The sequence below is a fragment of the Salvelinus namaycush genome, chromosome 13, assembly GCF_016432855.1.
Source record: "Salvelinus namaycush isolate Seneca chromosome 13, SaNama_1.0, whole genome shotgun sequence".
NCBI classification, from domain to species: domain Eukaryota; kingdom Metazoa; phylum Chordata; class Actinopteri; order Salmoniformes; family Salmonidae; genus Salvelinus; species Salvelinus namaycush.
Genome location: NC_052319.1, coordinates 45,750,590 through 45,822,678, shown reverse-complemented (window position 1 = coordinate 45,822,678; position 72,089 = coordinate 45,750,590). Strand labels below are relative to the sequence as shown.

General features: G+C 42.4%; 3 protein-coding genes across 6 annotated transcripts in view; all 3 read right to left on the bottom strand.

The window, feature by feature from the left end:
- Positions 1-3,572, bottom strand: part of LOC120058565 (E3 ubiquitin-protein ligase TRIM11-like) — a 4,174-nt gene extending 602 nt beyond the window's left edge. The window contains exons 1-6 of the mRNA XM_039007352.1: positions 3,030-3,572; positions 2,808-2,903; positions 1,965-2,198; positions 1,590-1,722; positions 1,391-1,468; positions 1-374 (exon numbers count right to left, since the gene is read on the bottom strand). The exon at positions 1-374 is cut by the window's left edge and continues 602 nt beyond it. Coding sequence (XP_038863280.1) covers positions 1-374; positions 1,391-1,468; positions 1,590-1,722; positions 1,965-2,198; positions 2,808-2,903; positions 3,030-3,500 — 1,386 coding nt within the window. The 5' untranslated portion in view covers positions 3,501-3,572. The remainder of the gene's footprint in view (positions 375-1,390; positions 1,469-1,589; positions 1,723-1,964; positions 2,199-2,807; positions 2,904-3,029) is intronic.
- A 19,682-nt stretch (positions 3,573-23,254) lies between these two features.
- On the bottom strand, positions 23,255-48,104 carry LOC120058564 (interleukin-20 receptor subunit alpha-like). 4 transcript variants are annotated; one of them, XM_039007347.1, is made up of 7 exons: positions 47,935-48,104; positions 47,253-47,364; positions 36,832-36,983; positions 35,406-35,551; positions 35,038-35,182; positions 26,458-26,639; positions 23,255-24,518 (listed from the first exon to the last, which is right to left on the bottom strand). In XM_039007347.1, exons 1-7 carry the CDS (start codon positions 47,990-47,992, stop codon positions 24,330-24,332), a joined length of 984 nt encoding a protein of 327 aa, XP_038863275.1. In that variant the 5' UTR covers positions 47,993-48,104; the 3' UTR covers positions 23,255-24,329. The 4 variants fall into 4 exon arrangements, with proteins under 4 accessions (XP_038863275.1, XP_038863279.1, XP_038863276.1 ...); XM_039007351.1 differs by having other exon boundaries at positions 26,458-26,615; XM_039007348.1 differs by having other exon boundaries at positions 35,038-35,179.
- A 9,272-nt stretch (positions 48,105-57,376) lies between these two features.
- On the bottom strand, positions 57,377-71,763 carry LOC120058563 (interferon alpha/beta receptor 1a-like). Its single transcript, XM_039007346.1, has 7 exons — positions 71,593-71,763; positions 68,532-68,658; positions 67,121-67,305; positions 61,481-61,641; positions 59,409-59,562; positions 59,091-59,248; positions 57,377-58,935 (listed from the first exon to the last, which is right to left on the bottom strand). Exons 1-7 carry the CDS (start codon positions 71,642-71,644, stop codon positions 58,555-58,557), a joined length of 1,218 nt encoding a protein of 405 aa, XP_038863274.1. The 5' UTR covers positions 71,645-71,763; the 3' UTR covers positions 57,377-58,554.
- Between the last annotated feature and the right edge of the window lie 326 nt (positions 71,764-72,089).

Here is a 72,089-nt window from a genome sequence, read left to right as displayed (position 1 = left end):
ACACTTGTTAACAGTGGTTATGGTATGAGCTGTCTCACCTGAATATGCCTCAGCATGTGGCTTAGACAGAGAGGTGGAAAACCGTATACGCCAACTCTCCTTCATTTTGCCAGCGTTTTCCTTGTACATCACCCCAACCTCATAATACGAGTCCTCCTTTGATCCACTGGGAAGATTCATAAAGTACACTTGCCAGAAGTGGCAGCCTCTACTGAAGCCTTGAGTGCCCCTTACCATATCACTCTGTTTGAGCCTCTCTGGGTGGAGGGTGTGGGGCTGGATGTGTGGGTATGTGTTCCTAGCACTGGTCATGTCAAGAGATAGCCAGATTTGTCTCCCGACAGAGTTGGGATCCAAGGTGATGGTCTTTTCATCTGTTGATTCAGTCAAGAATACTTAAAAAACAGTCATCGTTACTGGTAATATTGAATATGCTATGGTAAAACACTACTTAGGAAAGCAAACACGGCCCACCGTCCTCTTTATGTTTTGTGGGCCTAAAACAGGTCACACCTATCAGAGGGGGTAACCTCCCTAAAATGCTATCACAATGAGAGATGGTATTTCATCTATCAATACAAAAACACGGATCCTCGAGGTCTAAGTGATGATTTCTCATTCAGACCTTTGTTATAGATTATATAGCTGCACTGTATTTTCAATGCTTACGCAAATATGTATACTTTCCTACATTCAATCACAATCTTTCTATCCAGATGTATATTTTTCTATTCCCCAAAACATATTTTTTTGTAGGATTTACTGTGCAATAGGAAGTAACTAAATGCACCACAATTTTCAAATGTGTGATATGTGTATATATTTATATATATATATATATATATATATTGTAACAATCATTAGTTCACTAATGTTTTTATTACCACTATGTACCGCCCTCACACAGGTGAGGCAATTGTAATTATCAGCTAGGCACCTGCATAAAAAAGTAAATACAACAGTTTTGGCACATCTTTAGATGCTCTGATGAAGGCGTAACTGCCCAAATGCATCTGCCTGCCAGGCCGGAAATAAAAATAAATAAATTAGTTAACGCCTTTAAGGTAAAAAAAATGTTTTACTATTTTGAGTGTCGCAGTTTCCGAATGTTCTTGAATTTGGGATTTAATTTGAAGTCGGTGTCAGATACGACAGAGCACCCAGCTATTAAAGCCATAACGGTTGTGCGAGATCCTATTGTGGAGTGTAACCTAATCCAACAGTTTGATTAGCATTGTGTGTCAACTGTACACAATAGGCTCTGATATCAGGTATTGTGTTTGTCTAGTACTGAATCGTTAGACTACATGGAAGTATTGCTCAATACCAGAGACTTGCACAAAGTGAATATAACATCATGTTAAAATCTAATCAGAATCAATATACTTACATTGTTTCAGTGTTGACAGTGAAGCATAAGAAGCTGTAGGATCTACACGTAAAGCTGTCCTAGCGGCAGAACCTTGGTCTGTGGATAGAAGAAAATAGTCATGGAACACAATGATGTTTATATGAATAGCTGCAGTTTCTCTTCCTGAATTACTGTAAATAGTCTAATTACACGGTACTTATTAAATGAATGTACTGACCCTTCCAGATCCTGTCCACCTCCATGTGGAGCATCTCTCTGAGTTTTCCTGCCTGAACAAGTCTCTCCTCTGGGTCCAGACTGACACAGTAGGGAGATGCATCAACTGAGCCTTTCTGCAGGGCATTGTAATCCTGAAAACAGGAGGATATTTAGCCACTCTTGGAGGACAATGGAAGTTGATCCTAGAACTGCTGTGTTGTCATTAAAAAACCAACATGTTTCAGCTTGTAGCCTTCATCAGGGTTTTACAGACAATCCTGAAACCTAAAATATATATGTCACCATTAAGGCAGACGTCAGCTCAAAGTCCACTTTTGACATGCCTTTTGGGCTCGAGTTGGTAAATATTTGTTGAAACAAAGTGTAAATTCACCTGAAGCAACCTCCCAGGTTCTTCACCCTGCAATGTGAGCTCCATCCCAGTGACCTCATCCTCCAAGCTCTTGAATCTCTTCTCCATCTTCTGTACCTCACTCTCCGCTTTCAGCAGCATCTCGTTCTCTTTCTCCTCCATTGAGTCCATCAGTTGTTTCTGGCCCTCTGTGATGGCTGAGATCAGCATGGTGAAATTTGTCTGCTGCTCTTGTTTCTGTAGATTGGCAGAGATCTGACAGGAAGAGGAACAAATGACATGACACAGTGGATGTTTTCTAGTGTTTGTTTCTTGCACTTGTTTTTAGTTCATCTTCCTCCCAATAACCAGTTTTATATGTTACAAAAGGTTCCTATTATATATCAAATGGCTCTCGTAATAATCTTCTAGAATAGAATCAGATGGTTTGTAGATGGAAAGAACTCTGTAACCATTACATGTCACTGTGGCTCAACTCATCCACAGTGTTTTTCATATAAGTACAAATACATTTAACAGTAGCTAGGTTTCCATCCAATTGACGACACATTCTCATCTTTGCCGAAGAGTCGTAGTGGGAGAACCACACAACATGTCATCGCCTGACTCCAAGTTTACTTCGATATGAAGGCTATTATATCAATATTTGCGCATAAAAAAAGTTTCCACCGACATTTCTAGCCTAATTCATTTTACCCGACACAAAAAGATCCCACCTTGTCTGAAGCATTTAGTTTTGTCGACATTTTGGAAAGTTTACAACAACAAAAAACTGTTTCCATCAGGCCTGTCATTAAAACATTTTATCCAACATGTACTTTACTCACATAAAAAAGTTGGATGGAAACCTGGTTAGTACCGTACCTTGAATGACTCCATGGTGTTCTTCGCTTTGAGAATCTCCGTCTTTACCGTGCACACATTGTTCTTTTTGGCAAGCAGCTCTTTTAGCAGTCTCTGCTGTAAATTCAGGGCATTTTATTTACTCGCACAAAGTTGCACAGAGATACTGCAGTTTAAAGTTACAGTAGATATTATACTCCAGAGTAATTCTTGGTCATTATTTATACTAATTTCTCTCCTTACCTTGATTTGGGGGATCTGTTCCTCTGCAGGTGTGGTTTTGTGGGTCTTATGACCCAGAGAGTCACATTGAGCGCAGATCAGAGCCTTATCATCCAGGCAGAACAGAGACAGAGGTTGACCATGTTCACTACATAATGTGTTCACATCCCTTGGCTGGCCCAGGTCTTCAGGTATAGCTGTACACTTCCCTGCCATTTTCCTGGGAGGAATGGAGATTTTCGCCGGGTCCGAATGTGGCTCCTCCAATCTGAGCGTGTTGGACAGGGCGTCTAGAACATGGTTCATGGCCAGCTCAGGTCTCTGAGCGAACTGTCTCATACACAGAGGGCAGCTGCACTCCCCTTTGTTCCAGTAGGCCTGTATGCATCCCTGGCAGAAGTTGTGTCCACAGGGAATAGTGACGGGGTTGGAGAAGACATCGAGACAGACAGAGCAGATAAAATGCTCCCGAGATAAACCACCCGTCGCCATTTTGTTTCGACGCAGGAGCAGGAAGAATGAGCGGCGAGTCTGTACAGGATGTGTGGGTTTGGTAATAGGGTGTAGCCCAGATTCTTTCAACATATCAGTGAAATATCTACCAGGCTCTGGAAACCGTTTTTTTTTTGCAGGGTGGAGTCCATGGGCCTGTCATGGGATTGGATCTCTTCTTCTTCCTTGGTATTGTGACGTTCGCACATGTTGTTTGTGCACGTCGCCGCGTTAGTGCGTGTTCAATCACATTACATTTGTGATACAAAAAATTTAAAAGGGATAAAAAATAATAATAATTGCACCACCAACCAACCCTACTCCAATATAACACTATTACAACCAAAACAAGGTTTATGAAATGGTATATACAGTGCAGTCGAAAAGTACTCAAACCCTTTGACTTTTTCCACATTTTGTTACATTACAGCCTTATTCTATAATGGATTATTATTATTTTTAAATCCTCATCAATCTACACACAATACTACATAATAGCAAAGCAAAAACAGGTTTTTAGAAATGTTTGCAAATTTATAAATTATAATAATACTATCAGGAAGGGGTCTGAATACTTTCCAAATGCCCTGTAACTGCCTTGTTTTTGCTGGACCCCAGGAAGAGTAGCTGCTGTCTTGGCAGGAACTAATGGAGATCCATAATAAATACACATACAAATAAGTCAAGGGGTACGAATACTTTTCTGACCTCACTCTGTGTGAAATAATAGGGGTTGAAAGAATGTTTTAATGACTAACCCTTCCTCTGTCCGCCATACATACAACATCTGTGAGGTTCCTCAGTCAAGTATTGAATTTCAAGCACAGATTCAACCACAAAGACAAGGGAGCTTTTCGAAAGCCTCATAATGAAGGGCAGGGATTGGTAGATGGGCAACAATAACAAATCAGACATTGAATATATCTTTAAGCATGGTCAAGTTAATAATTATGTTGCGGATTATGTATTAAACCGCTAGGACACATCAAAGATACCGTCATCCTTCTGAACTGAGCTGCAGGACAGGAATGAAACTGCTCCGGGTTGTTACCATGAGGCCATTGGTGATTTTAAAACGGCTACAGAGTTCAATGTGATAGAAGAAAACTGTGAATGGATCAACATTGCAGTGACTGCAATACAAATATACACCTTTCAGCAGGACAATAACCTAAAAATAATAATAAATAAAGGCAGTTTATACAATTCTAAAACATTACAACAGATTTCACAACACACTGTGTGCCCTCATGCCCCTACTCCACCTGTTAGGGTTCGTTCCTTACGTCCTTCTTTGTCAATCATTGGTTCATTGGTGAAATTAGCATTATGACAATATCTTTAATTAAATCATTCAAAAACCTTTATTAATTGAATTGCAGACAGAAGTTGACAAACAGGAACATAGCACGCATGTTTCTGAGTGAGTGTAACGGATGTGAAATGGCTAGTTAGTTAGCGGTGCTGCGCGCTAATAGCATTTCAATCGGTGACGTCACTCGCTTTGAGACCTAGAAGTAGTTGTTCCCCTTGCTCTGCAAGGGCTGCGGCTTTTGTGGAGCGATGGGTAACGATGCTTCGTGGGTGACTGTTGTTGATGTGTGCAGAGGGTCCCTGGTTCGCGAGGGGACGGGCGTAAAGTTATACTGTTACATAAGTTCTGCATCAAACAAAAGGTCTCCAGTTGTTTTATTAAACCGAAGTCCCGCCTTAGTGATGTCACTGACTACGTCATTACCTTTTTACTCCTGAGACCAAAACCCTATATAAACAATGGCTTTTAGTGGTATCTTAAACTTAGCAGTAAACGTCCACTCCCCAAAGCTGATTTATTGTGGAATGTCTAACTAGTCTCTTATCTCCCACACTCCCCTGCAGAGTTCTGTCTCAGTCACACATTGAGTGAGTGAATGAGAAAACAACTGTGGAACAATACTAAACCTCTATAATGAATATATATATATTGTTAATCTGTAGTCTAGGATCCTATAAATGTAAGGATGGGAGGGGTCTTATAACCCCTCCCCTTCTATTAACACAACATAAGCATAATCAATGATTCTAATACATCAAACATTTGTACAGCCCCAAATCATGACCGCTAGGTGAATTCTGACACACCACTACCACATATCTACAGTACTAAATCCTGTATAGTGAGTATGTTATCATATGTGTGTGTGTCTGTGCCAATATTTGTGTTGCTTCACAGTCCCCGCTGTTCCATAAGGTGTTTTTTATCTGTTTTTAAATCTAATTTTACTGCTTGTGTCAGTTACTTGATGTGGAATAGAGTTCCATGTAGTCATGGCTCTATGTAGTACTGTGTGCCTCCCATAGTCTGTTCTGGACTTGGGGACTGTGAAGAGACCTCTTGTGGCATGTCTTGTGGGGTATGCATGGGTGTCCGAGCTGTATGCTAGTATTTTAGACAGATCGGTACATTCAACATGTCAATACCTCTCATAAATACAAGTAGTGATGAAGTCAATCTCTCCTCCACTTTCAGCCAGGAGAGATTGACATGCATATTATTAATATTAGCTCTCTGTGTACATCCAAGGGCCAGCCGTGCTGCCCTGTTCTGAGCCAATTGCAATTTTCTTAAGTCATTTTTTGTGGCACCTGACCACACGGCTGAACAGTAGTCAAGTTGCGACAAAACTAGGGCCTGTAGGACCTGCCTTGTTGATAGTGTTGTTAAAGTAGTTTGCGATATCAGTGGGCTTTGTGATGAATGAGCCATCTGATTCAATAAATGAAGGAGCCGAGTTGGCTTTTTTTCCCCAAAAATGTAATTTAAGGAGCCCCAAAGCTTTTACTATCATTCTTTATATAATTTATCTTTGTTTCATAGTGTAGTTTCTTTTTCTTTTAATTTAGTTTAGTCACAAGATTTTTTAATTTGCAGTATGTTTACCAATCGGTTGGGCTGCCAGAATTAATTGCCATACTTTTTGCCTCATCCCTCTCAACCATACAATTTTTAAATTCCTCATCAATCCAAGGGGATTTAACAGTTTGTACAGTCATTTTCTTAATGGCTGTGTGTCTGGTTGCTCCTCATTACACACCACAGACCAGCAAATATTCTTTACATCATCAACATATGAATCACTACAACACTTCTTGTATGACCCCTTATACACTATATTAGGCCCAGGCTAACCCCTTATACACTATATTAGGCCCAGCCTGACCCCTTATACACTATATTAGGCCCAGCCTGACCTCTCATACACTATATTAGGCCTAGCCTTTGGAACTTTGGTTTTCCTAGATATGGGCTATTATATTGTGATCACTACATCCTATGGATTTGGATACTGCTTTAAAGCAAATTTCTGCAGCGTTAGTAAAAATGTAATCAATACATGTTAATGATTTAATTCCTGTGCTGTTTGTAACTACCCTGGTAGGTTGACTGACAACCTGATTCAGGTTGCAGGCACTGGTTACAGTTTGAAGTTTTTTCTTGAGTGGGCAGCTTGATGATAGCCAGTCAATATTTAAATCACCCAGAAAATATACTTCTCTGTTGATATCACATACATTATCAATCATTTCACACATATTATCCAGATACTGACTGCTAACACCTGGTGGTCTATAGCAGCTTCTCACCAGAATGGGCTTTAGGTGAGGCAGATGAACCTGTAGCCATATTACTTCAACAGTATTTAACATTAGATCGTCTCTAAGCTTTACAGGAAAGTGTTTCTGAATATAGACTGCAACACCGCCTCCTTTGGCATTTCTGTCTTTTCTGTAAATGTTATAACCATGAATTGCTACCACTGTATCATCAAAGGTATTATCTAAGTGAGTTTCAGAGGTAGTCAGAATATGAATGTCATCTGTTAGAAGCAAGTTATTGACTTCATGGACCTTGTTTCTCAGGCTGCATATGTTAATATGGGCTATTTTTAGCACTTTTCTGGGTTGATTGATTGCTTTTAATGCTTTACTGGGAAGCTTATCAGAGGTAGACTTACTCATGTTATTTACATTGGAGCTGATAGTGCAGGGTGAGCTGCATAAAGTGGTCTTCTGTTACGTTCCCCAGTTTCTGTGTTGTAGTTTCTATTTGAGTGTGTGTGTTTCAGAAGATGGCTTCTTGGAATTTCTCCCCAAGCAGCTGATTGGTCGGCCCCAATTGATAATTTCGTCAAGATACAGCTGTCTCTAATTACTATTGCCACCTGAAGCTATAAAAGCCAGTGTTCTGAGAGAGAGAGAGAGAGAGAGAGAGAGAGAGAGAGAGAGAGAGAGAGAGAGAGAGAGAGAGAGAGAGAGAGAGAGAGAGAGAGAGAGAGAGAGAGAGAGAGAGAGAGAGAGAGAGAGAGAGAGAGAGAGAGAGAGAGAGAGAGAGAGAGAGAGAGAGAGAGAGAGAGAGAGAGAGAGAGAGAGAGAGAGAGAGAGAGAGAGAGAGAGAGAGAGAGAGAGAGAGAGAGAGAGAGAGAGAGAGAGAGAGAGAGAGAGAGAGAGAGAGAGAGAGAGAGAGAGAGAGAGAGAGAGAGAGATATATTGATATAGTGTTGGTTGTTTATCAGAAATCGTTGGTATGTTCCGTGTGAGATTGATGCTCAGCTAGAGCTTATTTCATGTCCTTTGTTTCTTAGTTTGTTTGAGTAATTGTTTGATATTCTGTGTCATTTGTTCCCAGGGGGAAGGGGAAGGCACCTAGGGAGTGCTTAGGCAAGAGGTCCGTGGGCATACATATACCCGTAGTATATTCACTGTCTAGGCACACTAGGTAAGACCTGGGCGGACAACCCCCTGTATTTTGGTTAGGGCACCAGGTGGTGCTAAGTTAGGTAAGTAGTGGGTAGGCAGGTTAGATATTTACTTTCTTTGCTTTGGTTCCGTCCAGCCCCTTTTCCCCATATTACCGTGTAAAGGAAATAAATCCTAGTAAGTGGTAAATTCTGCCTTTTGTCGTCCTTTCTCGCACCTACAGTCCCATACCTATTTCACTTCACGGGGAGTTGAGTTGCAGCAGGGTGTTGCGTTCCCTCTTCTCAGAGGCGTGCGTAACATCTTCCTACTATTGCACACCGCCTCAGTGCTAACAGTGTAACTCTGGTTTATAGGCTCATGATTACTGCTTACTATAGCTGTAGGATAAACAGATGTATTCGTTGCAATTAGGGGTACATAAATTAAAAGACTTACATTGTGTTTGCCAATGTCCCTAAGATCATGTACATTTGATGCAGCATTATGCTGAATCCCTGGATCGAGGACGGCAAAGCTGTTTCTGGTCTGTGTCAGTTCCGGGCTCAACATTTCCATGGAGACCCCTGTTGCCAGAGGACGCCTTCTTCAACTTCCACGGCGAGTAACGTACCTCCATGGCTGGTTGGTTGGTTCGAGATCAGCTCCGTCCTCCAGGGAAGGGGGAGACCCCTTCGGGGATGGAACCCTGCCTAGAACCGGTCAGTCGGCTGTAGAGAGCCGGCATGGCTGCAAAACTTCCACCAGACCAGAGAGGCGTCCGGCTACTGGGGTGGAAGAAAAATAAAAAGTAGGTGGGCGTTGGTTCCCCAGTAGCTTATGTAGGTTTGCTACTTGCTTGCTAAGAGTAGCTACTTCGCTCCTGTAGTCCTCCACAAGCAAGCAGTTGCTACACTGAAAGTCAGTGCGGTCCACATTGTCCCGGAACAAAGCAAAGTAAACGCAGCTCCAGCAACCCTGGAAACGTTCAACAGCGGCCTCCATGTGAGACCCCACCGAGCCAGCTAGGCTAGCTGGGCTTTCTCATCTCTCCCCCTATATGGAATCTGCAGGATCCCGGGACAGATAGCAGCGCACACAGCAATTTAGCCCAACAGAGCCGCAGGATTCAAAATAAAATAAAAGTATATAAAAACACTGTCAGCTTTTAAACCGAGGTCTTTAGTTCAGGTTTCAGTGTTCGACAGGTTTCAGTTTCGACACATAGGTGTTCCTTTTGTCCAGGTGGGAAAGGGCAGTGTGGAGTGCAATAGAGATTGCATCATCTGTGGATCTGTTGGGGCGGTATGCAAATTGGAGTGCGTCTAGGGTTTCTGGGATAATGGTGTTGATGTGAGCCATGACCAGCCTTTCAAAGCACTTCATGGCTATAGACGTGAGTGCTACGTGTCGGTAGTCATTAAGGCAGGCTACTTTAGTCTTCTTGGGCAGAGGCGGTGGTGGTCTGCCAAAAACATGTTGGTATTATAGACTCGAGTGTGGCGTTCTGCATTAGCATCGAATAGCCCCCGTGATATGCAACTTTTCAGGGAAGTTAGGAACAAATATACACAGGCAGTTAGAAAAGCTAAGGCTAGCTTTTTCAAACAGAAATTTGCATCCTGTAGTACTAACTCAAAAAAAGTTCTGGGACACTGTAAAGTCCATGGAGAATAAGAGCACCAACCTCCTGCCCACTGCTCTGAGGCTAGGAAACACTGTTACCACCAATAAATCCACTATAATTGAGAATTTCAATAAGCATTTCTCTACGGCTGGCCATGCTTTCCACCAGGCTACCCCTACCCCGGTCAACTGCCCGGCACCCTCCACAGCAACCCGCCAAAGCCACCGCCGTTTCTCCTTCATCCAAATCCAGATAGCTGATGTTCATCTCTTCAGTAGGTCATTTGATTTAGTGAAGTTTGACCCAGGAGTGTGAAGGTGAACGGAAAGGCTCTGTAGCAACGAACCACCCTTGCTGTCTCTGCCTGGCCGGTTCCCCTCTCTCTGCCTCTAACCCTATTACAGGGGCTGAGTCACTGGCTTACTGGTGCTCTTCCATGCCGTCCCTAGGAGGGGTGCGCCACTTGAGTGGGTTGAGTCACTGACGTGATCTTCCTGTCTGGGTTGGCGCCCCCCCCTTGGGTTGTGCCGTGGCGAAGATCTTTGTGGGCTATACTCGGCCTTGTCTCAGGATGGTAAGTTGGTGGTTGAAGATATCCCTCTAGTGGTGTGGGGGCTGTGCTTTGGCAAAGTGGGTGGGGTTATATCCTGCCTGTTTGGCCCTGTCCGGGGGTATCATCGGATGGGGCCACAGTGTCTCCTGACCCCTCCTGTCTCAGCCTCCAGTATTTATGCTGCAGTCGTTTATGTGTCGGGGGGCTAGGGTCAGTCTGTTATATCTGGAGCACTTCTCCTGTCTTATCCGGTGTCCTGTGTGAATTTAAGTATGCTCTCTCTAATTCTCTCTTTCTCTCTCTCGGAGGACCTGAGCCCTAGGACCAGGACTACTTGGCATGATGACTCCTTGCTGTCCCCAGTCCACCTGGCCGTGCTGCTGCTCCAGTTTCAACTGTTCTGCCTGCGGCTATGGAACCCTGACCTGTTCACCGGATGTGCTACCTGTCCCAGACCTGCTGTTTTCAACTCTCTAGAGACAGCAGGAGAGATACTCTTAATGATCGCCTATGGAACCCTGACCTGTTCACCGGATGTGCTACCTGTCCCAGACCTGCTGTTTTCAACTCTCTAGAGACATCAGGAGCGGTAGAGATACTCTCAATGATCAGCTATGAAAAGCCAGCTGACATTTACTCCTGAGGTGCTGACCGGTTGCACCCTCTACAACTACTGTGATTATTATTATTTGACCATGCTGGTCATTTATGAACATTTGAACATCTTGGCCATGTTCTGTTATAATCTCCACCCGGGCACAGCCAGAAGAGGACTGGGCACCCCTCATAGCCTGGTTCCTCTCTAGGTTTCTTCCTAGGTTTTGGCCTTTCTAGGGAGTTTTTCCTAGCCATACATTTGATTTGAACTGTAGCTACAGATTGTTACACCAGATAACGTGATTTACCCAATGATTTATGCAGACGTCTTGTCTATTTCAAGTCTTCTTTCATTGATCGAGACAGGTGGGTGTCCACCCCAAAGTGCTGCATGTCATGATGACAGAGACCGGTCTCGATCATTAAGAGAAGATTTGAAATTGACAAGATGGATTACTTCATGGTGCAAAAAAAAGTACTTATTTTAATAGCGGAGCATTTTCTAAATCCAAACTGACCCCCTGCAAGTGGACACAGACATTTAACGAGACTCCTGTTTCCTCGAATCGAGGACAAAGATAGCATCGCTAAGGTTGGTTGAACATTCTCTGTGCTACACCAAACAGTACCTATCCTGTAACTCCCAGTAATGGATACCAAAAATCTTTGTTTAAATCACATTATTTGGTGTAACAATCTGTAGCTAAGAGAACTGGTGGTCAAGATGAAATTGCCATTCACCAAAAAAAAACATACAGTAGGAAGATACAGCATGATCAGTTTAGTAAGGTTCAAGGAATACTTGGAAAGCTGTGGAAGGAGTGTTGTCTTGATCAAACTGCCATTCACTTCCTCATGAGTCATCTGCTTGAAATCATAATGTCCAATCCATCGAGAGTTCTGCTACGACACAACCAGGCAAGGAACTATGTTTCTGTATCTAGAATCCGCTCCAGGAACGCACCACGTGGTATTGTCAGCAAAACAAAAAAATATATAATAAATTATACTCTATTGTACAGTTTGAACGACAGTTAAACTGTGCCAGCATAACATCAACATTAGGGTAGACTAGTTGAACAGGCACAGAGATGAGTTAAAACAATATCTAGCCCAATAATAGAAAGAAATATGGCATGACTCTTAACCTCTGCACAGTGACCAAACCGTACAAATGTACCTAGGTAGGTAGGCAGACAGTACCTACCTACAGCCATATCTAATCAGGCATGCTTAGGCAAATATTTGTATTGTAAAACCAGCTTCAGCTTTAGAGATTTACAACAGTAAAGTGTTGTATTATTGTTTCTCCTCACGGGTTGCTAGTAAACATAGCTAGCTAGCTTGCTGGATATACAATACTTGTTTTTTTACATCTGGTTGGAATCCTATCTTGCATCATGCCTATAATTCCGCAAGATTGAAATCCATCCACGGTTATAATCATAACCAATGTCAACCCTCGTCAACTATGGTAGCTTGCAAGGTAGCTTGCAAGGTAGCTTGCAGGAAAAATAACTTAGTTAGCTAGGCACCATATTTGTCATCTGCCCTCTTTGTGCTGGCATCGACTGTGAGATTCTAACATTAGCTAAATCCAACTCTTTGTTTCAAATCCTCTTCGCTATATTCCAGTTGAAATGTATGGTTGAATGTCACCATGTAGCTAATAGAACATTTAAAAAAATTCTCCATCATCGAATTCGTGTTAATTGGAGGATCACTTGAAGCCATTGCTTCTGGTCGGTACTTTCAATTATGCCCGAAGGTTTGTGTTGTTAGTGTCTGCCTCCTTTTAAAAAAAAGCCCGCCTTGGGGAGAGACGGGGGCCAGAACACGAAGCATCACCCAACACAAGTTGTAGTCTTTCAGAGACTGGATTTTTTTGTTGCAATGAATCCGCCAAAAGGAACATTGCTGAAAGACATCCAATGGAACAAGGACCACCGTATCTACACTCACAAACACGTATAGTGTAATCAGTATAACACAAAGCCTTTTGCGAAATGCTACAAAGCAGGACCGCCCCACCCCCACCCCCATTAATAAATCGGAAGCCGTCATAGGGTGTATCATTCAGCGTGTGAAGTCCAGACCTGCCTTCCTCCTGGGCAATTATGTATGAAACATCTCACTGTCCTAGAAATGCCCTGGTTCAACGTAACTTAATGGAAATGACGTGGAAACGTTGATTCTCAACCAGTGTGTGCCCAGTGGGCATTTAGTGTCCTTCTGGTCTCTCTCCTGCACTGTGAACTACTGTGGCTTCTCTCTGTCAAAACTCTTGTTAACCCCTACCCTGACACATCCCCCAATGTCATGGTGACTCATGGGGAGGAGTGGTGTCACTGCAAAGGACACAAAGGCCTCAATTAATCTCTCCATAAGATAAGAACACACAACACCGGTTCATGTCCCAACTGTTCAGCTGCAGAAACTACAGACCCCCACCCACCCAGTTATTCTTATCCATATTTTTTGGGAAATTGCATTTTTGGTTAGGGGCTCGTAAGTAAGCATTTCACTGTTGTATTCGGAACATGTGACTAATCAAATTTGATTTGTATGGGTAGTAGCATGACTGGAATAACTATTTATACAACAAAGAGCAGCTGTTGGAGAGTCAGATTTTGAAAGCAAAGCAAATCCTCCACTTAGTTTACATGTCATTTGAGACATAGTGTTATTTTCTTTTTTTGACAAGCCACTGTACATTACTTGATAACTATAGTCACTTTTCTATAAGCAAAGAGTGATTGATTGCCTTGCTGTGATTGGTAAGCACGCCTCCTTAGTACAATGTAGCGACGCCGCTGTAGCGTTGGTAAATGGAAACTGATAACGTTACCACTGAGGTGAGCAAAATGAAACATTTCTACGAGTCATTGAGTTCATTCAAAACATTTATGTCCTGTTGTTGCCATAAAGCACCTGGCTGTTGAATAGATGAAGCAGAGACACTGCATCAACGCTAGCTACGTAACGCTAGCTAGCTAGCATTCTAATTTCGGGCTAGCTAACTAGATGAACAGCAAACCTTGTTATAATTAATGATAATTAATACAATATTTCACTAAATATCTGTTTAGAGTTCGCAGTGTAGGTTTTACGTGCTACTCATATGGCTAGCTTGAAGCTTGTAGTCTTGCATGCTGACCAGACCGCTCGTCCGCGTGCGCATGTTGATTTGGTCCACCAGAACCAGACGCAATCAGAACACGCAGGTTGAAATAACTCTGAACCAACTATATTCATTTGGTGACAGGTCGAAAAGCATTTATAATTTATGGCAATTTAGCTAGCTAGCTTGCCGTTACCACAGATCATCTTTCAATCACCCACATGGGTATATGCTCCTAAAAACCAATGAAGAGATGAGAGAGGCGGGACTTGCAGAACATTAAGCGTCACAAATGTGTGGGTGCAATGATTGAATAACAAGTATGTGTCCATTTATTTTGCAACACTCGCGCAAACGCATGCGATGCGAGCGGTGTGGTCAGCATGTTAGCTCATTAACAGTAGCAGTCTTAGCTAGTCAAGTAGCCAGCTGATAACGGCAAACATTTATAGCTAGCTCACATTAGCTGGCACCTATAGGCTACTTTGTAGTTATCATTCAATCAAACAGGTTTTTGGGAGCCTTTCCCATCTACCAGAAGATGGTTGTCATTAGCATCATCGCTAAAGGCTCCACCAAGCGGTAGAAAAATGCGCACACCCGCATTCCTGAGCCGTTGCCTTTTCAGAAAGTTGAAAGTTGACGACTCAATTTGACGCCCCTCAACAATACACCGTGATGATTTTTTCTCCCACTCTAAAGCACCAGGCTGCTACTGGCTTTCTGTGTCTTTGTATCACACAGTGCTACTCATTTCCTCCTTTTAGGATTGGATCCCCCCGCCGCTAATTATGCTTTTGGTTTGGCCCAGTCCTCAGTAGCTGGGGTTTGCAGAAGGGAAAAAAGTTGAGCATGGCTTGTAAGGAGAACTGAGATGCACAATATCCCCTCTCTTTCCTCTTCTTAAACAAACCCTCAAATCTGTGAGTTAACTTGGAACTTCCAGAACCAACGTTTAGTTTTTATTTCAATTTGAGAATCTACAATAGAAATTGACTTCATTGCATGTGACATCGCACAGCAGTAAGCTGGTTTATTTCTCCTTTCTTATTCAGTCTTCTTGGTTTCAATATGGAAGGGATCCAGGTGTTTTTACTGTTTCTTGATGAGTAATTAACTACAATGCCTTCAGAAACTATTCACACCCCTTGACTGTTTCCAGATATTGTTGTTGCAGCCTGAATTTAAAATGGATGCCATTTTGATTTTGTGTCACTGCTCTACACACAATAGCCCATAATGTCAAAGTGGAATTATGTTTATAGAAATGTTTATAAATTAATTCAAAGTGAAAAGCTCAAATGTCTTGAGTCAATAAGTATTCAACCGTGTTGTTTGGGAGTAAACATGTGCATGGACTCGCTCTGTGTGCAATAATAGTGTTAACCATGACTTTCCTTAAACGACTACTACATCTCTGGGTTACTACATGATTCCATATGTTTTATTTCATAGTATTTGATGTCTTCACTATTATTCCACAATGTAGAAAATAGTACAAATAAAGAAAATCCCTTGAATGAGTAGGTGTGTCCAAACTTTTGACTGGTACAGTATATTGTATAACTCGCAGTAATGAATTGGGTAAAACAGCAAATGTTTCGGCATCACTGTTCTTTCTTCAGGGTTACAACACTTAACCTTTACATTGCTCCCACATTCACCGTAATAATGTTCCCCTCCACACTTGGCACATATTTTCTTTCATTTACACTGAACAGCTACATGTCCCATTCTTTGATATTTAAAACACTGCAATGGGTATGGGGACAAATTATATGATATTGAAGGAATCAATAAGGAATCCTATCTGCTGCCGCTTTCAAGGAGCGGGACACTAATCCGGACGCTTATAAGAAATCCCGCTATGCCCTCAGACGAACCATCAAACAGGCAAAGCGTCAATACAGGACTAAGATTGAATCCTACTACACCGCAGTAGTGTGAAGTACTTAAGTAAAAATACTTTAAAGTACTACTTAAGTCGTATTTTGGGGCATCTGTACTTTACTATTTATATTTGACTACTTCACTACATTCCTAAAGAAAATATTGTACTTTTTACTTCATACATTTTCCCTGACACCCAAAAGTACTTGTTACATTTTGAATGCTTAGCAGAACAGGAAATTGTGAAATTCACACACTTATCAAGAGAACACATGGTAATCCCTACTGCCTATGTTCTGCCGGACTCACTCAACACAAATGCATCTTCTGTAAATAATCTCTGAGTGTTGGAGTGTGCCCCTGGCTCTATCCATACATTTTAAAAACAAGAAAATGGTCACGTCTGGTTTGCTTAATATAAGCAATTTGAAATGATTTATACTTTTACTTTTGATACTTAAGTATATTTAAAACCAAATACTTTTACACTTTTACTCAAGTAGTAATTTTACTGGGTGACTTTCACTTTTACTTGAGTAAATTTCTATTCAGGTGTCTTTACTTTTACTCAAGTATGACAATTGGGTACTTTTTCCACCACTGCTACACCGGCTCTGATGCTTGTCGAATGTGGCAGGGATTGCAAACTATTACAGACTGCAAAGGGAAACACAGCTGCGAGCTGCCCAGTGACGCAAGTCTACCAGATGAGCTAAATGCCTTTTATGCTCGCTTCGAGGCAAGCAACACAGAAGCATGCATGAGATCACCAGTTGTTCCAGACGACTGTGTGATCACGCTCTCCATAGCCGATGTGAGCAAGATCTTTTAAACAGGTCAACATTCACAAGGCCGCAGGGCCAGACGGATTACCAGGGTGTGTACCCAGAGCATGCGTGGACCAACTGTCAAGTATCTTCACTGACATTTTCAACCTCTCCCTGACAGAGTCTGTAATACCTACATGTTTCAAGCAGACCACCATAATCCCTATGCCCAAGAATGCGAAGGTAACCTGTCTAAATGACTATTCCGCCCCTATTTACAGCCACTATGCTATCAGTTGGCCTGCACGTGACATTATAATTAATAGTGCTTATTGCTAAATGGCACAGCAGCCTGATAATATGACCCAATATGTTGGCTCGTTTACGGAGGGGGAAATTATATTTTAGATAGTATCAGCATCATTTTCCCCCCAGCAGTTACCAGAACTGATTGTCTCACAGTTGTTATAAAAATATTACATGCAGAGTGAAGAGGTGAAGAGTAGAAAAGTTAGAATAATGGTTTAAAACAGAAGTTTGGCGGTGACTTTCTGAATTGTTAAAGTGGGTTGCACCAACAGGCTTAAAATTAATCTAGGTTTAAAGTGAAAACTAAATTTAGATTAGAGGAAGGATTTAATTTAACTAGGATTAATTTAAAACAATGTTTAAAATTGGGTGCAACAAGATTAATAGATGAACCTTGATTTAAACCAGTTTGAGTTAATCCGTGTTGGTGCAACATGGATTAGAAAAACAGTTTAAAGTAATACAGAAATTATTGGTATTTCAGTTGTAGTTGAGATACAGTGGGGTCCCCTTGATAAAGATGAGCAAAACAGACTGTATAAAATAAATACAAATACTGAGAAATATTACATTATGTTATGCTCAGAGAAAGAGATCTTTTTCTTCTTCAAATCAAATTGTATTTGTCACATGCGCCGAATACAACAGGTGTAGACCTCACAGTGAAATGCTGACTGACCAGCCCTTAATCAACAATGCACTTTTAAGAAAACCCCCCCCCCCCAAAAAAAAAAAGAATAAGTAAGAAATAAGAATAACAAATAATTAAAGAGCAGCAGTAAATAACAATAGCTAGGTTATATACAGGGGGTACCGGTACAGAGTCAATGTGCGGGGGCACCGGTGTCGAGGTAATTGAGGTAATATGTACATGTAGGTAGAGTTATTAAAGTGACTATGCATAGATGATAACAACAGAGAGTAACAGCGGCATGGGGGGGGGGGGGGGGGGGGCAATGCAAGTAGCCTGGGTAGCCATTTGATTAGCTGTTCAGGAGCCTTATGGCTTGGGGGTAGAATCTGTTCAGAAGCCTCTGGAAACCTAGACTTGGTGCTCCGGTACAGCTTGCCGTGTGGTAGCAGAGAGAACAGTCTGACTAGGGTGGCTGGAGTCTTTGACCATTTCTAGGGCCTTCCTCTGACACTGCCTGGTATTGAGGTCCAGGATTTAAAAAAATAAAATCTACAAAATATAGGTGTCCAAATGATTCCATCCCATCTAAGACCCTCCCCTTGCGAGGATAACGACACGGAGCTTTTATCTCAAATGTTTAATGAGATTGGAGAACACATTGGGAGGGATCTTAGATCATTCCTCCATAGAGATTCTTTCCAGATCCTTGATATCCTTCGTCTGAGCTAATGGACTGCCCTCTTCAAGAGATGGCCATTGCAAACTGTTGATTTTGTGGTCAATTAACCTTTTCTTTGTGGTTTGATGTGTGCTTGGGGTTGTTGTCTTGCTGGAAGATCCACTTGTGGACAAATTTCTTAGCTAAAATGCCCTGGTACTTGGTAAAGTTCATGATTCTTCATGATGCTGTTGATTTTTAACGAGACCCCTACGACCAGTGGAAGCAAAATAGCCCCTTAACATCAAATATCCCCCACCATATTTTTATAGTAGGGATGAGGTATTTTCTGCCTATGCATTGTTTTTTCAAAGGCCAAACCGACCATTGGTATGCGTGGCCAAAAGACCTCTGTTTTCGTGTCATATGACCATAGCGCTGGTTTCAAGTGCCAATGTCATTTAGCAAACTCCAGGCAGTGCTATGGTACAGATGACATGAAAATAGAGGTAATTGGCCACGCACACCAATGGTGAGTTTGTCCTTTGAAGGAACAATGTATATGCAGAAAATACCTAATATTAATTGGAACAAATGATCAGTAAATTCACCAGAAACAACCTTTTCACAGCCATTTCTTAAAAATAAAAAATCTCCTGGGGGGGCATGACCCCGGGTGTTGAACCCCCCCAATATATCAACACAAAGTTACACTATTGGAATCACTGATGCATTTTGTTCATGTTTTATGATAATCTTGGGTATATTAATTCATTTTCTGATAAGTTCAATACATTTAGTTGATTTCATACTAAGTGCAATGAAAACATTTCAGGATTCTGTGATTCCGTCTGCAACGCGGATTTCATAGGGTTCTACTTTTAACAGTTTTAAATGGTTAAACGTAGTCCTTGTGCATAGAGTTGTATGTTTTAAAGCGAAAAGTCTGAGTCTCAGCATCACTCCGTGTTACCGTGGAATTGCCCAGACGTGACAATCTTGTCACAGAACAATCAAAGCAAAGTGACCATTGATTGTAAAGACAGAAAGAGACTTTAAAAGCCGTTCTGTCGCATAGCTTGAGTTCTTTTGGTTCTTGTTTTCAATCTCAATCATCAGAAGAGGATAAGTAATGACCTCCTGCATGGATTATGGGGCCATCTTCTTCCTCCTCCGCTGGGTGCCATTCGGATAGCGGTTGACACTTCACCCCATAGAGTGCTAAAGATGTGCTTCTCATTCGAAAATACCTTCAGCCAATTGCAAATCGACCGAGTTCTTTCAATCTTTCAAGGTTTTCTCAGTCTGAGCTCAATTTAATTTGCTGCTCTCACTTCCATTGGAGGCTAAAGATTGAGCAGGATATTGCAGTGACTTTGTAAGGCTGGTTTCCCCTGAGGCAATTTAGCGCAGACCTGCAGTCTATCGCTCTCTGTGTCTCTGTGTGTGGGTGGGTGTGTCTGTTCTACTCTGAATATGTTTGGCAATCTGCATTGTCTGTTGGAAATGAGATCTGTTGGAGGGTCACTGACACACCCACACAATAACAGACAGAAGAAACAGCACATCAAGAGCTGTGTGTTGTATTGACATGATTGATCATATCTGGGCAGAGCAAGGTAGCGTTGCCCCCAGCCAGTAGCTCTGAATAAAGACTGAGGAAGAAACTCAAATAATATCTGCCGTTATGCTGTTTCATAAAAAAATCTCTGTCAGAGGGACAGTGGCAGGATGACTGACAACTTTAACAAAGGAACTATGTAGTGAAAAGGATGAAAACCGTCAAGACAGCCTAAGGTCATAGTTCATTTTAGGCCGCGTTAATTCATTTGTTTTCTTTGATGTACTTATTTGATGCAGCCAAAGTAGATAAGACTTCAATTGAATAACTTAACAATGCTACCAAACCTACATCATTTAGTTGTACCCCTATGAACTAACTACATTTCTCTCTCTCTGTTTTTCACTGGTTAGGTTGGTGGATCATGATAGGATGCAGCGGTGTCCTACCCAACCCAGGAGATGAACAATGCCTTCCACATGTGTGGATTTTTCTCCACCATAGCCTTCTTCATGTGCACACACACACACACACACACAGAGAAGGTATCAGTACCGGCCAGGGCAGGCACCCAGACCAGAGAGTTTTTCTGTTTTTCAATGATCAATACAATATCTAATAACTAGGTGCGAAGGCGAATTTTTTTTGTATTAGCATTACTTTAAATAATAGGTATATACAATCCTGTACTCTGGTTGTGTACATTGCTGTTTTCACCTAACTCTGCTCCTAATCCACCACGGCTCTCGTGTTCTTGCCCCCACCCTCCCTATTCTGAAACTTGCATGTTCGGAACGAGGTACCTCTGTTAGTATCTCTATCAGTACTCACAAGAGAACACAGAGGACACAATTTAGCCACCTCATCCAGTAGATATCGGTTAGGTTTGACACAATCCACCACAACTGTCTCAATAAGGAAATGTAACAAAGTTGGGCTACATAATGCAAGCCCCAACTCAATCACTGAGCTCTCACTATATCCACTCTGTGTGCATGTTGTGACGGCTCCCTTATTAAGAAGTAAAATTAAAAAAAATTGATCAAGTATAACCACATTTGGTTATTGGTTCTGGCTCTCATTTGTTAACTCAGAATATCTACCACAAGGGACAGCTATGGAGAGGGCTGCATTGGCAAGACAGGTTTGTTTGTCTTGATATCCATAATGGTTCTATGTCAAGGATATTTGTGTGTGTGTTTTTGTGTAGTTTTTTGTTATTTTACGTTGTGTGTCTCTGCTGTGACTCTGCAGGAGCTCGTCTATGGCTGTTCATTGGTTTCATGATGATGTTTGGTTCCCTCATCGATTTCATCTGGATCCTGTGGGGAGGATATGTGGTTCCTAGTGAGTCTGATGGCTTTCCATTTCTCTCTCCCTCTCTTTCTACATGGTTCTTTTATAGTACAGCCGAAATGACCTTCCTAGTAGTAGTAGAAGTGGAGGCGGTAGTAGTAGTGGTAGTAGTAGAGATGGTAGTAGTAGTGGTAGTAGTAGTAGTAGAAGTGGAGGCGGTAGTAGTAGTGGTAGTAGTAGAGATGGTAGTAGTAGTAGTAGGAGGTGGTAGTAGTGGTGGTAGTAGAGGTGGTAGTAGTAGTAGTAGAGGTGGTAGTAGTAGTAGAGGTGGTAGTAGTAGTAGTAGAGGTGGTAGTAGTAGTAGAGGTGGTAGTAGTGGTAGTAGTAGTAGTAGTAGAGGTGGTAGTAGTAGTAGAGGTGGTAGTAGTAGAGGTGGTAGTAGTAGTGGAGGTGGTAGTAGTGGAGGTGGTAGTAGTGGAGGTGGTAGTGGTAGTAGTAGTAGAGGTGGTAGTAGTGGAGGTGGTAGTACTATAGATGGTAGTAGTAGTAGTAGTAGTAGTAGTAGTAGTAGTAGAGATGGTAGTAGTAGTAGTAGAGGTGGTAGTGGTAGTAGTAGTAGAGGTGGTAGTAGTGATGGTGGTAGTACTATAGATGGTAGTGGTAGTAGTAGTAGAGGTGGTAGTAGTGATGGTGGTAGTACTATTGATGGTAGTAGTAGTGGTAGTGGTAGTAGTAGTAGTAGAGGTGGTAGTAGTAGTAGTAGTAGAGGTGGTAGTAGTGGTAGAGGTGGTAGTAGTAGTAGTAGTAGAGGTGGTAGTAGTGGAGGTGGTAGTAGTAGAGGTGGTAGTAGTAGTAGTAGTAGAGGTGGTAGTAGTGGAGGTGGTAGTAGTGGAGGTGGTAGTAGTAGAGGTGGTAGTAGTGGAGGTGGTAGTAGTAGAGGTGGTAGTAGTGGAGGTAGTAGTAGTAGAGGTGGTAGTGGTAGAGGTAGTAGTAGTAGAGGTGGTAGTAGTGGAGGTGGTAGTAGTAGAGGTGGTAGTAGTAGTAGTAGTAGAGGTGGTAGTAGTGGAGGTGGTAGTAGTGGAGGTGGTAGTAGTAGAGGTGGTAGTAGTGGAGGTGGTAGTAGTAGAGGTGGTAGTAGTGGTGGTAGTAGTAGTAGAGGTGGTAGTAGTAGAGGTGGTAGTAGTAGAGGTGGTAGTAGTGGAGGTGGTAGTAGTAGTAGTAGTAGTGGAGGTGGTAGTAGTAGTAGAGGTAGTAGTAGTGACGGTGGTAGTACTATAGATGGAAGTAGTACCGGAGTTGGCAGTTGTTGAGGTGCTAGTAGTACAGGAGGTATCACCTCTTATCAATGCCTGCCACATGTGACCGCTTGCCTGCCCAACTCACGGCTGTCCTGGTGCCTGGTACCAGACTGTGTCTCTTCTCCTCCCAGAGGATCCCTGATGGCTAACAATAACACATCCTGACGTAATGCAAATGTTAAACATTACCCATCTCTCCCTCTGACTTAAATAAGTATTGTAATGACCTGACTAGATAATAAAGGAACAATTGTCCAGACAGAGGATTGAGTTTACGAATTGACAGTTTATTAACCCAACTTTACACAGGCTACTGTTTGGCCGTAGTCCACGCCAAATAAATGACAGATAACCCACAAGCCAACCGTGACCTTCTCTTGTGAAGGCCAGACGTAAGAGAGAGAGAACAAAGGCTAAACCTGGTCTTAACTTCCAATGCTCCATCCCCCTGCCCAACCCCCCTCCACGCCACTCCGCCAACCGCCACGATGCCCGGCATCAGAACATTCCAGGCATTCCCGTGATTGGCAGATAGCAAGTTGATTGACATGTCGGACCCCGCGAACACTGGGTACTGGTAAGTACAACACAACCACCTCCTAGCCTAACATAACACACAGCTGTCTGTGCGGGTCTCTACAGTATATTTCATATTCTCAGAACCCAACATTACTTTGAAGAATCTAACATACAAAATACATTTTGATTTGTTCACACTTTTTTGGGGGGTTACAACATGATTCTATGTGTTATTTCAGTGTTTTGTGGTCTTCACTATAGTAAAAATAAAGAAAAACCCTTGAATGTGTCCAAACTTTATGAACAGCATGAAGTAATAAAGGAATTGACAGAAGAAATACAATCAATATAAAATAAAATAAAACACATTTAATCAGTACAACGCTTGTATAAAGTGACAGCATAGGTCTCAACAAACTTTTACACTTAAGACATAACCAACTTTGAACATACATACACCTCAGGGGAAAATGTAATTTAATTGGTTCGTGAAATTACCTGCTAGCAGATACCCTTGAACTTCCCAATCATTGCACTAACGGTAGTTAGCATTGCTTAAATCCCAGAGTACCCCATTAAACTTTCTAATTATTTTTTAATACTAAAGAAATAGTTTGAAATGTACAGATTTGTAATATACAGCAGTAATGTTACAAACAAAAAATGCTCAATTTAAGTCCTGGCCCAAGGACACTTTCTTACTTTTCCAGAAAACCTCAGCAATGCACTTTCCTAAAACGAATTAGAAATGTTCTATTTACGTTCTATTTTTAGCTGAACTACCTGATTGCACCTATTATTATCCAATGAATATCCAGTCATTACTGGGTAGGTGTAATTACTGAGACACAAGCATCTTTCTCTGGCCTCGGTTGCAGAACAAACTAAAATACCCACAGAAGTTTACTTTATTGTAACATAGTTTCTTTTGATCAACAATAATGTTGGTAGCTGATGCTAGACAAGGCCTTCGGAGTGGAAACAGTGTAATAGCCAGGCCTACTATAGTTTTTATTTTATTTTAATTAAAATAAAAAAAATGAAAACTTTATTTCACTTGGCAAATCAGCTGTAAATATGAACAAATTCTTATTTACAATGACGGCCTACCGGGGAACAGTGGGTTAACTGCCTTGCTCAGGGGCAGAACGACTTTTTACCTTGTCTACGCGTTAACCACTAGGCTACATGCCGCCCCTAGTTAATGTATTGACGCTATCAAGTTCATCTCAAATCCTAATGGAGTGCAAAAGTGTCATGTCTGAAGTGACAGGATCAACAGATCATTCTTCATGATCTAATAAATCCAGTCTGTTAGGTGAGTCATAATCCTGTTCTCTGTCAGACTCAGGAAACAGATAGGAGTCCGACAGGTCCTCTTCACGGCAGACGATGGAGATGAGATCATGGCGTTCTTCACAGGGACTAGTTGTGAGGGACAGGGCCTGCTGGGGGAAATCCCCTGACAGGTACTGGAAAAAGGAACCCAATCATGAAAGTTGTTAGCGCTTTGTCCAGGGGTTGTAAGCTACTTGTACATCAAGGGACCTAACGCTACAGAAACAGGAGATAGGCTCCTGCCCTAAAGCCATTCTGGCTCGCACAAGGCAACTGATGCATTTTATTTATGCAGGGGAGTCCCAATAGATGTCTGTTAATTTTGGCACTTCTTTAGATTTAGTCTAATCTAGACTAAAATAAATAGATAAAATAGCAAAAAAGTCATTTTTGTTATTTGAACAATGATTTTAGTCAAGTTATTTTCAAAATGATGAAAACGGGGCCATTTTAGTTAACTAAATGCCCTTTATTTTTGTCACATCACATTTTGTATTGCCTGATTATCCTATAGTAAACATACAGAGCCTTCAGAAAGTATTCTCTTGTTAGTCTGAATTCAAAATGTATTAAATATTACCCCCCCCCCCTCACCCATAGTGAAAACATGTTTTTAGAAATGAATTGAAAATAAAATAGAGAAATGTCATTTACATTAGTATTCACACCCCTGAGTCAACACTTTGTAGAAGCACCTTTGGCAGTGATTACAGCTTTGAGTCGTCTTGGGTATGTCTGTATCAGCTTTGAGTCGTCTTGGGTATGTCTGTATCAGCTTTGAGTCGTCTTGGGTATGTCTGTATCAGCTTTGAGTCGTCTTGGGTATGTCTGTATCAGCTTTGAGTCGTCTTGGGTATGTCTGTATCAGCTTTGAGTCGTCTTGGGTATGTCTGTATCAGCTTTGAGTCGTCTTGGGTATGTCTGTATCAGCTTTGAGTCGTCTTGGGTATGTCTGTATCAGCTTTGAGTCGTCTTGGGTATGTCTGTATCAGCTTTGAGTCGTCTTGGGTATGTCTGTATCAGCTTTGAGTCGTCTTGGGTATGTCTGTATCAGCTTTGAGTCGTCTTGGGTATGTCTGTATCAGCTTTGAGTCGTCTTGGGTATGTCTGTATCAGCTTTGAGTCGTCTTGGGTATGTCTGTATCAGCTTTGAGTCGTCTTGGGTATGTCTGTATCAGCTTTGAGTCGTCTTGGGTATGTCTGTATCAGCTTTGAGTCGTCTTGGGTATGTCTGTATCAGCTTTGAGTCGTCTTGGGTATGTCTGTATCAGCTTTGAGTCGTCTTGGGTATGTCTGTATCAGCTTTGAGTCGTCTTGGGTATGTCTGTATCAGCTTTGAGTCTTCTTGGGTATGTCTGTATCAGCTTTGAGTCGTCTTGGGTATGTCTGTATCAGCTTTGAGTCGTCTTGGGTATGTCTGTATCAGCTTTGAGTCGTCTTGGGTATGTCTGTATCAGCTTTGAGTCGTCTTGGGTATGTCTGTATCAGCTTTGAGTCGTCTTGGGTATGTCTGTATCAGCTTTGAGTCGTCTTGGGTATGTCTGTATCAGCTTTGAGTCGTCTTGGGTATGTCTGTATCAGCTTTGAGTCGTCTTGGGTATGTTTGTATCAGCTTTGCACATCTGGATTTGGGGATTTTCTCCCATTCTTCCTTGCATCTCAAGGACGATAAAAGTAAATTGGATGCACCTGAACTCAGTTTGGAGTTTCATACCAAAGAGTTGTGAATACTTAATAGTTAAGCAAATGAGATCTGTAATTAATTTTCAAAAATTTTGAAACATTTCTATAAACATGTTTTCACTTTGTCATTATGGGGTATTGTGTGTAGATGGGTGAAGAATATATTTCATCCATTTAGATTTTAGGCTGTAACAACAACAAAACGTGGAATAGGTCAAGGGGTAAGAATACTTTCAGAAGACACTGTATGTTTACTATAGGTAAAGGAGGTATTACAAAATGTGATGAGACTAAAATCTGACTAAAATGAAAGGGCATTTAGTTGACAGGCACCCAGATGATCACATGAAACACCACATCTATGGTTATTGTATCCGTGGAAAGACATACCTCACAATAGTGGTCTGGTAACCGTAGTGGGGGCTGAAGGAACTGTTTGATTTTCTTATGGTGCCTGTAGATGAAGAGCGTAAGGCCCACTACCAAGACACCCAACAGGAGGGTGAAGGTCACACTGATCGTCACAATATTCTTTTTCCGTGTCCTTTCTGTACAGGAAGATAACACACATTCTACACAGAGAAATAGGGAGCATATAGATTGATATAGATACAGTTGAAGTCGGAAGTTTACATACACTTAGGTTGGAGTCATTAACTCGTTTTTCAACCACTCCACAAATTTCTTGTTAACAAACTATAGTTTTGGCAAGTCGGTTAGGACATCTACTTTGTACATGACACACAAAAAAAATCCAACAATTGTTTACAGACAGATTATTTAACTTATAATTCACTGTATCACTATTCCAGTGAGTCAGAAGTTTAAATACACTAATTTGAATGTGGAGGAGCCGCATTTTTACTTTGATGCAAAAAGTGCAAATCAATCCCAGAACAGCAGCAAAGGACCTTGTGAAGGTGCTGGAGGAAACAGGTACAAAAGTATCTGTATCCACAGTTAAACGAGTCCTACAGCAACATAACCTGAAAAGCCGCTCAGCAAGGAAGAAGCCACTGCTCCAAAACCACAAAAAAAAAGCCAGACTATGGTTTGCAACTGCACATGGGGACAAAGATCATACTTTTTGGAGAAATGCCCTATATTCTGATGATTAAAAAAAAAAACTGCTTGGTCATAATGACCATCGTTATGTTTGGAGGGAAAAGGGGGAGGCTTGCAAGCCGAAGAACACCATCCCAACCGTGAAGCACGGGGTGGCAACATCATGTTGTGGGGGTGCTTTGCTGCAGGAGGGACTGGTCTACTTCACAAAATAGATGGCATCATGAAGTAGGAAAATTATGTGGATATATTGAAGCAACATCTCAAGACATCAGTCAGGAAGTTAAAGCTTGGTCGCAAATGGGTCTTCCAAATGGACAATGACCCCAAGCATACTTCCAAAGTTGTGGCAAAATGGCTTATGGACAACAAAGTCAAGGTATTGGAGTGGCCATCACAAAGCCCTGACCTCAATCCCATAGAAAATTTGTGGGGAGAACTGAAAAAGCGTGTGTGAGCAAGGAGGACTACAAATCGGACTCAGATACACCAGCTCTGCCAAAATTCACCCAACTTATTGTGGGAAGCTTGTGGAAGGCTACCCAAAATGTTTAACCCAAGTTAGAGGTAGCCCAGAGGTGCCCAGAGTAAACTGCCTGCTCCTCAGTCCCAGTTGCTAATATATGCATATTATTATTAGTTTTGGATAGAAAACACTCTGAAGTTTCCAAAACTGTTTGAATGATGTCTGTGAGTATAACATAACTCATATGGCAGGCAAAAACCTGAGAAAAAATCCAACCAGGAAGTGGGAAATCTGAGGTTTGTAACTCATCGACAATCGAATACACAGTGGGATATGGGTCATTTTGCACTTCCTAAGGCTTCCACTAGATGTCAACAGTCTTTAGAACGTTGTCTGATGCTTCTACTGTGAGGGGGCCGAATGAGAGGGGATTGAGTAAGGTCTGCCATGACCTGAACATGTGCTGACCATGCGAGTTCACGTGAGAGCGAGCTCTGTTCTATCGCATTTCTGAAAACAAAGGAATTCTCCGGTTGGAACATTACTGAAGTTGGAACAAACATCCTAAAGATTGATTCAATACATCGTTTGACATGTTTCTACTGACTGTTACGGAAGTTTGACATTTCGTCTGCTTTTAGTGAACGCGCTTCGTGACTTTGTATTTGTTTACCAAACGCGCTAACAAAAGTAGCTATTTGGACATAAATGATGGACATTACCAAACAAATCAAACATTTATTGTGGAACTGGTATTCCTGGGAGTGCATTCTGATGAAGATCATCAAAGGTAAGTGAACATTTATAATGTTATTTCTGACTTCTGTTTACTGCAAAATATGGCGGATATATTTTTGTCTTGACTGGGCTCCGAGTGCCGACCTCAGATTATTGCATGGTTTGCTTTTTCCGCAAAGTTTTTTTGAAATCTTACACAGCGGTTGCATTAAGGAGAGTGGATCTAAAATTCCATGTATAACACTTGATCTTTGATCAACGTTTATTATGAGTATTTCTGGAAATTGATGTGGCTCTCTGCAAAATCACCGGATGTTTTTGGAACTACTGAACATAACGCGCCAATGTATACTGAGATTTTGGGATATAAATATGAACTTTATCGAACAAAACATACATGTTTTGTGTAACATGAAGTCCTATGAGTGTCATCTGATGAAGATCATCAAAGGTTAGTGATTCATTTTATCTCTATCTGCTTTTTGTGACTCCTGTCTTTGGCTGGAAAAATGGCTGTGTTTTTCTGTGATTTGGCGGTGACCAAACATAATCGTTTGTGGTGCTTTCGCTGTAAAGCCTTTTTGAAATCGGACACTGTGGTGGGATTAACAAGAAGTGTATCTTTAAAATGGTGTGAAATACTTGAATTTTAATTATGAGATTTCTGTTGTTTGAATTTGGCACCCTGCACTTTCACTGGCTGTTGTCACATCGATCCCGTTAACAGGATTGCAGCCCTAAGAAGTTTTAAAGGCAATGCTACCAAATACTAATTGAGTGCATGTAAACTTCTGACCCACTGGGAATGTGATGAAAGAAATAAAAGCTGAAATAAATCATGCTCTCTTCTATTATTCTGACATTTCACAGTCTTAAAATAAAGTGGTGATCCTAACTGACCTAAGACGGGGGATTTTTACTAGGATTAAATGTCAGGAATTGTGAAAAACTGAGTTTAAATGTATTTGGCTAAGGTGTATGTAAACTTCCGACTTCAACTGTATATAGATATATACCGTGCCTTCAGAAAGTACTCAGACCCCTTTACTTTTTCCACATTTTGCTACGTTACAGCCTAATTCTAAAATTGATTAAATTGTTTTTTTCCTCATCAATCTACACACAATACCCCATAATGACAAAGCAAAAACAGGATTTTAGACATTTTTGTTAACTTCTTGTTAATAGGGGGCGCTGTTTTCCCTTTGGGAAAAAATCGTGCCCAAATTAAACGGCCTCATACTCTGTTCTAGATCATACAATATGCATATTATTATTACTATTGGATAGAAAACACTCTGAAGTTTCTAAAACTGTTTATTTAGAAACTTGAATTATATCTGTGAGTAAAACAGAACTCATTTGGCAGCAAACTTCCATACAGGAAGTGAAAATTCTGAAAATGAGGCTCTGTGTCAGTGCCTGCCTATTCAACTGGCTTATATTGATGGATCTGTATGCACTTCATACGCCTTCCACTAGATGTCAACAGGCAGTAGAAGGTTGAATGGGGTGTCTAGCTTGATGTGAGGCCGAATGAGAGCTTTTGGAGTGACAGGTCCGCTCTTTTGTCAGTTTTCAACGGCGCACAGGGGAACTCCACATTGTCTTCTGAAATAGGTTTCTTATACACGACGAAATGCTCTGGCTCTGATTTTATTGGATACATATGAGAAAAACATCATAAAGTAGGATTTTCAACCGAGTTTGACCAGTTTATTCAACGTTTATTGGGGATTTTGGAATTTTTTGTTCCGGGCGCAACAATTTCTTGGACACGTGAGCTCCACATGGCTAGCCAAAGTTGCTAATTCGACAGAAGAAATGGACATTCTAAAACCAAACAACGATTTATTCTGGAAATAAGACTCCTTGCACAACATTCTGATGGAAGATCATCAAAAGTAAGAGAATATTTCTGATGTTATTTCGTATTTTTGTGGTAAATGTTGGCTCCAACAAGGCGGAGAATATGTGAGCGCTGTCTCACAATATTGCATGCTGTATGTTGTACTAAAGTTATTTTAAAAAATCTAACACAGCGGTTGCATTAAGAACCAGTGTATCTTTCATTTGCTGTACAACATGTATTTTTTAGTAAAGTTTATGATGAGTTCTTTGGTTAGATAACGTGACTGTCCAAAATATCTCCGGGCAATTTTGTGCATTATGGCTACGTATTCACAATGTAAAACCAGGATTTGTAGCTCTAAATATGCACATTTTCTAACAAAACATAAATGTATTGTATAACATGATGTTATAAGACTGTCATCTGATGAAGTTGTCCAAAGGTTAGTGATTAATTTTATCTCTATTTGTGGGTTTTGTGAAAGCTATCTTTACGGTGAATAAATGGTGTTGTGTGTTTGGCTATTGTGGTGAGCTAATATAAATATATATTGTGTTTTCGCTGTAAAACATTTTAAAAATTGGAAATGATGGCTGGATTCACAAGATGTTTATCTTTCATTTGCTGTATTGGACTTGTGATTTCATGAAATTATATTATATGATATCCCTGTCGCGTTAGGCTAGGCTATGCTAGTCAGCTTTTTTGATGAGGAGGATCCCGGATCCGGGAGGGAGACTCGTTAGAGGTTAATTTAATAAATACACTGCTCAAAAAAATAAAGGGAACACTTAAACAACACAATGTAACTCCAAGTCAATCACACTTCTGTGAAATCAAACTGTCCACTTAGGAAGCAACACTGATTGACAATACATTTCACATGCTGTTGTGCAAATGGAATAGACAAAAGGTGGAAATTATAGGCAATTAGCCAGACACCCCCAATAAAGGAGTGATTCTGCAGGTGGTGACCACAGACCACTTCTCAGTTCCTATGCTTCCTGGCTGATGTTTTGGTCACTTTTGAATGCTGGCGGTGCTCTCACTCTAGTGGTAGCATGAGACGGAATCTTCAACCCACACAAGTGGCTCAGGTAGTGCAGCTCATCCAGGATGGCACATCAATGCGAGCTGTGGCAAGAAGGTTTGCTGTGTCTGTCAGCGTAGTGTCCAGAGCATGGAGGCGCTACCAGGAGACAGGCCAGTACATCAGGAGACGTGGAGGAGGCCGTAGGAGGGCAACAACCCAGCAGCAGGACCACTACCTCCGCCTTTGAGCAGGAGGAGCACTGCCAGATCCCTGCAAAATGACCTCCAGCAGGCCACTCCGTCTCATGCTACCAATAGAGTGAGAGCACCGCCAGCATTCAAAAGTGACCAAAACATCAGCCAGGAAGCATAGGAACTGAGAAGTGGTCTGTGGTCACCACCTGCAGAATCACTCCTTTATTGGGGGTGTCTGGCTAATTGCCTATAATTTCCACCTTTTGTCTATTCCATTTGCACAACAGCATGTGAAATGTATTGTCAATCAGTGTTGCTTCCTAAGTGGACAGTTTGATTTCACAGAAGTGTGATTGACTTGGAGTTACATTGTGTTGTTTAAGTGTTCCCTTTATTTTTTTGAGCAGTGTATAAAAAACTGAGGGCCTCCCGAATGGCACAGTGGTCTAAGGCTCTGCATCGCAGTGCTAAATGTGCCACTAGAGATCCTGGGTTCGAGTCCAGGCTCGGTCGCAGCCCATTGGGTGGCGCACAATTGGCCCAGCGTCGTCCGGGTTAGGGGATGTCCTTGTCCCATCACATACTACTGACTCCTGTGGCGGGCCGGGCACAGTGCATGCTGACACGGTTGCCAGGTGTTTCCTTCGACACATTGGTGCGGCTGGCTTCCAGGTTAAGTGGGCATTGTGTCAAGAAGCAGTGCGGCATTTACATAAGTACTTGAAGCGGTGAAGGTGGTGGTGTGGGAGTGCTTTGCTGGTGACACTGTCAGTGATTTATTTAGAATTCAAGGTACACTTAAACAGCAGCATTCTGCAGCGATACGCCATCCCATCTGGTTTGCGCTTAGTGGGACTATCATTTGTCAACAGAACAATGACCCAACACACCTCTAGGCTGTGTAAGGGCTATTTGACCAAGAAAGAGAGTGATGGAGTGCTGCATCAGATGACCTGGCCTCCACAATCACCCAACCTCAACCCAATTGAGATGGTTTGGGATGAGTTGGACCGCAGAGTAAAGGAAAAGCATCCAACAAGTGCTTAGCATATGTGGGAACTCCTTCAAGACTGTTGGAAAAGTAGCAAGCGCTCCAGCAGGTATATCTCACTGGTCATCCCCAAAGCCAATTCTTCCTTTGGCCGCCTCTCCTTCCAGTTCTCTGCTGCCAATGACTGGAACGAACTGCAAAAATCTCTGAAGCTTTATCTTGGCCAGGTCGCAGTTGCAAATGAGAACTTGTTCTTAACTAGCCTACCTGGTTAAATAAAAGTGAAAAAAAAAAAAAAATCCAGGTGAAGCTGGTTGAGAGAATGCCAAGAGTGTGCAAAGCTGTCGTCAAGACAAAGGGTGGCTACTTTGAACAAATATTTATATTTGAGATTCTTCACTTTTTTGGTTACTACATGATTCCATATGTGTTATTTCATAGTTTTGATGTCTTCACTATTATTCTACAATGTATAAAATAGTAAAAGTAAAGAAAAACCCTTGAATGAGTAGGTGTCCAAACTTTTTTACATTTTTGCAAGATTTGTTTTTTTATTAAACGGATTGATGAGGGGGAAAAAACGATTTAATCAATTTAAGAATAAGGCTGTAACGTACCAAAATGTGGAAAAAGTCAAGGTTGGTGGCGGTGGTGTAATGGTGTGGGGGATTGTTTTCATGGCACATGTTAGGTCTGTTGATACCAATTTGGAAACGTTTTCATGCCCCGAAGAAGTCAGGCTGTTCTGGAGGTATTATGGAGTATTTTGTGTAGATTGATGAGGTGAAAAAAAGTATGTAACCAATTTTAGAATAAGGTTGTAACATAACAAAATGTGGAAATAATCAAGGAGTCTGAATACTTCCCGAATACACTGTACATAGCAAGCCATGGCCACGTGACTCACTGTCTGTAGGAGCGAACCATTTTCGTGAACGAGGAGGTGTACTTAAAACTGGCCTTTGAGTGTTTTGAGAGAATGAGGAGTTACTAGGTGAAGTGTTATCATTAGAACAGTGGTTCCCAAACTTTTATCATCCCGTACCCCTTCAAACATTCAACCTCCAGCTGCGTACCCCCTCTAGCACCAGGGTCGCGCACTCTCAAATGTTTTTTGTTGTTGCCATCATTGTAAGCCTGCCACACACACACACTATTCGATACATTTATTAAACACAAGAATGAGTGAGTTATTGTCACAACCCGGCTCAGGGGAAGTGACAAAGAGCTCTTATAGGACCAGGGCACAAATAATAATCAATAATTTTGCTCTTTATTTAACCATCTTACATATAAAACCTTATTTGTTCATCAAAAATTGTGAATAACTCACCACAGGTTAATGAGAAGGGTGTGCTTGAAAGGATACATATAACTCTGCAATGTTGGGTTGTATTGGAGAGAGGCTCAGTCTTAAATCATTTTCCACACACAGTCTGTGCCTGTATTTAGTTTTCATGCTAGTGAGGGCCGAGACTCCACTCTCACATAGGTACGTGGTTGCAAAGGGCATCAGTGTCCTAACAGCGCGATTTGCCAAGGCAGGATAATCTGAGCGCAGCCCAATCCAGAAATTTGGCAGTGGCTTCTGATTAAATAAAATTCACACAGAACCACTTGTTGCAATTTCGATGAAGCTCTCTTGTTCAGATATTGGTAAGTGGACTGGAGGCAAGGCATGAAAGGATAACGAATCCAGTTGTTTGTGTCATCCGTTTCGGGAAAGTACCTGCGTAATTGTGTACCAACTCACTCAGGTGCGTCGCTACATCACATTTGACATTGTCCGTAAGCTTGAGTTCATTTGCACACAAAAAAAATCATACAATGATGGAAAGACCTGGAGAAGAGCTCCAACTTCTTAATCACAGCCTCAATCATCAGACAAGTGAAAATTATGGTCAGTAAAGAAAACTAAGTTCGTCTCTCAATTTTTTAAAAACGTGTCAATACTTTGCCCTTGATAACCAGCGCACTTCTGTATGTTGTAAAAGCGTTACATGGTCGCTGCCCATATCATTGCATAGTGCAGAAAATACACGAGAGTTCAGGGGCCTTGCTTTAACAAAGCTAACCATTTTCACTGTAGTGTCTAAAACGTCTTTCAAGCTGTCAGGCATTCCCTTGGCAGCAAGAGCCTCTCGGTGGATGCTGCAGTGTACCCAAGTGGCGTCGGGAGCAACTGCTTGCACGCGCGTTACCACTCCACTATGTCTCCCTGTCATGGCTGTTGCTCCATCAGTACAGACACCAACATGAGCAGCAGCTACGTTTGGCTCCAGACGGACCGTTAGTGGAATTCCCGCGAGAGAGTAACGGTTAATGTGATTGGATGTTAATTATTTGACTAGGCTACCTGTATTTGACATTGTGTTGTTATTTCGCTGAACACTAGATGGTTGAATTTTATTTTTTTGGCAGTGAAACAAGGCTACTAAAAAAAACTCACTAAAATGTATAGCCCCGTTGTAAAAAATAAAACGGACTGTTTGAAAATGTGAAGTATATATATTTTTTTATGTGAAACACATTTTTGTTTGGCGTACCCCAGTTTGGGAATACCTGCATTAGAGGATAGGATAATGGTAACAGCAAGTCAACTAATATAGAGAAATCCTGGATGAGCCTCACCTGACTCTTGGATGGACTCACAATGTTGAGTGCTGGGAGTTCCAAAGGGTTTGTGGTAACATAAATACCGGACCTGTACACAGTACCTCCGGCCCACATCCAGATCTTTGATGGTCAAATGGGATGTGGTGGAGTCCTGAACCTGCTAAAACAAGGGTAGAGAGAGGCACATCAACTCATCTTCGATCACACTAACATCCTACAGTGGGAGATCACCAAAACACCTGATAACTTCCCAATGAATTGCCCAAACCTTGGATGAATACGGTGTTTCAGTGCTGGGCTGGATACAAAAACCTGCATTCATTTAAAACAATTATTATTATTTATTTTTTTAAAACCTGGCTTGCTTCCACATTGCTACTCACTTTGAGCTCCTCCCCGTCTCTGCCGTATTGAACGTTGTATTTAAAATTATCTCCATTATCCTCCCGTAGACGGTTGTTCTTTACCATGTTTACTATCAGAAGTCCTTCCTTGGAGGTCAACTGGACTTCAGGGCTGCAAGAATCAGCTGGGTGGGTGGGTCAGAAAGAGAGGGGTGGTTGGGTCAGAAAGAGAAGGGGTGGGTGGGTCAGAAAGAGAAGGGTGGTTGGGTCAGAAAGAGAAGGGGTGGTCAGAAAGAGAGGGGGTGTTTGAGTCAGAAAGAGAAGGGTGGTTGAGTCAGAAAGAGAAGGGTGGTTGAGTCAGAAAGAGAAGGGTGGTTGAGTCAGAAAGAGAAGGGTGGTTGAGTCAGAAAGAGAAGGGTGGTTGGGTCAGAAAGAGAGGGGGTGGGTGGGTCAGAAAGAGAGGGGGTGGTTGAGTCAGAAAGAGAAGGGGTGGTTGAGTCAGAAAGAGAGGGGTGGTTGAGTCAGAAAGAGAGGGGTGGTTGAGTCAGAAAGAGAAGGGGTGGGTGGGTCAGAAAGAGAAGGGTGGTTGGGTCAGAAAGAGAAGGGTGGTTGAGTCAGAAAGAGAAGGGTGGTTGAGTCAGAAAGAGAAGGGTGGTTGAGTCAGAAAGAGAAGGGTGGTTGAGTCAGAAAGAGAAGGGGTGGTTGGGTCAGAAAGAGAGGGGGTGGGTGGGTCAGAAAGAGAGGGGGTGGTTGAGTCAGAAAGAGAAGGGGTGGTTGAGTCAGAAAGAGAGGGGTGGTTGAGTCAGAAAGAGAGGGGTGGTTGAGTCAGAAAGAGAGGGGTGGTTGACACAGAAAGAGAAGGGGTGGGTGGGTCAGAAAGAGAAGGGTGGTTGAGTCAGAAAGAGAGGGGTGGTTGAGTCAGAAAGAGAAGGGGTGGGTGGGTCAGAAAGAGAAGGGTGGTTGAGTCAGAAAGAGAAGGGGTGGTTGAGTCAGAAAGAGAAGGGATGGGTGGGTCAGAAAGAGAGGGGTGGTTGAGTCAGAAAGAGGGGTGGTTGAGTCAGAAAGAGAGGGGTGGTTGAGTCAGAAAGAGAGGGGTGGTTGAGTCAGAAAGAGAAGGGGTAGTTGGGTCAGAAAGAGAAGGGGTGGTTGGGTCAGAAAGAGAAGGGGTGGTTGGGTCAGAAAGAGAAGGGGTGGTTGGGTCAGAAAGAGAGGGGTGGTTGAGTCAGAAAGAGAGGGGTGGTTGAGTCAGAAAGAGAGGGGTGGTTGAGTCAGAAAGAGAGGGGTGGTTGAGTCAGAAAGAGAGGGGAACTTGATTTAAAAAAAACGTTGCTCAAGCTTTTCGAACCAAACCACAATGCTACCAGTGTGCTGGCCTACTGATGAAGCAGACTAGGCCTTGGACATGACATAAACTGTATACAATTTGGATCTGGCCTATCAGGAGCGAAGTTGAATGATCCGTTACCATGGCGACAGGCTTCGACGGATCTGGATGTGCGGTTGCCTTCCTGAGCCAGGACTTGCACCATCACACATCCCAGCCCGGACAGTTTATTACAGGTGGTGAGCTCGGTCTGAACACAGCCCGAAATGTTGTGCCACTTCTCGCTGTCACTGCTGTGGATTAAAAAGAAGGCTCAGATGAGAAAATAATTGTGTCATAACTGAGCAAAACATCTATCCTTACGGGGCCAGGAGTTTTTGCTGATCAACTGACCTGGGACACCGATCAACATTGCCTTCAGAGAGTATTCACACCCTTGACTTTTTCCACATTCTGTCGTGTTACAGCTTGAATTTAAAATGGATACAATTGAGGTTTTATGTCACTGGTCTACACACAATACCCAATAATGTTAAAGTGGAATTTGATTTAAATTAATAATAGAAATTAATAGAAAATAAAAAGCTCAAATTTCTTGAGTCAATAAGTATTCAACCTGTGTTATGGCAAGCCTAAATAACAGGAGAAAAATGTGCTTAACAAGTCATTTATTAAGTTGCATGGACTAACTGTGTGCAACAGCGGTGTTAAAAAAAAATTCATGACTGCACCACCTCTGTACCCCACACATACATTTATCTGTAAGGTCCCTCAGTCGAGCAGTGAATTTAAAAGCACATATTCAACCACAAAGACCAGGGAGGTTGTCCAATGGTTTGCAAAGAAGGGCACCTATTGGTTGATGGACAAAAAAAAAAAGCAGACATTGAATATCCCTTTGAGCATGATGAAGTTATTAATTATACTTTGGATGGTGTACCAATACACCCAGTTACTACAAAGATCCTTCCTAAATAATTTGTCAGAGTGGAAGGAAACCACTCAGAGATTTCACCATGAGGCCAATTGTGATTTTAAACCAGTTACAAGTCTGTGATAGGAGAAAACTGAGGATGGATCAATAACATTGTAGTTACTCCCCACAGTACTAACATAAATGACAAAGTGAAAAGAAGGAAGTCTTTAATGAATAAAAAATATTCCAAAACATCCATCCTGTACGCAATAAGGTACGAAAGTACCTTTCGGAAAAGCTGACCACGACTCCATTTTGTTGATTCCAGCCTACAAACAGAAACTAAAACAACAAGCTCCCGCGCTCAGGTCTGTTCAACGCTGGTCCGACCAATCTGAATCCACGCTTCAAGACTGCTTCGATCACGCGGATTGGAATATGTTCCGCATTGCGTCCAACAACAATATTGACGAATATGCTGATTCGGTGAGCGAGTTCATTAGGAAGTGCATTGACGATGTCGTACCCACAGCAACGATTAAAACATTCCCAAACCAGAAACCGTGGATTGACGGCAGCATTCGCGTGAAACTGAAAGCACGAACCACTGCTTTTAACCAGGGCAAGGTGACCGGAAACATGACCGAATACAAACAGTGTAGCTATTCTCTCCGCAAGGCAATCAAACAGGCTAAGTCCCAGTACAGAGACAAAATCGAGTCGCAATTCAACAGCTCAGACACAAGAGGTATGTGGCAGGGTCTACAGTCAATCACGGATTACAAAAAGAAAACCAGCCCCGTCGCGGACCAGGATGTCTTGCTCCCAGACAGGCTAAACAACTTTTTTGCCCGCTTTGAGGACAATACAGTGCCACTGACACGGCCCCCTACCAAAACCTGCGGGCTCTCCTTCACTGCAGCCGAGGTGAGTAAAACATTTAAACGTGTTAACCCTCGCAAGGCTGCAGGCCCAGACGGCATTCCCAGCCGCGTCCTCAGAGCATGCGCAGACCAGCTGGCTGGTGTGTTTACGGACATATTCAATCAATCCTTATCCCAGTCTGCTGTTCCCACATGCTTCAAGAGGGCCACCATTGTTCCTGTTCCCAAGAAAGCTAAGGTAACTGAGCTAAACGACTACCGCCCCGTAGCACTCACTTCCGTCATCATGAAGTGCTTTGAGAGACTAGTCAAGGACCATATCACCTCCACCCTACCGGACACCCTAGACCCACTCCAATTTGCTTACCGACCCAATAGGTCCACAGACGACGCAATCGCAACCACACTGCACACTGCCCTAACCCATCTGGACAAGAGGAATACCCATGTGAGAATGCTGTTCATCGATTACAGCTCAGCATTTAACACCATAGTACCCTCCAAACTCGTCATCAAGCTCGAGACCCTGGGTCTCGACCCCGCCCTGTGCAACTGGGTCCTGGACTTCCTGACGGGCCGCCCCCAGGTGGTGAGGGTAGGTAACAACATCTCCACCCCGCTGATCCTCAACACTGGGGCCCCACAAGGGTGCGTTCTGAGCCCTCTCCTGTACTCCCTGTTCACCCACGACTGCGTGGCCATGCACGCCTCCAACTCAATCATCAAGTTTGCGGATGACACTACAGTGGTAGGCTTGATTACCAACAGCGACGAGACGGCCTACAGGGAGGAGGTGAGGGCCCTCGGAGTGTGGTGTCAGGAAAATAACCTCACACTCAACGTCAACAAAACAAAGGAGATGATTGTGGACTTCAGGAAACAGCAGAGGGAGCACCCCCCTATCCACATCGACGGGTCAGTAGTGGAGAAGGTGGAAAGTTAAGTTCCTCGGTGTACACATCACGGACAAATTGTATTGTCCACCCACACAGACAGCGTTGTGAAGAAGGCGCAGCAGCGCCTCTTCAACCTCAGGAGGCTGAAGAAATTCGGCTTGTCACCAAAAGCACTCACAAACTTCTACAGATGCACAATCGAGAGCATCCTGTCGGGCTGTATCACCGCCTGGTACGGCAACTGCTCCGCCCACAACCGTAAGGCTCTCCAGAGGGTAGTGAGGTCTGCAGAACGCACCACCGGGGGCAAACTACCTGCCCTCCAGGACACCTACACCACCCGATGTCACAGGAAGGCCATAAAGATCATCAAGGACAACAACCACCCAAGCCACTGCCTGTTCACCCCGCTATCATCCAGAAGGCGAGGTCAGTACAGGTGCATCAAAGCAGGGACCGAGAGACTGAAAAACAGCTTCTATCTCAAGGCCATCAGACTGTTAAACAGCCACCACTAACATTTAGCGGCTGCTGCCAACATACTGACTCAACTCCAGCCACTTTAAAAATGGGAATTGATGGAAATTATGTAAAAATGTACCACTAGCCACTTTAAACAATGCCACTTAATATAATGTTTACATACCCTACATTACCCATCTCATATGTATATACTGTACTCTATATCATCTACTGCATCTTGCCATCTTATGTAATACATGTACCACTAGCCACTTTAAACTATGCCACTTTATGTTTACATACCCTACAGTACTCATCTCATATGTATATACCGTACTCTATACCATCTACTGCATCTTGCCATGCCGTTCTGTACCACCACTCATTCATATATCTTTATGTACATATTCTTTATCCCTTTACACTTGTGTGTGTGTATAAGGTAGTAGTTGTGGAATTGTTAGGTTAGATTACTTGTTGGTTATTACTGCATTGCCGGAACTAGAAGCACAAGCATTTCGCTACACTCGCATTAACATCTGCTAACCATGTGTATGTGACTAATAAAATTTGATTTGATTTGAAGTAATACTGCAAATATACATTGGAGTTGCTTACCAAGACGACATTGAATGTTCCTGAGTGGTGTAGTTACAATTTCGACTTAAAAATCTATGGCAAGACCTGAAAATGTCTGTCTAGTGTCATATACTCTTTGGGTATAGCGAGTGGCTTCCCCCTCCAACCCCTCCAACACTCAGGTTCTGTTATCTCAGGTAGTAAATTCCTGGAGGAGACTCTCTCCTCCTGGCCATGCAGAAAGAGACACATGTAGAAGAAGTTCCTTTGTTCTCTCTAATACAGAACTTGAGAACTGAATAATATCCATGTTTTGGAGAATGTGTAAACGGTCGGTGGAGAATCCAGCTACGACCCGGTCCGGTTTGTTTCATGTTTGTGACCTCATGAAAGACAATACAGCCACATTACCATAACTCTGTTTATACAGGAGCCTCCGTTATGAGGTTTGCGTCTAATTATTGTTTAAAATGAATGAGTAAAGATTAAACTATGTGAAATTGTGTAATGTGATTTTAAACTGTTAATGTGAGAAAATTGCATTCCCTCTAAAGTTGAACTAAGTCATTGGCATGACATGATCTGGCTCATGGGACAGCCCTTTTCTACTGTTACGATCAAAACCCCCACCTGAATAAATCCTCTTGAGACCATAAGTACCTCAATCACCGAGGGGGCGAAGGTTTGAGTAGAGACCACAAAAACCTCAGTATAAGCTAAGGTTGGAAGGATGTGTCGTGGCTGAATCATAATTAGTTAGGTAATATAGATAGATAAGATGTTATTGTCATCATATGCTTGTGAGATACTTGTCATTAGAATGGTGCCCTTTGGACTATAGGGTTGGCAGTGCATTTTCCCCTTCTGAGCTAGGGCTTAGTCACTTGGGGCCCAGAGAGGGGAGAGGTCAGGCTTGTCTTCATATGTCAATGTATCTGTTAAACCATGTGGTGCTATGTAGAATATCAGAAGGGGAGGAGAACAGAATGGAACATTGTCTTCTTATGGAAATGTGTCTGTAACTATTCCTAAACCATGTGAAGGGATTAATTATTAATTAATTATTATTAATGGGGAACCAGTTAGTTATCTCATACAATGTCTGTACGCCAGTCACTCCCTACTTTTCTCATTGGGGGAAGGAGTATGGCAGTGTTTGGAACCATTGTATGTCCCCTCTGAGGTTGCCCTTATCTTGATCTAGTATATGACCTATAAGGCTCACTGTCTTTTCTCTGAGCTTATCCAGGAAGGGGTGTATTTTAGATGGGAGTATCTAGACTTGACAATTGATATATGCCATTGGATGAGGTAATGTTGTGGTACCAAGCATGAGATTGAAACCTCGTCTTAGGAGACCAAACTGAACGATAATTTATAGCTAATGTTATCTAGCTATGGGATACTCCTCTTTCAAGTAAAATGTTCTTTGTAAGTTGAGAGGGGTGTATCTTGGCTATAAATGAAACTAAGAATTGTAAGCACTCAGAGAATTCATTTATAGACACTGAATTGATCTGAGAGTCAAAAAGGTCTATGGTGAAGCTCATATATTATTAAAGATGGACTTTATAATATAACTCTGACTTGTGTGTGGTTGGCTCTCTTTATTGAGTAATACAGGAAATTACCACGACAGGTGGTTGAATTCCTAACCAAACCACGTAGAGCATTGGCTACACGGGTGGAAATGGTTAAACTCTGAGACTATCGATCCCGACTGAATAAGAGCAAATCTTCGATACTAATTATTAGTCTGCAGCTAGAAATTATGTCGACCTGGAATGCGAAGACCGACAACCGCCGAAACATCTGTTCTATAAGAACATTTTTGAATCGTACTATGAAGTAACCATTCTAACCACGAAAGCCTCCAGGGAAGCAGAGAGAAGCTCGTGTAACAGTATAACTTTAGTCCGTACCCTCGGCCCAACCCGGGCGCGAACCAGGGACCCTCTGCACACATCAACAACAGTCACCCATGAAGCATCGTTACCCATCGCTCCACAAAAGCCGCAGCCCTTGCAGAGCAAGGGGAACCACTACTTCAAGGTCTCAGAGCAAGTGACATGACCGATTGAAAGGCTATTAGCGCGCACCACCGCTAACTAGCTAGCCATTTCACATCGGTTACACTCGGATGAAATTTCCAACAGAAAGACAGACGATTCCAACAGAGATCACGACGACACACTGAGCATAAATATATACAGTGGGGCAAAAAAGTATTTAGTCAGCCACCAATTGTGCAAGTTCTCCCACTTAAAAAGATGAGAGGCCTGTAATTTTCATCATAGGTACACGTCAACTATGACAGACAAAATGAGAAAAAGAAATTCCAGAAAATCCCATTGTAGGATTTTTAATTAATTTATTTGCAAATTATGGTGGAAAATAAGTATTTGGTCAATAACAAAAGTTTCTCAATACTTTGTTATATACCCTTTGTTGGCAATGACAGAGGTCAAACGTTTTCTGTAAGTCTTCACAAGGTTTTCACACACTGTTGCTGGTATTTTTGGCCCATTACTCCATGCAGATCTCCTCTAGAGCAGTGATGTTTTGGGGCTGTTGCTGGGCAACACGGACTTTTAACTCCCTCCAAAGATTTTCTATGGCACAGGTGTCAAACTCATTACACGGGGGGCCGAGTGTCTGCGGGTTTTCGCTCCTCCCTTGTACTTGATTGATGAATTAACATCACTAATTAGTTAGGAACTCCCCACACCTGGTTGTCTAGGGCTTTATTGAAAGGAAAAACCAAAAACCTGCAGACACTAGGCCCTCCGTGGAATGAGTTTGACACCCCTGTTCTATGGGATTGAGATCTGGAGACTGGCTAGGCCACTCCAGGACCTTGAAATGCTTCTTACGAAGCCACTCCTTCGTTGCCCGGGCGGTGTTTTTGGGATCATTGTCATGCTGAAAGACCCAGCCACGTTTCATCTTCAATACCCTTGCTGATGGAAGGAGGTTTTCACTCAAAATCTCACAATACATGGCCCCATTCATTCTTTCCTTTACACGGATCAGTCGTCCTGGTCCCTTTGCAGAAAAACAGCCCCAAAGCATGATGTTTCCACCCCCATGCTTCACAGTAGGTATGGTGTTCTTTGGATGCAACTCAGCATTCTTTGTCCTCGAAACACAACGAGTTGAGTTTTTACAAAAAAGTTATATTTTGGTTTCATCTGACCATATGACATTCTCCCAATCTTCTTCTGGATCATCCAAATGCTCTCTAGCAAACTTCAAACGGGCCTGGACATGTACTGGCTTAAGCAGGGGGACACGTCTGGCACTGCAGGATTTGAGTCCCTGGCGGCGTAGTGTGCTACTGATGGTCGGCTTTGTTACTTTGGTCCCAGCTCTCTGCAGGTCATTCACTAGGTCCCCCCGTATGGTTCTGGGATTTTTTGCTCACCGTTCTTGTGATCATTTTGACCCCACGGGGTGAGATCTTGCGTGGAGCCCCAGATCGAGGGAGATTATCAGTGGTCTTGTATGTCTTCCATTTCATAATAATTGCTCCCACAGTTGATTTCTTCAAACCAAGCTGCTTACCTATTGCAGATTCAGTCTTCCCAGCCTGGTGCAGGTCTACAATTTTGTTTCTGGTGTCCTTTGTCAGCTCTTTGGTCTTGGACATAGTGGAGTTTGGAGTGTGACTGTTTGAGGTTGTGGACAGGTGTCTTTTATACTGATAACAAGTTCAAACAGGTGCCATTAATACAGGTAACGAGTGGAGGACAGAGGAGCCTCTTAAAGAAGAAGTTACAAGTCTGTGAGAGCCAGAAATCTTGCTTGTTTGTAGGGGACCAAATACTTATTTTCCACCATAATTTGCAAATAAATTCATAAAAAAAACCTACAATGTGATTTTCTGGAATTTTTTTTCTCATTTTGTCTGTCATAGTTGAAGTGTACCGATGATGAAAATTACAGGCCTCTCATCTATTTAAATGGGAGAACTTGCACAATTGGTGGCTGACTAAATACTTTTTTGCCCCACTGTATATATTGATTGCAATTTTTCCCGAACGAGTGAGCGTTCATGTGCAAAGGATTAGCATTTCAATTAATATAATTATCAACCGTGTAGTGACTCGTCTTTCCCGCCCTTCTCAGTCCACACCCACTTCCCTTTGTCCACTAAATCGGCTTAGCCCACTAAGGAACCCCCCCTATCATTTCCTTGTAACCATATCTACTGTTGTTTGTTTATGCATGTCTGTGAATATTTAGTTAGTAAATAAATTATTAAGACAATTGATGTATGGATGATTCATAGTAAAGGCTGGGTTCGTGCAGATAACCAACAATTTACGACGTTTGAAATGAGACTAATGTGAGGTAAAGAATAATTCATTAATTAGAAGACTAATTGATCAGATATTAAAGTATCTGAAGAGTTATATTAGGAAAATTATAACTTTGTAATCTTAAGATTTTCCTTGGTGCCCCGACTTCCAAGTTAATTACATTTACATGATTAGTTTAATCACGTAATAATAATTAAAGAGAATTGATTTTATGAAATATCTTTAATGATGCCAAAGACACGACACTAGCAATGATCAACAACCAACTTGAGAGAGCTTGAAGAATTTTACAAAGAATAAAAAATGGGCAAGCATTGTACAATCCAGGGTTGCAAAGCTCTTATCCATATTTACCTAGAAAGAATCACAGCTGTAATCACTGTCAAAGGTAATTGTAACCTGTATTGACTAAATTGAATACTTAGCAAAAAAAAGTATATTGCATTAATAAAGAAATGGACAACTCAACTTTGACAGAGTATTGTGTGTTGATCATTGACAAGGATTAAAATGGATTGGAATTTCACTTTGTAACACAACAAAATGTGGAAAAATGCAAAATGGGTGTGAAAACTTTCTGAAAGTGTGTGTCTATAAAACAACAATGCGGAACTGTACTGCTACTCTCTGTTCATCATACAATTGAAGTCTGAAGTTAACATTCACCTTAGCCAAATACATTTAAACTCAGTTTTTCACAATTCCTGGCATTTAATCCTAGTAAAAGTCCCTGTTTTAGGTCAGTTAGGATCACCACTTTATTTTAAGAATGTGAAATGTCAGAATAATAGTAGAGAGAATTATTTATTCAGCTTTTATTTCTTTCATCACATTCCCAGTGGGTCAGAAGTTTACATACACTCAATTAGTATTTGGTAGCATTGCCTATAAATTGTTTAACTTGGGTCAAACGTTTCAGATAGCCTTCCACAAGCTTCCCACAATAAGTTGGGTGAATTTTGGCCCATTCCACCTGACAGAGCTGGTTTAACTGAGACAGATTTGTAGGCCTCCTTGCTCGCACACGCTTTTTCAGTTCTGCCCACAAATTTTCAATGGGATTGAGGTCAGGGCTTTGTGATGGCCACTCCAATACCTTGACTTTGCTGTTCTTAAGCCATTTTGCCACAACTTTGGAAGTATGCTTGGGATCATTGTCCATTTGGAAGACCAAGCTTTAACTTCCTGACTGATGTCTTGAGATGTTGCTTCAATATATATCCACATCATTTTCTTTCCTCATGATGCCATCTATTTTGTGTAGTGCACCAGTCCACCCTGCAGCAAAGCACCTCCACAACATGATGCTGCCACCCCCATGCTTCACGGTTGGGATGGTGATCTTCGGCTTGCAAGCCTCCCGCTTTTTCCTCCAAACATAACGATGGTCATTTTGGCCAAACAGTTCTATTTTTGTTTCATCAGACCAGAGGACATTATTCCAAAAAGTATGATCTTTGTTCCCATGTGGAGTTGCAAACCATAGTCTGGCTTTTTTTATGGTGGTTTTGGAGCAGTGGCCTCTTCCTTGTTGTCGAATATAGGACTCGTTTTACTGTGGATATAGACACTTTGTACCGGTTTCCTCCAACATCTTCACAAGGTCCATTACTGTTGTTCTGGGATTGATATGGACTTGTCGTACCAAAGTACGTTCATCTCTAGGAGACATAACGCGTCTCCTTCCTGAGCGGTATGACATCTGCGTGGTCCCATGGTATTTATACTTACGTACTATTGTTTGTACAGATGAACGTGGTACCTTCAGGCGTTTGGAAATTGCTCCCAAGGATGAGCCAGACTTGTGGAGGTCTACAAGTTATTTTCTGAGGTCTTGGCTGATTTCTTTTGATTTTCCCATGATGTCAAGCAAAGAGGCACTGAGTTTGAAGGTAGGCCTTGAAATACATCCACAGGAACACCTCCATTTGCCTCAAATTATGTCAATTAGCCTATCAGAAGCTTCTAAAGCCATGACATCATTTTCTGGAATTTTCCTGTTTTAAGGCACAGTCAACTTAGTGTATGTAAACTTCCGACCCACTGGAATTGTGATACAGTGAATTATAAGTGAAATAATCTGTCCGTAAACAATTGTTGGAAAAATGACTTGTGTCATGCACCAAGTAGATGTCCTAACCGACTTGCCAAAACTTTAGTTGTTAATAAGAAATTTGTGGAGTGGTTGAAAAACAAGTTTTAAACTTCCAACTTCAAAAGTATATGCATAGTCACTTTAACCATGTCCACATGTACATACTGCCTCAATCAGCCCGACTAACCGGTGCCTGTATATAGCCTCGCTACTGTTTTTTCCCACTGTATTTTTAACTGTTGTTGTCTTTCTTTACTTATCTATTGTTTACCTAATACCTTCTTTTTTACTTAAAAAATGCACTGTTGGTTAGAGCCTGTAAGTCAATATTTCACTGTAAGGTCTGTTGTAGACAAATAAACTTTGATTGGATTTAACCCATGTACTACAGCTACTAGACATACTCACGTCCTGTACTGAACCGTGTACTTTATCCCTGGGCTGTCTGTGGCGGGGCTCCAATGCACAGCATAGTCAACGCTCACGTTCCGTGGAGATAACAGCTCATCCTCAGACCATGCTACAGACAAAAGATTCATCACTTTCTGGAGCTTAATACAATTTTATTTTATTTAACTAGGCAAGTCAGTTAAGAACAAATTCTTGTTTACAATGACGGCCTACCAAAAAGGCCTCCTGCCGGGGATGGGGGCTGGGATTAAAAATAAATAAAATACAAATATAGGACAAGAGAGACAACACTATATAAAGAGAGACCTAAGAGGACAACATAGCATGGCATCAACACAGCATGGTAGCAACATAACATGCCAGCAGCACAACATGGTAGCTGAACAAAACAGGGTACAAACATTGTTGGGCACAGACAACAGCAAAGGGCAAGAAGGTAGAGACAAAAAACATCACGCAAAGCAGCCACAACTCTCAGTAAGAGTGTCCATCAGGAATGTCTCTAGACATTTATAGTTAGCTAGAATAAAATCATGAGCATTTGTATCTAACGTTAGATAAGGAAATCCTAGACTGCTGACCAGCTAGCCACTTGCAAACATTATGAAAAAGTGTAGCCTTTAAATCGAAACCGAAGAAGCAGAAATAATAGCCAATGAGGGAGGAAAAAATGGATTACCTTGTCTGAGGACATGACAGAGAGTCCAAAACAACAAAACGCCTTTCAGACACAACATTTCAGTAGATCAGGCTAATTTTTGCGAATGCAACATACTATTATAGATCACTATCTAGTAACAACCTTCAGCGAAACCTAAATTCAATTCCCAGAATCTGAGTGAACCTACTTCTGAGTGAACCCTTCTCCTGTCCAATCGCTTAGTCCTAGGCAAAGTAGAAACGCCCATTTAAAGGAACAACCCAATGGCAACATGTCTTATGAAATATCAGAGTAAAAATGTTAAGCTCCTGTGTAGGAGTTATTACAGAACAGATAGTCATAATTGTATTATCAATGAGAGTAGGCTCATCTTTAAAAACAATATCAATTGAAAAAAATTGTTCCCGTAAGGTGTTCTCTGTATTGGACAGCTGCAAGATCACTCTTGATGTAGAGATGTGATTGTACCAATGACTACTTACAGTTTGTACACTCTTAGAAAAAATATATGGTAAGTATAACCAAACAGGGTTCTTCAGTTTGTCCCCATAGAGGAACCATTTTTGGTGCTTGGTAGAATTCTACATAGAACCCATTTTAAATGGTTCTACCTAGAACCCTCTGTGAAGGGTTCTGCTGACAACCCCTTTCCCATTGGAATCCAGCCAGAGTGAATTTTTACAAAATGACTGCCAGGGTAGGAAAGATTAATTATTAAGACTACCTAAATCATCTAAACTGGAACAAACATCTCAGTAACGGGGTGCAATATGTCCAACTACTAAACAGATTGGTTTATTTTAGAAAAATATGTTTATCTTAATTTAGTTCAAGATTAAATCAACCAATCCATTTACATGGAAAAACACAGATATTGAAACAAACAATTCTGAAAATCAACCTGCAATTAAGCATGTTGGAAAATATGAGAATGATGAGTGGTTTGGAGTGTTTTACTCGACACAGATTAAAAATGACACAATCACACTCAACTCTGGTTTTTAAAACCAACACTTGGTTTATTTTAATCCTGAATTAAATGTTCACTAACTGGAATATATGATAATTATGCTAAACAGTAAAGGTGTAACACACTGGGCACATACGTAAATTCAACGTCTAGTTTACACTGAAAAATCAACAGGGCTCTATTCAGTCTTTCACTGAAGCGAGTCAGCGTGCTAGAAATGTAAAGGTAATTTCCGACAGACGATTTATACAGGGTTTACAGTGAATGCAGAACATTTCCTTTGCATATCACTCACGCTGTAACGCTGAATTTCCGCGAAATGGATTGAATACCCCTAGATTAAATCAGATGAAGTTAAACAGGTGTGGTGATACTGATTATTTGTCGGCAGAGATGGTTTGTTTACATAGCAGGTTAGGGGAATGAGGTTAAGGCTAGTAAAAGGTTTAGGTTTAGCTACAATGCTAGTTGTCAACAATTGTTGTAGACCTGCTCCACTAAACCACAACAGTATAAACGTAAACACATCATCCGTTCACAACACCGGGAGCCATTTGACACCTCTAATGCAGTACCGACACCGTCAAAACAACCGCGATTTGGATGTCAGCTAAAGCTTATCTGATTGAATAGATTCGATTTGTGCTTGTTACAGAACGATGGTACTACTTCCTATCACTGCAGTACTCTCAGTTTTGCAGCGCTATGCCGCTGTGTCACCCCTAATTGACGGACAGTCCGATCAGCGAATGAGAGTTAAGACAGGACTCCCGAGTCTCCAATGGCTGTGGATATGTAATTCGATACCGCAGAGTCATTCGAGGCAAACTGAATCAGGAAAACGAGGCGGTCAGCCACAACTGTCATGAAGCGATTTGGCCTTAATATAAATGTATTTATAAGCGAATTACCTTGACATACCTTGATAAAACAAAATAGGGGAATTAACATTTAAGAGGTTTTAGGTAGAACCCTTTGCCTTACAAAGAACCCTCTTCCAAAAAAAGGGCCCGGTTCTTCAGATGAAAACGTTTTTTGGAAGAACCAGTTTCCCACACAAAGAATCCGTTTGGAAATGTGTTTTCAAAGAGTGTAAGTCTATGCACCTCATGCTTATTGTAAGTGAGAGGAGTCTGCGGTATCAGTGTGGTTTCAGTGGTGAATATGTGAGGGCTGGGGTACAGTCAAACAAACCACACAAGTAACACCTCCAGCATCTAGTATAAACAGCACAATAAGATTCAGTGGTGTAAAGTATTTAAGTAAAAACACTTTATAAAGTACTACTTAAGTCGTTTTTTGGGGGGTATCTGTACTCTACTATTTTATTTTTTTTGGACAACTTTTACTTCATTACATTCCTAAAGAAAATGATGTACTTTTTATTCCATACATTTAACCTTGACATCCAAAAGTACTCATTACATGTTGAATGCCTAGCAGGACTGGAACATTGTCTAATTCACACACTTATGAAGAAAACATCCCTGGTCATCCCTACTGCCTCTGATCTTGCGGACTCACTAAACACACGCTTTGTTTGTAAATGATGTTTAGTTGGTGCGTTCCCTTGGCTATCTATAAATAAATAAAAACAAGAACAATGTGCCCGTCTGGTTTGCTTTATATAAGGAATTTAAAATTATTTGTACTTTTACTTTTGATACTTAAGTATATTTTAGCAATTACGTTTACTTTTGATACTTAAGTATATTTAAAACCAAATACTTTCATACTTTTATTCAAGTATGATTTTACTCAGTGACTTTCACTTGAGTAACTTTCTATTAATGTATCTTTACTTTTACTCAAGTATGACATTTGGGTACTTTTCCCACCACTGATAAGATTAGACACATACAGTATGAAGAACATGTCACAAAAAAAAATTTGTATTAGAAATGTTCACTAACTGGACTGTATGATAATTATGCTAAACAGTAAAGGTGTAACACAGTGGGCACATACGTAAGTTCAACGTCTAGTTTTGATTTACATTTGTTTAAGTTATCAGCTAATGTGAAATCAAACCCCAAAAATTGGATTTAGGTTAAAAGTTGGGTGAAAAAAAAGACAAAAATTCACATTCACACACTTTTTTGCAAATCCAAGTCGTTTTCCTTGTTCAACATCACAGTACATTTTTTGGTTGAAATGGCGCAGAAACAACATTGGTTCAACAAGTTTTTGCCCAGTTGCTTGCTTAGCGAGTAGGCTTACCACATCCACCTGATTCAGCTCAAACCGAGGCTCAAACCCGAGGAGCTCTGCCTCGCAAACACACATGACCGTCCTCCTGAAACATCTTACCTAGTTCTGCCACCGAAAAGCTATTCAGCAGCGCAAGTCGGAACACTTCAGGCTGACGAGTGAGTTTCACACATCTCCATGTGGGTTGGAAGTCTACCAGTCCTCGGTTAATCCAAGCAGTGGACAGGGGTTTTCTGCTCTTAGTATGAAGGCAGGTGTCTGCTGTGTGACTTGCTCTACAGAGCATCCATAATTTAAACTGACACTGAAATTCTGCCACCTGTTAACAGAAATACAGTACCAATTGAAGTGGCATATCTGATCTAAAAAAAGAGGAATTACTAAAGACAACAGCACTTAACCCTGAGGAAGCCAAATTAGGCTTTTGTGTGTGGTGTACATACCAAACAGCTCTTACCCACTATTCAGGGCCAGTAATCTAAAGTACAGCAGGCAATCAGGCTGTTAAGTTGGCCAAGAAAACTAATGAATCTTAGCTAATGGAACATATATATGTGTGACAAACCATAGTTATATAAACACTGGTTACACCTTGCATTAACATGTGGTTTTCATTACACAAGTAATCTCGTCCACCAGCCGGCTCTCTCTCGTTAGCAATGTAGCCTGAGGATGAGGTTAGATTTCCAGATACAATGCATGATGCGTCACTGATTACCTTCCTGAGGTGGTCAAGAAGATCTGTCCACAATAGGTCCCCCCCCCCCCCCCCCCCCCCCCCCCAAAAAAAAAACTGGTATAACAGGGTCTATGATGACACACAAACCAGCCACTTAATTATCAGTCTGTTATGGGAATTAACATAGACAATTGGCCTTGTGTAATGAGACATGTGCTTCTGAGGTTCTCAGTTCTGTAAAAATAAAAATCATTGCAACACTGGAGAAAATGTCACTATTGACAGAATGATGACATGAAAAAAAGTAATTTCAAGTATCATTTAACAGCATGGGTTAAGATGGCTGAGTTTAGACACGGAGATCAATTATGATCTTTTCTCACTAACTGGTCTTTTGACCAATCAGATCAGCGCTGAAAAATATTATATATACTGTTTAGCAGTCTGATGGCCTTGAGATAGAAGCTGTTTTTCAGTCTCTCGGTCCCAGCTTTGATGCACCTGAACTGACCTCGCCTTCTGGATGATAGCGGGGTGACAGGCAGTTGCTTGGGTGGTCTCTGGACGTCTCTGAACGTCCTTGAGTGGCCCAGCCAGACCCCGGATCGACCATCTCTGGAGACCTGAAAATAGCTGTGCAGTGAAGCTCCCCTTACAACCTGACAGAGCTTGAGAGGATCTGCAGTGAAGAATGGGAGAAACTCCCCAAATACAGGTGTGCCAAGTATGTAGCGTCATACGCAAGACTTGAGGCTGTAATCGCTGCCAAAGGTGCTTCAACAAAGTACTGAGTAATGAGTCTGAAGATGTATTTATTTATTTTTTAATAAATTTGTACAAAATTCTACCAAACCGTTTTTGCTTTGTCATTATGGTGTATTGTGTATAGATGAGTAAAAAAATGATGTCATCAATTTTAGATTAAGGCTGTAACGTAACAAAATGTGGAAAAAGTCAAGGGGTCTGAATACTTTCCTAATGCACTGTATGCACGATCAACATTGCATGCTTTTAGATTCACCTGTAACACTTGTGTAGTTGGGATTTATTTTAATCAAATGTCTAGACACTGCTCAAGTATCGCAAAAGTACAAGTGGAGCAATCTATAATTTAATTTTGAGTTAGAAAACTTACCTTGGTATGCAAAGAGGAAAGCTGGCCATGCAAATAGGTTTAATAGCATATCTTCATCCCTGATCTTGACAGCCTCTCTCCCCTCTATTTCCACAGGTCCTTCCAACCTGGACTCAGGGGTAGAAGGAACATAGTAAAGCTGTAACAATCAAATGAGTATCATATGTTACGTTTCGTATGGTATGTATTCATTTGTGAATGTCCATTTCATATGATATGTTACAAAATGCAATTCGTATGATATGTTACAAATTGCAATTTGTTTTGGCTAACGTTGACTAGACATAACAGTAAGGTTAAATGTGTGACACTCAAATGAGTATGATGTGTTTATGGTTGGTATGGTTACATAAGTCAAAAACTAAAGTAGAGAGGTTGGTTGGGTGTGTAATATGAATGTCTAGCAACCCAAAGTTTGCATGTTTGAATCACATCATAGATAACATTTTAGCTAATTAGCAACTTTGCAACTACCTAGCATGTTAGCTAACCATAACTCTTAACCTTATCCCCCAGCCCCTAGCCTCTAGTCTGAGGCCAGGCTGATCCTTCTGTCACGTTGACAAGAAGCTCTCTCAAAAAACGCTCCGTTGTGTTTTGTTCTCATTCTCATCATACCCTACATGCGGCAGCATGTTCACGGTCACAACTTCCCGGCCCAGTGTGATTCATAAAGGAACAGACTACACAGGAAATCAGTACAGGGCCAAAAGATAGTGACTGTGTACATGTAGCAGCATGTACTCTCACAGCCACACGTGGTTGTTACTCACTGATGAATAATATGTTTCCTTCACAGATGTAACATAGGTCAAGCTCACATCATTTATCTAGGAAAAAGGTAGTGTCCGTATGCAATAAAAGACCTGGGCAAGGAGTATGAGATGAGATACTTTCTTTAATATGAATTCAACTCTATTTGGAAGCAGTATTGTACAGCGTGTTCCGTATTGTACAGCGTGTTCCGTATTGTGCAGCGTGTTCCGTATTGTACAGCGTGTTCCGTATTGTACAGCGTGTTCCGTATTGTACAGCGTGTTCCGTATTGTACAGCGTGTTCCGTATTGTACAGCATATTTGGTAAAACACCAGGTCTGTATCATGGCAAGAAGATCTCAAATAAGCAAAGACATATGACAGTCCATTACTTTAAGACATGAATGTCAGTAAATGCTGAACATTTCAAGTGCATTCGCAAAAACCATCAAGCGCTATGATGAAACTTGCTCTCATGAGGACCACCACAGGAAAGGCAGACCCAGAGGATAAGTTCATTTGAGTTAACTGCACCTCAGATTGCAGCCCAAATAAATGCTTCAGAGTTCAAGTAACAGACACATCTCAACATCAACTTTTCAGAGGAGACTGTGTGAATCAGGCCTTCATGGTCAAATTGCTGCAAAGAAACCACTACTAAAGGACACCAATAATAAGAAGAGACTTGCTTGGGCCAAGAAACACAGGCAATGGACATTAGACTGGTGGAAATATGTCCTAGAAGTCAAGGCACACTTAACCAGCATGGCTACCACAGCATTCTGCAGCGAAACGCCATCCCATCTGGTTTGCGCTTAGTGGGACCTTCATTTGTTTTTCAACAGGACAATGACCCAAAACACACCTCCAAGCTGTGTAAGAGCTATGTGATGAAGGAGAGTGATGGAATGCTGCATCAGATGACCTGGCATCAAGGCAAAGGGTGGCTACTTTGAAGAATCTAAAATATATTTAGATTTGTTTAACACTTTTTTGGTTACTACATGATTCCATATGTTATTTCATAGTTTGTCTTCACAATTATTCTACAATGTAGAAAACAGTGAAAACCCCCCCCCAAAAACCTTGAATGAGTCGGTGTGTTACTGTAAAATGCGACAATTGTTTCTGCACACTACTTTTTAGGACCAGGACTACTTTTTAAACCTACAGTAGGTAACTATAATGCTACGTCAGATGTCAGCTAGGTATGATAAAACATAGACAAACATTTGCATTGGCTGTGTTTATGAGGCTTTGACAAGAAGCTCTCTCAAAAAACGCTCCGTTGTGTTTTGTTCTCATTCTCATCATACCCTACATGCGGCAGCATGTTCACGGTCACAACTTCCCGGCCCAGTGTGATTCATAAAGGAACAGACTACACAGGAAATCAGTACAGGGCCAAAAGTTAGTGACTGTGTACATGTAGCAGCATGTACTCTCACAGCCACACGTGGTTGTTACTCACTGATGAATAATATGTTTCCTTCACAGATGTAACATAGGTCAAGCTCACATCATTTATCTAGGAAAAAGGTAGTGTCCGTATGCAATAAAAGACCTGGGCAAGGAGTACGAGATGAGAATTTATTTAATATGAATTCAACTATTTGGATGCAATATTGTACAGCGTGTTCAGTATTGTACAGCGTGTTCAGTATTGTACAGCGTGTTCAGTATTGTACAGAGTGTTCAGTATTGTACAGCGTGTTCCGTATTGTACAGCGTGTTCCGTATTGTACAGCATATTTGGTAAAACACCAGGTCCGTATTATGGCAAGAAGATCTCAAATAAGCAAAGACAAATGACAGTCCATCATTACATTAAGACATGAATGTCAGTAAATGCTGAACATTTCAAGTCCATTCTCAAAAACCATCAAGCGCTATGATGAAACTTGCTCTCATGAGGACCACCACAGGAAAGGCAGACCCAGAGGATAAGTTCATTTGAGTTAACTGCACCTCAGATTGCAGCCCAAATAAATGCTTCAGAGTTCAAGTAACAGACACATCTCAACATCAACTTTTCAGAGGAGACTGTGTGAATCAGGCCTTCATGGTCAAATTGCTGCAAAGAAACCACTACTAAAGGACACCAATAATAAGAAGAGACTTGCTTGGGCCAAGAAACACAGGCAATGGACATTAGACTGGTGGAAATATGTCCTAGAAGTCAAGGCACACTTAACCAGCATGGCTACCACAGCATTCTGCAGCGAAACGCCATCCCATCTGGTTTGCGCTTAGTGGGACCTTCATTTGTTTTTCAACAGGACAATGACCCAAAACACACCTCCAAGCTGTGTAAGAGCTATGTGATGAAGGAGAGTGATGGAATGCTGCATCAGATGACCTGGCATCAAGGCAAAGGGTGGCTACTTTGAAGAATCTAAAATATATTTAGATTTGTTTAACACTTTTTTGGTTACTACATGATTCCATATGTTATTTCATAGTTTGTCTTCACAATTATTCTACAATGTAGAAAACAGTGAAACCCCCCCAAAAAAACCTTGAATGAGTCGGTGTGTTACTGTAAAATGCGACAATTGTTTCTGCACACTACTTTTTAGGACCAGGACTACTTTTTAAACCTACAGTAGGTAACTATAATGCTACGTCAGATGTCAGCTAGGTATGATAAAACATAGACAAACATTTGCATTGGCTGTGTTTATGAGGCTTTGACAGATGTAAGGTATGGTTTTGTTGGATGCATTTTGTTTTATGTCACTTTTTATCCAAATGATGCCGATAATTTAACTTCGACGAAATGATGTTGTATGAAAAAACCTCTAGGAGGAATTTGTTTCACCTCAGAAAACAAACAATCAGAAAGACAGACATCAATAAACAGACCTTCAGGGATTCAGTTCTTGTTTAAGACTCAGGGGTCCAACCAGTAACAGTTGGACCAAAGCACCTTTTAAAAGAAAGATGAAGTCAAATAATAAGAAGATAGAGAGAAAACATGACACTTTCCTTGATTTCAGATTCCATAAAGAACAAACTAATTCATGTTTTAAAAAGTAACAAAAAAAACTTGCACACCCTTTGTAATCCACCACAGATTATAAACGGGAAACCCAGCCACGACCTGCCTAGCGATGTAAGCCTACCAAAGGAGCTAAATGCCTTTATGCACGCTTTGAGGTAAGCAACACTGAACCATGCATGAGAGCCCCAGCTGTTCAGTACGACTGTATGATCTTGCTCTCCGTAGTCAATGTAAGACCTTCAAACAGGTTAACATTCACAAGGCCGTGGGGCCCGACGGAATACCAGGCCACATACTCAAAGTTTGCACTGAGTAGCTGGCAAATCGCCCCGTAGCACTCACATCTATAGCCATGAAATACTTTGAAAGGTTGGTCATGGCTCACACTATCATCCCAGACACCCTGGACCCACTCCAATTTGCATTTCGCCCCAACAGATGACGCAATCTCTATTGCACTCCATACTGCCCTCACCCCTCTGGACAAAAAGAGTACCTATGTAAGAATGCTGTTCATTGACTACAGCTCAGCAATCAAAACCATAGTCCCTTCCAAGCTAACCACCAAGCTCAGGACCCTGGGTCTGAACACCTCCCTCTGCAACTGGATCCTGGACTTTGATGGGCCGCCCCCAGGTGGTGAGGGTAGGCAACAACACATCCACCACACTAACCATCAACACGGGGGCCCCGCAGGGCTGTGTGCTTAGTCCCCTCCTGTATTCCGTTCACCCATGACTGCGCACGAGTCCAACACCAAGTATGCTGACGACACGACGGTGGTAGGACTTATCACGTAGGACGAAGAGGCAGCCTATAGGGTGGAGTTCAGAAACCTGGTAGTGTGGTGCCAGGACAACAACCTCTCCCTCAACGTCAGCAAGACCACAGGAGCTGATCGTGGACTAGAGGAACCGGAGGGGCGAACACACGCCCCCATCCACATCAATGGGGCGGTAGTGAAGCAGGTCGAGAGCTTCAAGTTCCTCAGTGTCCAAATCACTAAGGACTTAAGGTCCATACACACAGTTGAGAAGAGGGCATGACGGCGCCTCTACACCTCGGGAGGCTGTTCTACAGCTGCACCATCGAGAGCGTCTTGACTGGCTGCATTACCGCTTGGAACGGCATCTACAAGGCACCCGATCGCCAGGCGCTACAAAGTGGGGTGCATACGGCCCAGTACATCACTCGGGCAGAGCTCCCTGCCATCCAGGACCACTATACCAGGCTGTGTCAAGAGGAAGGCCCCACGTTGCTGACGTTGTGAAAGACTCGAGCAACAACAGTGCACTAAGTCTGGAACCAACACGACCCTTATCAGCTTCTATACCCAAGTCATAGAAAAGAAAGGTGGACTGGGGTCTTTTAGACATCTTGAAGTCAATGTGCCCCCCATACCAAATCTGACACTTTTAAGCTTGTTTCTATACCCTTAAACACACAGCAACATGGGATTCATTAGTCCACTGATGATACAGTCCCAAAATGTTTTGCATGTCAACAGACAAGTTTAAGGTATTGGACTTTCAAGAAGTGTCACTTGCCACACAATGATGCATTTTACATCATGTGACACTTTGCTTCTTGAAAGTCCAATATTTTGAAAACTTGTCTGTTGACATGCAAAACAATTTGGGACTGTATCAACAGTGGACTAACGAAACAATATTATAAGATAGTTTTGGAGTAGATTTTTCCTTTAATGTAGGCAGGACAGGTGACGATGCGTCTTTGGCTCATACGTCATTCTCTTCACAGTGACCTTTATGGAGAGGCAGCAAGACGGAGACTTGAGAACATTCTGTGCGACCATTCTCATTTCCTCATTACAAATCGCCAACCATCATTGATGGTCTTTCCACCCAGCTCTCCATTTCTCCTCAGACGCACACATCCACAACCCCCTCGTCCAGATCTCTTTCGTCGGCCGACTCTCTCCCCATCGCCTCCATCTTGACCTGCTCCAGTGTCTGCCAGGAGTCCACTTCCTGGTCTCTCCTGATTGGCTCCCCACCACTACGACCCTGCTGGGCGGAGCCTCCCTCTGTGGAGTAGATCCCAGAGTCTCCGCTGTCCTGGCGGATGTGCTTGCCGCTGTCCTGCTCCAGCTCTGAGGGGGGCGCTGTGAGAGGAGGAGGGACATGTATGTCCAGGAGCAACACCTCAGGACAGATGGTCAGCTTATCACAGCACAGCTCCGCCTCTGAATCAGCAGTGAGGAGGCGGGGCATGTCGGAGCCGGGGGAGGAGTCACAGAGGTACTGGGGGAGGGGAAGAGAGAAAGATGATAATTGTCATGGCTTAATCCCAACCACCCTTAAACACACAGATACACCCACCAACCAAGAGGATGGACAGTACACCTGGATATTACTGTTATGCTGTTTACTGTTGAGTTAGTATTTGTGAGACCTACCTCCTGGATGTGTGCAGGCAGCTGGATAGAGGGGTAAACGGTGTTTTTGAGGACTCTGTAGAACCTGAAGAAGGCGTAGGAGGGAAGCAACACGAGCAGGAAACACAGCGTCATGGAGACCAGGAAGTATAGGAAGATCTGCCAGTACGGGGTGTCACCTGAGGACGAGGACAGTCACACTTTAGTGGCCTTATTATGTAACTGCTCCTGTAAAACACGCTCTCTGCCATCTCTACACACACATTACACAGGTAGGTAATTTGTCAAGCAATTTGGAAACCAATCTCCAAGTCTTTAGTGTGAAGTGTTCATTCCTACCCTCTGTCTGCATGCACTGGGGTTCTGTGTAGCTGCTAGTCTTGTTGTAGTAGTAATAGCGAGACTGGATCATGACACAGTACCACGTCCAGGCCTCCAGCTCAGGCAGCGTCACCAGGTTGTTGCTAGAGTCCACCACTTTAGGCTTCAGACCCTGAACATCCAATAAGAACAGGTTATAAAATCAGACAGGGTTGGGATACGCTGCCCTGTCTTGCACTACCCCCAGCCGTTCCACTTATTTCACCCATTCCAGTAGGAGCACATGGGATTCTAGTGGTGAACTCATCATCAAGCCCTTTACAAGTTGAATCAGATGTGCTAGTCCTGAATACGTCACAGAAGTGGAACGGTTGGGGGTACACCAGGAAAGGTTTGGGATATAGAGATGACATAGAAATCATATATCTGCTCTGGTGTAACACAGGGACACAGCAGAAGGGTTATTGATGTTGTTTCAACTGGAAGAGTTCCAGAGAACATGGAACAACTGACATAGAACACTTCAAAACCTTCCAGAATACAAAGCACCAATATAGAACACTTCAAAACCTTCCAGAATATAAAGCACCAATATAGAACACTTCAAAACCTTCCAGAATACAAAGCACCAACATAGAACACTTCAAAACCTTCCAGAATACAAAGCACCAACATAGAACACTTCAAAACCTTCCAGAATACAAAGCACCAACATAGAACACTTCAAAACCTTCCAGAATACAAAGCACCAACATAGAACACTTCAAAACCTTCCAGAATACAAAGCACCAACATAGAACACTTCAAAACCTTCCAGAATACAAAGCACCAATATAGAACACTTCAAAACCTTCCAGAATACAGAGCACCAACCAGTTACCTGCATTGAAAACCACATTAGAACACACTTGTGTTCCTATCTTTAAGATTATTGTTTAGAGTGTTACAACATGTTGTTGTAGCTTCTGGTGTTTTATAGCAGTCCCAGGGTTACTGAGGGGAGGCCCAGGTTACAGCAGTCCCAGAGTTACTGAGGGGAGGCCCAGGTTACAGCAGTCCCAGAGTTACTGAGGGGAGACCCAGGTTACAGCAGTCCCAGGGTTACTGAGGGGAGGCCCAGGTTACAGCAGTCCCAGAGTTACTGAGGGGAGGCCCAGGTTACAGCAGTCCCAGGGTTACTGAGGGGAGACCCAGGTTACAGCAGTCCCAGGGTTACTGAGGGGAGGCCCAGGTTACAGCAGTCCCAGGGTTACTGAGGGGAGGCCCAGGTTACAGCAGTCCCAGGGTTACTGAGGGGAGGCCCAGGTTACAGCAGTCCCAGGGTTACTGAGGAGAGGCCCAGGTTACAGCAGTCCCAGGGTTACTGAGGGGAGGCCCAGGTTACAGCAGTCCCAGGGTTACTGAGGGGAGGCCCAGGTTACAGCAGTCCCAGGGTTACTGAGGGGAGGCCCAGGTTACAGCAGTCCCAGGGTTACTGAGGGGAGGCCCAGGTTACAGCAGTCCCAGGGTTACTGAGGGGAGGCCCAGGTTACAGCAGTCCCAGGGTTACTGAGGGGAGGGCCAGGTTACAGCAGTCCCAGGGTTACTGAGGGGAGGCCCAGGTTACAGCAGTCCCAGGGTTACTGAGGGGAGGCCCAGGATACAGCAGTCCCAGGGTTACTGAGGGGAGGCCCAGGTTACAGCAGTCCCAGGGTTACTGAGGGGAGGCCCAGGTTACAGCAGTCCCAGGGTTACTGAGGGGAGGCCCAGGTTACAGCAGTCCCAGGGTTACTGAGGGGAGGCCCAGGTTACAGCAGTCCCAGGGTTACTGAGGGGAGGCCCAGGATACAGCAGTCCCAGGGTTACTGAGGGGAGGCCCAGGTTACAGCAGTCCCAGGGTTACTGAGGGGAGGCCCAGGATACAGCAGTCCCAGGGTTACTGAGGGGAGGCCCAGGTTACAGCAGTCCCAGGGTTACTGAGGGGAGGCCCAGGTTACAGCAGTCCCAGGGTTACTGAGGGGAGGCCCAGGTTACAGCAGTCCCAGGGTTACTGAGGGGAGGCCCAGGAGTCTTTAGAGGCCACAGAAAAAGGCAGAAGGTTGTGCCAGTACCTGAGGGTCATCAGAGCGGCTCCAGTACAGGATGCGGTAGTCCAGGAAGGGGACGTGTTCCTTCATGGAGCCCTGGGTGCTGTTCAGGGGATCAGAGATGGTCACATCCAGCAGGTTCCTCACAGGAGCCAGCTCCACCCTGGACGGTGGGCCCAAAGAAGCTACACGGGGAAGAACAGATCAGACCAAAATAAACTCACTAATAATCAATAGTTGCCATACAGGCAACTCCAGAGTTCTGGGAATGACTCTTGGTGAAGGACAGATTAACGGTCTCTGTGCTAGTTGTGTGTGAGGGTGGCTGTGCGTGTTATATTTTCATTTTATTTAACCAGGTAAGACCCATTGAGGTTAAAAGTCTAATTTGCGACGGCGACCTGGCAAGAAGGCAAAACAGGGAAATAGCAGCGTGTACGGAAAATATTACAGATAAATACAAAAGACAAAAGCTGTGTTCGAATACCCATACACTACATACTATTAGTTAATTGTATTATACTGTAAACTAAACCTTATTCTTTCAGTTGAGCGTACTAGCGCTTCACCCGTCTATCCCGGAAGTTGATGCTGTTGCTGAGCAACCTCTTGCTAGCATAACAAATTATTAGTTAGGACATCATATGACTTTGGGGCGTGTTCGTAAATTCAATCTGAGAGTGCCAGAGCACACTCTGGGCGTTCCTAAATTCAGAGTGTTGTCAGATTATCTGTTCATAAGCGTTCAGAGCGCACACTGGACGCTCTGGCCGAGGACTAGGGTTGATCCAAGTGTTCTGACCTGAGCTTGGGTGCTTGGCTGCCGTTGTAACTGGCTAATGTTGGCTAGCTACATCCAGACACAAATGAGAGAACATTTCACTCTGACCATTGTACTTGCCCTAGCAGAGCTGGTTAGGCTGGTTTCATGTTATCCAGAGTGTTGGTAACTGTAACTGTGCTGCTAGCAACAATTTAATCACGCTTTAAAAAACTACACAACTTAGCTAAGTTAGATAGCATATAGTTGATATACTGGCAAGTCCGATGTATTAGTAGCCAACCAACGTTAGGTAGCTAGCTAACATACTGGTACATACTACTGTAATATGCTATGTGGTTCGTGAGGATAGCGTAGGTAACAAATTGTCAGCCAACATAACGTAACTTATGTGAAAAGTCATTACATTGCTCAACATTCGTCATAATTAGTTACATTTCACTGGATGTTGGCCAGGTGGTAGCGTCCCACACCCCCTAGAGAGGTTAAAGCAATGAATTTGTATCTGCTCTCGTTGGACTTCGGCTGCATATCTTCCGCCATTTACTACAAATCTGAAAATGTTGTGAAGCCCCTCCCCATTTTGAGGAATTGCATTATGGGCCCTAAAGTACGGCAATAGTGTCCTCTGCGTGTATACTTCATATTTTGGCAAATTTAGGACGACATCCGGGAATTGTCATACTAACTATATCTGTAAAATGGGATAGAGACAGCTTGATCCCATATGTCGAAGGGGCTTGGTCCTTCTTTTTTTATATTTTCAGTGGTATTGTTAACAAACGCACCCCCATAAAGAAAATGAGAACCGAAAAAACAGGTTAAGCCCCTGGTTCGACCGTGATCTGGCAGAGTTACTCCACCTCAAGAATTGCATTTGGCGAAAGGCTTGGTACACGCATACTCAGGCTGACTGGCTCTCGTTCAGGCAAATGAGAAATAAGTGCACAGGCTATCCGGAAGGCCAAAGTTAGTTACTTTAAGGAGCAGTTCTCTCTCTGTGGGTCTAACCCCAAGAAGTTCTGGGAAACGGTTAAAGACCTGGAGGATAAACCCTTGTCCTCACAGCTGCCCATGTCCCTTAATGTTAATGATGTGGTTGTTACAGACAAGAACATGGCTGAGCTTTTTAATCACCATTTTATTAAGTCAGGATTCATATTTGACTCAGCCATGCCTCATTGCCAGTCCAACATTTCCTCATTTCCCACCCCTTCTAATGTGACTATCCCCGATGCTTCTCCCTCTTTTTCACCTGCCCCGCTACAAAGTTTCTCCCTGCAGGCAGTCACTAAGTCCGAGGTGCTAATGGCATTCCTTAAACTTGACCCCAAAAAAACATCTGAGTCATATGGATTAGACCCTTTCTTCTTAAAAAATGTTCTTACCACTATCATTGCCAAGCCTGTATCTCCTTTCTGGGGAGGTTCCCATTGCTTTGATGGGAGCCACAGTTCATCTTTTATTTAAAAAGGGGGAGATCAAGCTGATCCTAATTGTTATAGGCCAATTTCTATTTTGCCCTGTTTATCAAAAGTGATGGAAAAACTTGTCAATAATCAACTGACTAGCGTTCTTGATGTCTATAGTATTCTCTCTGCTATGCAATGTTTTCTGCTCAGGTTATTGATGCGTCACTGCAACCTTAAAAAGGTCCTAAATGATGTCACCATTGCCCTTGATTCTAAGCAATATTGTGCTGCTATTTTTATTGACTTGGCCAAAGCTTTTGATACAGTAGACCATTCCATTCTTGTGAGCCAGCTAAGGAGGATTGGTGTCTGATGGGTCTTTGGCCTGGTTTGCTAACTACCTCTCTCAAAGAGTGCAGTGTATAAAGTCAGAACATCTGCGGTCTCAGCCACTGCCTGTCACCAAGGGAGTACCCCAAGGCTCAAGCCTAGGCCCCACGCTCTTCTCAATTTACATCAACAACATAGCTCAGGCAGTAGGAAGCTCTCTAATCCATTTATATGCAGACGATAGTCTTATACTAGGTTGGCCCCTCCCCAGATTTTGTGTTAATGCTCTACAACAAATCTTTCTTAGTGCCCAACAGGCTTTCTCTACCCTTAACCTTGTTTTGGAGGTGTTCAGAACAAAAAGGTCATGTGGTTTGGTAAGAAGAATGCCCCTCTTCCCACCGGTGTGATTACTACCTCTGAGGGTTTAGAGCTTGAGGTAGTCACTTCATACAAGTACTTGGGAGTATGGCTAGACAGTGCACTGCCCTTCTCTCTGCACATATCAAAGCTGCAGGCTAAAGTCAAATCTAGACTTTGTTTCCTCTATCGTAATCACTCCTCTTTCACCCCAGCTGCCAAACTAACCCTGATTCAGATGACCATCCTAACCATGCTAGATCACGGAGACGTAATTTATAGATCGGCAGGTAAGGGTGCTCTCGAGCGGCTAGATGTTCTTTACCATTCAGCCATCAGATTTACCACCAATGCTCCTTATAGGACACATCACTGCACTCCTCTGTAAACTGGTAATCTATGTATACCCGTCGCAAGACCTACTGGTTAATGCTTATTTAGAAAACCCTCTTAGGCCTCACTCCCCTTTATCTGAGATATCTACTGCAGCCCTCATCCTCCACATACAACACCCGTTCTGCCAGTCACATTCTGTTAAAGGTCCCCAAAGCACACACATCCCTGGGTCCCTCTTTTCAGTTCGCTGCAGCTAGCGACTGGAACGAGCTGCAAAAAACACTCAAACTGGACAGTTTTATCTCAATCTCTTAATTCAAAGACTCAAATCATGGACACTCTTACTGACAGTTGTGGCTGCTTCGTGTGATGTATTGTTGTCTACCTTCTTGCACGGTTGTCTGTGCCCAATAATGTTTGTACCATGTTTTGTACTGCTACCATGTTGTGTTGCTACCATGTTGTTTTTCTTATGTTGCCACCATGCTGTGTTGACAACATAGCAACACATGACATCTTAGGTCTCTCTTTATGTAGTGTTGTCACTCTTGTCATGATGTGTGTTTTGTCCAATATTTATATTGTATTTATTTCCCCGCAGGAGGCCTTTTGGTAGGCCGTCATTGCAAATAAGAATTTATTCTTAACTGACTTCCCTGGTTCAATAAATGTTAAATAAAATATAAAAAAATCCATAATTGCACCATGGGTAATTGATGTAGCATTTGTTGTGAATCTTAAAGCACCATGATACACCGTGTCCAGAGTTTAAGGTACTTGTGGAGGCCTGCATGTCCTCTCCCCTGTCCTCGCCCCTACCTGGGCTCGAACCAGGGACCCTCTGCACACATCAACAACTGACACCCACGAAGCATTGTTACCCATCGCACCACAAAAGCCACGGCCCTTGCAGAGCAAGTGGAACAACTACTTCAAGGTCTCAGAGCGAGTGACGTCACCGATTGAAACGCTATTAGCGCGCACCACCGCTAACTAGCTAGCAATTTCACATCGGTTACACATAGACAATATCACCATAATCGAGGACCGATAACAAAGTGCTTTGAACAAGATCATTTCTGACAGATATTGAAAAGCAAGATTTGTTCCTAAAATAGAAACCCAATTTCAACATCAGTTTCTTCAAGGTTATCAATGTGCTGTTTAAAATTCTGCTTTTCATCCAACTAATTCCCATAGATATTATAGGAGGTGACCCTATCAATTTGCTGGCCTTTCATAGTTAAAATCTGAAAGTGACTCCATCTGTTTACTTAAAAAAAAAAAAAAAGCACGTGTCAATTCGAAAAGATGCCTCTGAATAACATCAAAAGCCAACTATAAGTCCTGAAAAGCGATCTCAATAGTAGATGCGCAAGAATAAATCATTGTGTCAGAGTCAACAGTCTTCCCTATATCATTTATATACAGTGTAAAAAGGATCGGACCTAAAGTTGAGCCCTGGGGAACTCCTTTCGTAAGCCTTCGAAACTCAGATTCCATACCCTGCTGTGCTACACATTGTTGTGTCAGAAAGGTCATTTTGGAACCAATACAAAGCATCAACACTTAAACTGACTTTTATTTAGTCTATACAACAGCAGGGCATGGTCAGCGGTGTCAAAGGCCTTTGACAAGTCGATAAAAAGTGAACATCTAAAAAAATCCCCAACAACCTTAGTGCAGTAATTGTACTATACTGCCCTACCAAGCAAAAAGGCAGTAACTGATCATTTGGTAGAAAATGAGTTAAAGTCATTCTTGCTCCATTAAACACATGCTTAATCAGGTGGACAAGTATCCTGCCTCTATTGTATTGTGTTTTGGTGAAAATGGGGGTCATGTTAGCAGTAACTGCATAAAGTTACTGTGAAACCAAGGTATATAAAAGCCCTTTTTCCTCAGTTCCACGCTATGAGCAGTTACTGGCTTTTTGCTTGGTAGGGCAGTATACTTGGCTCTAAAACCCGACTGGAATTGAGATAAAACTGATGAACTCATAACTCAGTTTTTTCCAAAACGTTTGCATGTGCAGACAGTTTAGATATGGGACGATAGTTATCCAACTGGGACAGATTTCCACCCTTATGTAAAGGCGTGACGTAGGCTGCTTTCCAGACTTTAGGAATGGTATTACTCGCCAATGAAAGATTTACTATATGAGTGAGAGGGGCAGCAATACTCTCTGCACCCATTATTTGAAAAATGAGGGTTCAATTCATCCGGGCCAGCCGCTTTCTTAAGAGTACTAAATTTGAGTGCCTTTACAACTTCTGAAAGCTCAATCAACACAAGCGTGTGGCTGTGTGTGTGTGTGTGTGTGAGCGTGTTGCTGTTGGTGGGCGTTTAAATGTGTGAATGTTCGCAACTGTGTTTATTTTCTTCTCTCATTTAGTTGTTCCATCTGTGCTCAAGTCTGTCTGCCTTCTCCCATTCCTCTCTCACCGTTTTTATCAGGGCAGAATTCTATGTAGACCCAGTGTGAGTTGACTCCGTCTGCGCTGGCTTGGACTCGGAGCATGTATTTGCCCAGGTAGTACAGATCAGAACCTGTGAGGTCACAGCGGGTGTGTGTGCTCCTTTCACAGACACCGCTCCAGTTCCACTTCTTCCTCTTCATCTTGTACTTCCTGTTGGGGAGCGAGCGAGAGGGTCAGTGATGAGAGGCAGTCGTGGCCTAATACCAGATCATGACTCTCATGGTGGTAAAATAAAACAGACGAGTCACTGTTTGGGTGTAGGATGTGAAATACGGTATCATGTGTGACATGTAGGTGGGGGGAGGTGAAATACAGTACAGTATGTGACATGTAGGTGGGGGGAGGTGAAATACAGTACAGTATGTGACATGTAGGTGGAGGGAGGTGAAATACAGTACAGTATGTGACATGTAGGTGGGGGGAGGTGAAATACAGTATAGTATGTGACATGTAGGTGGAGGGAGGTGAAATACAGTACAGTATGTGACATGTAGGTGGAGGGAGGTGAAATACAGTACAGTATGTGACATGTAGGTGGAGGGAGGTGAAATACAGTACAGTATGTGACATGTAGGTGGGGGGAGGTGAAATACAGTACAGTATGTGACATGTAGGAGGGGGGAGGTGAAATACAGTACAGTATGTGACATGTAGGTGGAGGGAGGTGAAATACAGTACAGTATGTGACATGTAGGTGGAGGGAGGTGAAATACAGTACAGTATGTGACATGTAGGTGGAGGGAGGTGAAATACAGTACAGTATGTGACATGTAGGTGGAGGGAGGTGAAATACAGTACAGTATGTGACATGTAGGTGGAGGGAGGTGAAATACAGTACAGTATGTGACATGTAGGTGGAGGGAGGTGAAATACAGTACAGTATGTGACATGTAGGTGGAGGGAGGTGAAATACAGTACAGTATGTGACATGTAGGTGAGGGGAGGTGAAATACAGTACAGTATGTGACATGTAGGTGGAGGGAGGTGAAATACAGTACAGTATGTGACATGTAGGTGGAGGGAGGTGAAATACAGTATAGTATGTGACATGTAGGAGGGGGGAGGTGAAATACAGTACAGTATGTGACATGTAGGTGGAGGGAGGTGAAATACAGTACAGTATGTGACATGTAGGTGGAGGGAGGTGAAATACAGTACAGTATGTGACATGTAGGTGGAGTGAGGTGAAATACAGTACAGTATGTGACATGTAGGTGGAGGGAGGTGAAATACAGTACAGTATGTGACATGTAGGTGGGGGGAGGTGAAATACGGTATCATGTGTGACATGTAGGTGGAGGGAGGTGAAATACAGTACAGTATGTGACATGTAGGTGGGGTCTGCGGGGGTGGTGTGTGTGCATCTGGTGACTTACGCTATGTACTCTACAGTAAAGGTAACAGCGTTGCCTGTGGTCGTCTGGTCCCAGTCCCACGTCAGTACGTACTGTGTGTTCAGGGTGAGCAGAGTCAGGTTCTGAGGTTGTGGCAGCTCTGCAAGCACTGGAACACAGAGAGTAAGACAGGCAGACCGGGTCACTGAGAAGTTCTTGACTGTTTGGTACCGTGTTGATTACATGTTACATGATGGGAGTTGGATATAATCAACTGATTCGGAAGCAACTTTGAAGTTAAAATAACCATTTGCATACTTTAGGCTGTGTATTTCATCACTACTTCACAGCCAACCACCAATTCACATGTCCTGTGGACAATATGAAATATTCAACAAAAAAAGAGGAATTGATCCAATATTTAAAATCTCTGAAGAACCAATAAGCAAACACATTCCTGTGGTGAGAATGAAACAATAGACGTGCAACAATGACATTGACCTCACTAGCTAGCCAGCGCTTCTATTGGGCGATTCCACGCCAGCGAGAAATATTTTCAGTATCTCAGAATGTTCTTGTAATTCTCACATAGGAACGGCATTGGGAGGAAGGATGTTTAACATGTGTTATACCTTTGTAGCAAACAATTATTATTATTTAAACATGATGAAAGTGACCATGTAAGACCCTAATGATCTGTAAACCGTACATGATAGACATCTTGGTGTCATTATAACTCCTTGTAGTGTTCCCTCAAATATGGAGTATGTCCAGACTATTTTAAATAAAAATTGTCACATTCATTTATTCAACATTAAAACAAATATTGATCTCAAAACGACACTTTTCGATTTAGCTTATTTTTAGACATAGTTTGTAAACAATATACTCTTCTTCAAAAATAAACATTTCCAGAGTAGGCTCTGGTACTTTTAATGATATGATTCATCTATTACATAGAAATGGAAATTATAGGTCATTAACCAATCACAGCCCTCCTTTAGGATTGCACATCCAGCACATCCAATTCATCCCAAAGGTGTTCAATAGGGTTGAGGTCAGGGCTCTGTGCAGGCCAGTCAAGTTCTTCCACACCGATCTCAACAAACCATTTCTAAATGGACCTCACTTTGTGCATGGGGGCATTATCATACCGAAACAAGAAAGGGCTTCCCCAAATTGTTGCCACAAAGTTTGAAGCACAGAATCGTCTAGAATGTCGTATCATTAAGATTTTCCTTCACTGGAACTAAAGGGGCCTAGCCCAAAACATGAAAAACTGCCAAACCCATTATTTTTGCTCGAAACGTTACAGTTGGCACTATGCATTCGGGCAAGTAGCGCGCTCCTGGCAGTCGCCAAACCCATTTTGCAAATACATGCTTGAACGTGCCAATAGGATCTAGCTCGCTTGTTAGGCTCTGCCCACCTCCTTGCTTGTTGTGCGTACTCAGATCACATTTGCGCCCATTGGAAACGACAGACTGTGGTCTATTTGGTTAATCCTTAGTCCAAATTCCTTTTCAGGTTTTGTTTAAAGCGCAAATTGTCTCGAAAACAAAACAGCCAAATACTCCATTTAAACGTGAATCGATTCACAATTCCGGTATGGTTCTAGAAACAAATCCCTTTACTTTCATATCACATCAAAATAATTTAACAAACGCAAAATATACTTGCTGTACACTGTTTTAAAGATTAACACTGTTGCAGCCGACAGTATTTTTCAGTGAATACACATTTTCGGCGTCTGTCTTTGTTTAAACACAGGTGTTCCGAGACGCTGATGGCTAGCTAATTAGCACAGGTAACTATTTTCCGTTAACAAGCACTGTAACGTGGAAATATGGCTGTGTGGGAATCCAATCCTAACCCTGTGTAATAACTCTGGCTATCTATTCCGACTCCAGCGCGCTCTCGTCTGAGTCCCGGAGTGCAGAATAACTGTTGAATGTACAAACACGCAACACATGTTGAATATGACCGGTGTCAGTAAACGTCGGCAAAAAAAAACATTATTAAATTATTGCCAGCAGCACAGTCACCATCCCTCTAGATAACATGAACACAACCTAATCAGCTCTTCTGGGGCGAGGAAAAATGGTCAGAAGGAGGTGAACTCGTATTAAAATGTCTGAAAGTAGCTTTAGCCAGTTAGCTTGGGTGCTTGACTGCGGTGGATGTCGGAACGCTCCGATCAACCCTACTCCTCGACCAGAGCGTCCAGTGTGCGCTCTGAATTTATGAACGGACAATCAATGCTTTGCATTTTCGAACGTCCAGAGCACCCTGCCACTCCAGAGCGAACTGGATGCGAAGACGTAACAATTGTATCCATATAACACCGGGGCCAACATCTATACAGCTAACTAAACCCAATTTCGTCCTAATCGAGTACTATCGAGTGGTGCAGCGGTCTAAAGCACTGCATCTCAGTGCTAGGGGTAGGATTACCACACCGCCGAGAGACTGAAAACCAGCTTCTATCTCAAGGCCATCAGACAGTTAAACAGCTATCACTAACACAGACAGGCTGCTGCCTACATACAGACTTTAAATCATTGGCCACTTTAATAATGTTTACATATCTTGCATTACTCATCTCATATGTATATACTGTATTTTATACCATCTTTTAAATCTTGCCTTTGCCGCTCTGTCATTGCTCATCCATATATTTATATAAATATATTCTTATTCCATTCCTTTACTTAGATTTGTGTGTATTATGTAGTTGTGGAATTGTTAGGTTACATGCTAGATATTGCTGCACTGTCGGAACTAGAAGCACAAGCATTTCGCTACACTCGCAATAACATCTGCTAACCATGTGTATGTGACCAATAAGATTTGATTTAGAGGCATCACTATAGACCCCGGTTTGATCCCGGGCTGTATCACAACCAGCTGGTGATCTGGAGTCCCATAGGGCGGCGCACAATTGGCCCAGCGTTGTCCTGGTTAGGGGAGGGTTTGGCCGGAGTAGGCTGCCATTAACCGATTTGCCTAGTTAAATAATGATTTACAAATATATGTAAAAAAATATATAATAATCCCTTACAGGGATCTAACTATAGCTAAATTAGCTAGTTACTGTACTTACCATTGGTTATTGGGAGAGACCAGAGGAGAACGAGTGCAAAGCCCACGTTCATGATGAATAATGATTATTTAACAAGTAATCCAACGGTACGTTTTTCCCAAACTACCTTCACAGATCGTTCATTTTCCCACTCCCAGCTTTAGTTGCTGTGGCCAGTTGATTTGGTCTATCACCCAGTGAACATCACCAGGATAAACTATCCAATACGGATGCCAACGCAATGCCATATATGGAGACGTATGAATGACGTCGAACTCAGTAACTTTACTCTCATTGGTCCTAACGATTTGTTTACGTTTTTTGTACGTAGTTTGCGACACAATCGTCAAAACATGGATGAGATCAATGGATAATCAGATTTTGGTAAATACATAGATAGATAGTTAGATATATAGTTAGCTACTTAGCTAGTTAGTTTAAAACAACAAAATTATATTTTTAAAGCAAATCTGAATGCGATGCACACGATTCACAAAACGACCAGCTAGCGATTGTTT

Excerpts from the sequence above, each read along its gene's own strand:
- LOC120058564 (XM_039007347.1), bottom strand. The coding sequence starts at position 47,992 with ATGTTGTGTCTGAAAGGCGTTTTGTTGTTTTGGACTCTCTGTCATGTC. Across the intron at positions 26,640-35,037 it reads TGAGTCCATCCAAGAGTCAG|AATGTGTGTTATCTTCCTGT; the intron begins GTGAGGCTCATC and ends TTCTCTGTGTAG. Across the intron at positions 24,519-26,457 it reads TACCAGACCACTATTGTGAG|TACCTGTCAGGGGATTTCCC; the intron begins GTATGTCTTTCC and ends TCCTTTTTCCAG.
- LOC120058563 (XM_039007346.1), bottom strand. The coding sequence starts at position 71,644 with ATGAACGTGGGCTTTGCACTCGTTCTCCTCTGGTCTCTCCCAATAACC. Across the intron at positions 67,306-68,531 it reads TTTACTGTAGAGTACATAGC|GAAGTACAAGATGAAGAGGA; the intron begins GTAAGTCACCAG and ends GCTCCCCAACAG. Across the intron at positions 59,249-59,408 it reads CCAGTGCATGCAGACAGAGG|GTGACACCCCGTACTGGCAG; the intron begins GTAGGAATGAAC and ends CCTCGTCCTCAG.